Here is a 72,089-nt window from a genome sequence, read left to right as displayed (position 1 = left end):
TTTTTGAGACTGTCTTTGGTTCACTGCAGTTTTTAAGCAGAAAATACACAGCAATGATGTCGACTTATGAATTTGCATATTAAAAACACCACATATACATTAACAACATTAAAAGCTTGATTTTCATCACAGGGGGACTTTAAAATACTTAGTAGTATAAATAAGCAGACTAAATACCATGGCATGTAATCACTAAGTGTTATCAAATTATCATTTTAGTAGACAAAAGACCAACTTCAGTTCAGTTCTACTTCTAAAGTATGTGGTGTTACCACATACTTGAAAACCACGGTAGCAACTTCCTTATTAAAAGCGTAAGCCTGATATTTTATTAATGACATTTCATTAAAAACACATGATCAAAATGCCATTCCATGTTTTTCTCTCAGTTTGATTGCATTGTGTGTTTGTATTAAAATAAAGGTTATTTATCGGCGTCTGTTGCCTTAAAGAACTTTTGACATTCATGAAAACTTTTCAATGCACAAAAGGTTCTTTATAGTGGAAAAAAGGTTATTTTAAGGACTGTTCACTGAATGATTATTTGTGGAACCAAAAATGGTTCTTCTATTCTATTTCTGTGAAAACCCCTTTGGTAACCTTTATTTTTAAGAGTGAAGTTGTGCAACTGTGCACTTATGCTCCTGTTTTGTAGCTGAATTTCCCCTTGGGGTTGAACCAATTCATTTTGTTCATGAAACACACACGCATAAAATGCATCCCTACCCGCATGTTGCAACTAATGCTGAAGGCGAACTTGCACAATATCAATGTGAAACAGTGTGTTTGGGTGAAGAGCAGCCGTGGCTAAGAGATTCTGTGACCAGAAGCAACATTACATAAACCAGCAGCAACGGCATTAGATGTCACTGAACATTTATGTAAGGCTGTTAACTGAATTAAGAAGAAGTCAGAGTCATGCTATTCATGTTTTCCAGAAAAAAACATCTAAACATACTTCATGCACACCAAGGCTGCATTCATTTAATCAGATACACTTGATCATGTGACTCTGAAGACTGGAGTAATGATGCTGAATATTCAGCTTTGATTTCAGGAATGAATTACAGTTTAAAATTTATTCAGATAGAAAACAGCTGTTTTAAATTGTAGCACATATTACTGTTTTGACTGTATTTTTGATACTGGACACAGACAGGATTTACCCGTCTGACTGCAGGTCTCATCGTCTCAGGCTCTAAATGTTTGCCAGGTCATCAGATTATGCACAGAGCTCATAATGGGATGATAGCGAGACTAAAAGCTGCCTGTATTTCAGCATGTTACAAAAAAAAGTGGAACAGTCATGGTATTAGACGACATTTTGATATTAATTTGATGTATTGAACTGCAACAGTGATTTTTATGTGCAGTGTAAGTTTAAACTGCACCAACTTAACCACTAGTAAATGTGAGAGAATGCGTTTGGACAATGTGTGCTTTAAAGGGTTAGTTCAGCCAAAAAATGAAAATTCTGTCAGTAATCACTCTCCCTCATGTTGTTCCAATCCCGTAAGTCTTTTGTTCATCTTCGGAACACAAATGAAGATATTTTTGATGAAATCTGAGAGCTGTCTCACTCTTCTAAGTAATCGATATCTGCCATCCCAGAAAAGTTAGTAAAGACATCGTTACAATAGTCCAAGTGACTACAGTGGCTCAACCACAAGTTTATCAAGCGACGAGAATATACTTTTTTAGCGCAAAAAAAAAAAGACTTTATTCAACCATCTCTTCTCTTCCAGGTCATTCTCCTAAGCTGTTGACGTAGTGTAAACCCGTTCTGGGTTGTATGTCAGAACGTAGGCTCACTATTGGCCGACACTGGTCATGTGTGTGATGCTGGCCAATAGTGAGCCTGCGTTCCGACGTACAACCCAGAAGCGCTGTGCTGTTACACTGCATGAACTCACTCAGAGGCCCACATAGAAGAAGAAGATAATTAATAGCTGAATAAAGTCGTTATTTTGGGTTTTTTTTGCGCACACAAAATATTGTTGTTGCTTGATAAACTTCAGGTTGAGCCACTGTAGTCTCATGGACTATTTTAACAATGTCGTCAACTTTTCTGGACTGGCAGATATCGATTACCTAGCAGCCTATGAGGGAGTGAGACAGCTCTTAATTTGTGTCCCAAAGATGAACGAAAGTCTTACGGGGTTGGAACAACATGATGGCAAGTAATTACTGACAGAATTTTCATTTTTGGGTGAACTAACCCTTTAATCTCTCAAGATAAATCCCTACTTCTTCAGATGAACTTAGCATACCAAGAAACAGCGGCAGAGGCCTTTATAACCACATGCGTTCATGGAAATTGCAATCATTTGAAGCCTTTGCACCAGTTCTTAATGCTATAGAAACAGTCCAGTTCAGCTGGTAGAGGAAGTAGAGACGGCTAAATTAACCGGGGGATTTACACTAAGACACTAACAGGAAGGCTGATCCTTCCCTTCCTCCTTATAATCTTTCATGACGTATTTCTCTCCAATCAAATCTTCTGATCCTATCTGTTAACATTAATGTATGCCGTACATCGTAATGTGATGCTCAACAGACAACTCTATTTGGATCTGCAAATGGAATGTTTAAAAAAAACACACTCTAGACCACGTTTAAAATAAATGCATCAGCAATAGAACATCAGTTTCAAATGTTCATTATGGAACTCGGAACTCTACATCGGAATACTGATTGGAACACATTCGAAAAAAGTTTCTGAATTATGTCATTGACTTTTATCATATATCTTATAGTGGATATTAGATATCCATTTGAGGTTGATGACAAGTTTTGGATGTTTTCATCTGCCAGAAACCGCATATCCCTGCCAATCGAAATTAAAGTCAGCTAGATTTATCACACCTCACCTTTTCAGTTTATCTACAGACCAACATTCAAGTTAATTTGATTAGTGTTTGGCACCGATTAGTTGATTAGTGGTTTTGTTTCTCCTTTCACAATCACATGTGACCTGTAATGCCTAATGGATCTTTTGGTGGCTTGGCTTGGTCTGACGTTGGTCCAGACGGATTTAAGGTCGTCTAGATCCTTAGATAAAGAGAAATGTCAGTACCACGGTTGCACACACCATGTGGATTAGCCAAGTAGGACGTGTTCCTGGATTAACATAATTTGTTGGCCTGTTTTTTAATGAATTAACTCATTAGATCCCTCATTTAGGGTAAGTTTACACGACAACGATATGCTTAAAAATGGAGAAGTTTTTTCTTTTCCGCGTACAGACGACACCATTGTCAAAACGATTCCCATTTACACAGATCCGCTTTTTTTAAAAAAAAACATGCACTTTGAAAACTGTTTTCAAAAGTTTGCGTTTTCAGGCACCCAAAATGCTGTTGTCGTCTAAACGAACGGCCAAAACGCATAAAACGTTTTACATTTTTAGTTGAAAACGGTGTTGTGTAAACAGCCACTTAGTCTGGTGTTTTCAAGTTCTTTGTCCGATCTCGTCTTTTTAGTGGTTGTGTTTTCTACATTTATCTCCTGATTTTCCTTGTGGATCTACAAAAAAGAGTATTTGTTTGATTCTTTATCGTTGTCCGCAAATTACAGCCACCGTTACGTGACAATTGTATGTATTTACTGTAGCCTGTACCATAGTATTTACAATTCAAAGAAAAAAAAAACGTAAGTAAAGCTGAGGTGAACTGTGAAATATATATATATATATATATATATATATATATATATATATATAAATATAAATATATATATATATATATATATATATATATATATATATATATACACATATATATATATGAGGTGTTCACAGTTACATATATATACAGTATATATATGCATATGCTGTCAGATATTCTCAAAGAAATATCTAGTCTAGATAAATAGATCCAGGTCACTAAACGAAAAACATTCTTCACCTTGTCTCCTAAAGGTCCGGAGGGACTCTATGAAATTACACCCAGATAGTTCTTGTGCTGAGCATGTTGCCTTTAGGAAAAGACCTCTCATTACTCTTTCATAGACTGTAAGAGTAGGAACCACAGTGACATAACAAACTGGGCCACCTGAGAGGAGAAAGCTGAAATAATATCCCAGTACAAACGCGCTGCCAGACCGAACACATCGCTGAGCTCCCACAATCCTCTCTGTCTATCCCAGATGCATTTATCCTTGTCAAGACGCCAGTTATGTTTTTCTTTTGCATTTAAGTCCCCCTGTGGTTAAAATCCAGCTTTTAAAGTTGTTTATATGTCTATGTGTTGTTTTTAATATGCTTTAAAGTATTTTCTCCCTAAAACTGCAGTGAACCAAAGACAGTCTCAAAAACACGGTTTGAATCGCTGGTGTTTCTGACGTCACAAACTACCTTGTAACCAATCAGATCAACGTGTGATCATCAACGAGTGGATCTTTGAGCTGGTGTGAGTGAGTGGAGGCGGGGCTTATTAGCATATTAATAGAACTGCGTATACTAAATGAGACAAGGGTGTAGAGTTACATTCAAGCTATTTTAATCTAATTTTGGTTATTAATGATGAGTTTTAACGTATAAAATTATTGACTACATGCAGGGGGACTTTAAACAACAACACCAAGCAAAAATCTAATGCTAATGCTAAAAGAGTCAGAGTTTGTTATATTTCCCAATTAGCATCTCAATTAAAGTCCCCATAAAATGGGGTTTTAATGATTGAACTGAAACCAAAAGTATGTGTCTACTTTTGATAGTGCTCTTCATACGCATTTTACTGTGACACAGCACTATCTTCTCTTATCTTTACGTTAAATATTTACTCTGTGCTACGAGTCACTCAACCTTTGAAACGATGGTCTGACAACAATAGACTTCTTCCACAGATATTGTGTCAAATTATCATATCTAATCACCACCGCAGTCAGCTGTCAATCCTTTTTATGATGCTTTATTTGTTTAAATTACGCATTATTCGTTGGAAGAAAGTAATGAGTGTACAATACAAATGTGCAAACTGAACAAATTCAGTGCAGGAACTTTAAATGGCTTTCTGGCCACTGCAGTTCACCAGTTTCTGTCTGTCTATAGTCTTAATGGTAGCCATAGTTTGCACAAAAATATACTGTTCTCGCTCTGAGAAACTGAAGTGTAAAAATAGCCTAAGTAAGAAGTAGCATGACGTAGAGCTTAGCGGCTAATGGGCTCAAAACAGCTCTATGCAAGCGATTCAAACCCTCACAAACAAAACGAAAACATTGATGCATTTTATGTAAAGTCACAGTTTATCCTCTAAACAACTTCAGCTTATGGGTAATATAATTCACAAGCCAATGAGATTAATGCGTGTAACCCGTCAACTCAGAATAGATGCAGTATGTTGTCATAGACAATTGTTTTTCAACCAATCACAGACACCGCGGAAACTTCCCGGAAGCTCCTGAGCTCCATTTGCCTGATTCATGGATCAAACAGGGTCCAGAAAAAGACTCCAAGGAAAATCTGTGTTGCTCAGGAGTTACTCTTCTACAGCTCTGGAGAATTAATGCCGTTCCCAGTTATGTCACATTTAAGTATCAGTTCTACAAGTCTCAGAGGTTTCTACAAGAACAGTCAATACGCTGTAAAAAAAAATATTTTACAATTCAAAACTGTAATATATTTGTGGCCTAATGGTTAGAGAGTCAGATTAGTAACCCAAAGGTTGAAGGTTTGATTCTCAATACCGGTGGGGGAGTGAATGAACAGCGCTCTCTTCCACTCTCAATACTCACGATTATTAGCATTGATGTTTTTTGACCTATGTTTTTGACATCCATATAATCTTTCAGTTCCACAAAAGGTTCTTTATAGTGGAAAAGGTTCTTTAAATTATTAAAATGTTCTTCATACTAAGAAAAAAAGTTCTTTTAAAAAATTATCATTAAGGTTATTTGGTGAACCGAAAATGTTTCTTCAATGGAAAACCCCTTTTGGACACATTATTTTTAGGCCTTTTTTTCCCAGAGAACTAATTCTGTCCAGGAGAAACAACTGAGCAATTAAAGGGCCATTTGTCATAAAAAAAAAAAAAAAAAAAAAAAAAAAAAAAAACATCATGGTAACACACATGACACTAAAATAATGCTAAACATTAATTTAAGTTGTAACACCCTATTTGATAACAAAAGAAATATAATAAGAAACTTCATTAATGACATGTTAAGTGTCACACAGGGAGCTCTGGTAATGACAGAGGCTTTTCACAGTAAATTATAAGATGATTTGTTAATTTTTACTTCCAAAAATTGTACATTTAATAGTATTTTACTGTAAAATTACATGACATATGAGATTAGATCTATTTTTCCCCTGTATATAATAAGAGAACTTGCTGTTAAATAATTAACCGATTTTTACTGTAGCATTTTTACAGTAAAAATTACTGTAAAAATCTTGTTGAGTGGTTAATATTAAGTTAAAAAAAACGCAATGGATCTACCAGGACAGTTTAAACAATTTTACAGTAATATACTGTTAAAATGTTCAGACTTTGAAAGATTTACAGTAAAAAAATTCCTACAATTGCCTGTGTGAGACTTTACGTATGATTATGTTTAAGCAATGATGTTTCTTGATAGTTTTGTTATAAAGTACGTACATTTGGGGTTTGTGTCACATACTGTATTGTTTAATTAATGTTTACTTTATTTTGCAGTGTCATGTGTGTTACCATGATGGTGTTTGGTATTTGTGTCCAGGACACTGTATGCAATCTGTATTTTAATTTTGCAGCTTGATGAAAAGCTATTTATTAGATCATTAGATCGTTTTTTTTTTTTTACTGCCTGCATAATTACAGTAGGCTACCTATATATCAATAATTTAAACAAAACAAAGTAGAGTAATAAGATCTATTATTAACATTATATCAGTTAATAAAATAAAGCCTATGAGTTTTTTTTTTTTTTATTTAAGTTCAGCCCTGTAAAACCTAAAATGTTGCTACCATATTTTTTTGCAATAAAGTTCTGGCAACCACAGCTACCGTTTTTTTCACGTAGAATTCACAGATTTTTTTTTTTTTTTACTGTGTATAAACTGAATGTTCATTCATCATATCATTCAATCTTGGAAGAATCGCTTGAGTTTACACTGAGACTTAATTGCAAACTGAGCAGTTTGAGACATGACTGAGATCTGTTCTGAAAAACAAAGGTTCTGGTTCCATGAAGAACTTTTAACATCCATAGAATCTTTTCATTCCACAAAAGGTTCTTTATAGTGGAAAAAGGTTCTTTAAATTAAAATGTTCTTCATACTAAGAAAAAAAGTTATTTTAAGAACTGATCACTGAATGGTTCTTTGGGGAACCAAAAATGTTTCTTCAATGGAAAACCCCTTTTGGATACATTATTTTTAGACCTTTTTTCCAGAGAACCACAACAAATCACCATTCATTCTCCATTTTAATTCTAAGAAACAACTAAGCCATTAAAGTGCCATTTGTGTTTTTTTTTTTTTTTTTTTACTCACCGTTTCTTCAGATAATCCAATCCGGACATGATTCAATCTCGGCACAGAAGTTCTGAATTGTTTAAAAAAAGACGCTTTACACAAAACATCAAACGAGAGATACAGTCCTTGCATAGTTATGTACAGTAGATAAAAAAAAGATAATGTGCTGTTATAAATTGAGCTGTTATCAGTCCGTCTCAGACCAAAGTACTCTTTTTCTCGGTGGCCGGCGGTTCGTAGGTGGTCACCATCTTGTTCTGGTCCCACCGGGCGTTGGCGGGCGAGCTCTGCATGACCATCAGCCGAATGGGAGCGGCGTTGGCGTTGGGCAAGGGGTCGGGCGCGTACTCCTTGGTGGGGTCTTTGCCCTGGCAGTCGTAGAGGATGCAGGAGATGAGGAAGACGAGGAGGAGGATGACATAGCTGGCGATCAGTATGATGAGGTTGAGGGTGACCGGGTCGATCTCCACATCGTCTGCGATGAAGCTCATGATGACGGTGGTGGAGGACTGAGAACCTGAAGGACTGAGTCGGACCCTGAGCGCCGTCTCAGGACATAGAGACCTGAGAGGGATTAGTACACACAAATCCCTCTCTCATTCTGCCTGTCTATCTCTCTCGCACTCTCTCACACACACACACACACACTCTCACACACATGTTGTGTTTTCATGTTTTATGGGGACTTTCCATAGATAATGATTTTATACTGTAAAAACTGTATATCTATCCTCTATCCCTAAACACACACACACACACACTCTCTCTCTCTCTCTCTCTCTCTCTCTCTCACACACACACACACACACACACACACACACACACAAACACTGTCTGTCTCTCAGTTTCAGTCTAATGTGCTTTATTGGCATGACTAATAATTGTACATCTGTATCGCCGGAGCATTTACGGCTTATAGCCTCTGTCTGTCAATCACTCAGTTTTAATGCATTTTGTTGGCATCACAAACACATTGTACTGCCAAAGCATTTGCAGATGAGTTTCCAAGGACAAAATAAAACACTGTGTACAAGTCAGTAAGATGTTTTAGTGTTTTTGAAAGAAGTCTCTTCTGCTAACCAAATCTGCATTTATTTGAACAGAAATACAGTAAAAACAGTAATATTGTGAAATATTATTACTATTTGACTATAACTATTGGATTTTCAGCATCATTACTCCAGTCTTCAGTGTCATACATGATCCTTCAGAAATCATTCTAATATGATGATTTGATGCTCAAGAAACATTTCTGATTATTATCAATGTTGAAAAAAGTTGTGCTGATTCATATTTTTGTGGGAATCTATAAATGTATTTACTGTCACTTTTCACCCATAAAAGTGTTCATTTCTTTCAAAAAACTTACTGACCCCAAAGTTTTGAATGGTTGTATAAGACACACTTAAAATGTCTGAATGTTATTGCATTGATTAGATAAAATATTAAAGCGAAATGTTCAGGAAAAATCATCTGATAAGTTTGTCAGAAAATGCTAAAACAATAGATATAGTGCAAAAAAAAAAAAATCAAAAATCAAGTAAAAAATGTTTGTCAAACGTGTTCATGTTAATTAGTTAAAGGGTTAGTTCACCCAAAAATGAAAATTCTGTCAGTAATTACTCACCCTCATGTTGTTCCAACTCCGTAAGTCCTTCGTTCATCTTCGGAACACAAATTAAGATATTTTTGATGAAATCTGAGAGCTGATCACTCCTCCATAGGCTTCTAAGTGATTGAAACTTGCTGGCCCAGAAAAGTTATTAAAGAGATCGTTAATATAGTCCAAGTGACTACAGTGGCTCGATCTTAAGTTTATAAAGTGACGAGAATACTTTTTGTGCGCAAAAACAAACAAAAATAACGACTTTATTCCACTTTTCATTTCCTTCTCTCTGAGCCTCGAGTTAGTTTACGTAGTGTTTTTGCATAGCGCGTCTGTGTTACACGTCACCACGTAGGCTCACTATTGGTCGACGCTTGTCATGTGTGTGATGCGTGATGAGGTGCAACACAGACGCGCAGCGCAAAAACACTACGAGGCCCAGAGAGAAGGAAATGAATAGTAGAATAAAGTCGTTATTTTTGTTTGTTTTTGCGCACAAAAATATTCTCGTCACTTTATAAACTTAAGATCGAGCCACTGGAGTCACTTGGACTATATTAACGATCTCTTTAATAACTTTTCTGGGCCAGCAAGTTTCAATCACTTAGAAGCCTATGGAGGAGTGATCAGCTCTCAGATTTCATCAAAAATATCTTAATTTGTGTTCCGAAGATGAACGAAGGTCTTACGGCGTTGGAACAACATGAGGGTGAGTAATTACTGACAGAATTTTCATTTTTGGGTGAACTAACCCTTTAATGTTGAACACCTTTGGTTCCTGTGTGAGCTTGAAGAGAACTGACTTCATATGTGCACTAAGGGCTCATTTACACAAGACAAAACAAAAAGAAATTCTTTTGCGTTTTTCGCGTACAGATGATAACGTTGTCAAAACGATCCCCGTTCACACGGATCCGCGAAAACGAAAAACGCTGCATTATTTATTGCCAGGCCAGTAGATGGCGATGCCATTTTGTAATATACGTAATACTCATGCACATGACGTCACCGTGTTCACAAATTCGTGTTTTTGTAGTTTACACAGAGATTATATAACGGTATCGTTTTTAAAAACTAAAATGCATAAAAAGCCAAAAATGGTTCCTCTATGACATCCCTACGAAAACCCCTATTGGATCCTTTATTTTTAAGAGTGCATGCATAGATACATGAATGAAATCATTGTTTTTGTATCACTGACTGGTGGTGACTCCATACATTACTGCAGTTTGAAATCTAGAATGAAGTTATTGTATTTGTCTCTATTGTTCTTTGTGTTTCATTTCTTTAAGACACACTGATTATGTGTGTGTGTGTGTGTGTGTGTGTGTGTGTGTGTGTGTGTGTGTGTGTGTGTAGGCTACGGCGCAGGGCTCCTGTGTGTAATCCTAATCTTGATTGTGAGGAGGGATTGAACCATCTGTTTTAGCAGCATTCACTATAATCTATCACATTATGAGAGACAGAGACACAAAACACTGAGACAAGTCAATGTTATCCTAAATGAAAAATATAAAAAATTCAATAAGATAGAAATGGAAAAACTGAACCTAAACTAAAATGCAACTAAAGGCTCCAAAATGCACACAAAATAAATAAATCAATAAATAAATTAACAAACACTAAAACCACTGAATCCATAATACAAACTTATTGAAATGAGAAACTAGAAAACACTAAAAAACACCATTCGCGTCGCTTTTACAACATCTAAAATCCCTCAGTTCTCGCCATCTCTGAAAAGCCAAGCCGATGTTGATTCTTGTTTTATTATGAGCTCTGTCTCCTTTTCCAGCGGACTCTCCTGTTCGGCGTTTGTATAAAACAGCTGATTCTCAAAAGCAGATTCCCACTCCCATCCACACACACACACAACTTACCTCTGCCACTTCCACCAGACACGTGGCAAAGCAACTTCTATTCACGACATGTCTGTATGCAATTTCCCGCGAAAACCATCCTGTCAGGTCTAAAATATAAACACTTTTAATCGATGTAAGACAAAAATACGTTTTGGAAGAAGGATTGACAATATCGACTCATAATTTTAATTTTGTTCATTAATAACAATAAAGTAACAATGATAGGCTAGAATGAGAATTATTTCAAAGTTCAGTATTCTGTCAGTCATTGGTAATACCTCAGGGGAAAACAAATGGAGCGTAAATGGTGCATATTAGCAAATCAAGACCTTTGAGCAGACCGAATCTGAAATCAAATCTGACAGAAAGCAAGAGAGAAACATGAATCTACAGATCAACTTTGTATCAGAATGTACCCATAAAATGTGTATGCAAGGCATGAATAATTCCCTCGAGTCATTCCTACAGCGGATCACTCACCGTGACAGCAGGTCTGTTCAGTAATATTCAGTGCAGTGTCTCTTCTAAACAGCAGAGGGCAGAAGTGCTCAGGACTGAAAACAGGCCTCATTCTTGAAGAACACGTGAACTTTGACTCATCTGAATCTGAATAGAATAATGCTTTTATTATTCATGTTGCTGCAATGAAAACTGCATTTATGAAATGAACACATTCAGATTTTTGGATGCAAAATCCACATGACATTTTAACTGCTTAGTAAAGTAACCGCACAGAGAGAGTTATTAAATGTAAGATGATTAGAGCAATTATTCAAACACAGCTGGATGACACACATGCTGAACTTTAATACTTTGTGATAAAGGTTTAATCAGTAAAAAAATAAATTAAAAAAATACATTTAATAGCGAGTGATTAAAAAAATAAAATGTCAATAATTAGAGAATCCCTGATCTCTCTCAGCTTGAGGAACAGATTGTTGGCATCATTCATTCTGCTGACATTATGAAACTGATAAGTGAAAAACTCGGAGATAAAGCGGCACCACAACATCTGTGCAGGACTTTTAAAAGCGCAAGCTGTTTTTCTGCCAGTCAGACTTTTACATAATGAATAAGCAGGAACGAAATGTTTTCTGCATTATCAGTGTGTGTATTGAGAGGTGCGGGTGGAGTGTGTCCTGTCTGGGTGTGTGAATACAGAAGTGGTGCCAGAGAGAGAAAGATGCCAAACATTTTACCTCCCGGTTCCAGGATCATATTTGATAACGTCAGAATGTTTGACTGACGTGCATAAACAAAGTTTATTCCTGTTCCTGCATCCATGTGTCACTGTTGCGTTTACACTATAGATGCAAATACATTTTTTTCTCTCTTGCCATTCCCTGAATTGTTTTCATTAAAGATTTTCTTACCGAGTTATTTGCAGTGTGGCAATTTCAAAATTTTTAATTGTAGCAGGGGCGTAGAATTTAGTAGGGACGCTAGGGACGTGTCCCTACCAATATCCAGTGACACTGCTAGCAATAATTTCGATCAAAACTTAAAATATATGTCCCCGTCCCCAGCAATTTCAAAATCAAACCTACGCCACTGAATTGTAGAATAGTTTTGCAAAGCAATTTGTGAATCGCAAAAGAATAGTTCATTCTAGTCAGTTCTTTTCAATGAATCCGTCAAATTGGATCGCAAATGGTCTGAATGATTGTTTTGTGAATCGCAACTAAATAGGCCAAGTTCATCCAAGTCAATTCTTTGCAATAAATTGGTTAAATTGGTTTGCAAAGCGGTTTGAATTGTTGCTTTGTGAATCCCAAAATAATTATTAATTTTAGTCAATTCTTTTCAATGAATCAGTTAAATCGGATCTCAAAGCTGTTTGAATTATTGCTCTGTGAATCTCAAAAGAATCATTCATTTTAGTCAATTATTTTCAATGAATCAGTTAAATCCGATCGCAAAACGTTTTGAATGATTGCTTTGTGAATCCAAAAAGAATAATTCATTTTTAGTCAATTTTTTTCAATGTATCAGTTAAATCCGATCGCAAAAAGTTTTGAATGATTGCTTTGTGAATCCAAAAAGAATCATTCATTTTAGTCAATTCTTTTCAATGAATCAGTTAAATCGGATCTCAAAGCTGTTTGAAATTATTGCTTTGTGAATCCCAAAAGAATCATTCATTTTAGTCAATTCTTTTCAATGAATCAGTTAAATCCGATCGCAAAAAGTTTTGAATGATTGCTTTGTGAATCCCAAACGAATCATTCATTTTAGTCAATTCTTTTCAATGAATCAGTTAAATCGGCTCTCATAGCTGTTTGAATTATTGCTTTGTGAATCCCAAAAGAATCATTCATTTTAGTCAATTATTTTCAATGAATCAGTTAAATCTGATCGCAAAACGTTTTGAATGATTGCTTTGTGAATCCAAAAAGAATCATTCATTTTAGTCAATTCTTTTCAATGAATCAGTTAAATCGGATCTCAAAGCTGTTTGAATTATTGCTTTGTGAATCCCAAACGAATCATTCATTTTTAGTCAATTCTTTTCAATGAATCAGTTAAATCGGATCTCAAAGCTGTTTGAATTATTGCTTTGTGGATTCCAAAAGAATTATTCATTTTAGTCAATTATTTTCAATGAATCAGTTAAATCCGATCGCAAAAAGTTTTGAATGATTGCTTTGTGAATCCCAAAATAATCATTCATTTTAGTCAATTCTTTTCAATGAATCAGTTAAATCGGATCTCATAGCTGTTTGAATTATTGCTTTGTGAATCCCAAAAGAATCATTCATTTTAGTCGATTATTTTCAATGAATCAGTTAAATCCTATCGCATAACCTTTTGAATGATTGCTTTGTGAATCCAAAAAGAATCATTCATTTTTAGTCAATTCTTTTCAATGAATCAGTTAAATCGGATCTCAAAGCTGTTTGAATTACTGCTTTGTGAATCCCAAAAGAATCATTCATTTTAGTCGATTATTTTCAATGAATCAGTTAAATCCGATCGCAAAACCTTTTGAATGATTGCTTTGTGAATCCAAAAAGAATCATTCATTTTTAGTCAATTCTTTTCAATGAATCAGTTAAATCGGATCTCAAAGCTGTTTGAATTATTGCTTTGTGGATTCCAAAAGAATAATTCATTTTAGTCAATTATTTTCAATGAATCAGTTAAATCGGATCTCAAAGCTGTTTGAATTATTGCTTTGTGAATCCAAAAAGAATAATTCATTTTTAGTCAATTTTTTTCAATGTATCAGTTAAATCGGATCTCATAGCTGTTTGAATTATTGCTTTGTGAATCCCAAAAGAATCATTCATTTTAGTCGATTATTTTCAATGAATCAGTTAAATCCGATCGCAAAACCTTTTGAATGATTGCTTTGTGAATCCAAAAAGAATCATTAATTTTAGTCAATTCTTTTCAATGAATCATTTAAATCAGTTTGCAAATCAGTCTGAATGATTGCTTTGTGAATACCAAAAGAATTGTTCATGCTAGTTAGTTCTTTTCAATAAATCAGTTAAACCGGCTTGCAAAGCGGTTTGAATGATTGCTTTGTGAATCTCAAAAGAATCATTCATTTTTAGTATATTTTCTTTTCAATTAATCAGTTAAATCAGATTGGAATGTGATTCCCTAAATATGTGATTCCCCAAAACAATTTTCATTCTAATTTACAATTATTCATTTGAATTAAATATGTATAATATGATGACATTTCCCATGCAAAAAAACAATAATCATTGGCTGTGCTCAGAGGGGTTCGCTGCAAATGGGGGCAAAATTGAAATTGTGCTAATCATTGCAACATTTGACATGCAATGCATGTGGCGCCAGTTAAAGCTCTAGCTTGACGCTTTTTTCTCCCCAGAGTTTAATGGGTGGGGAACATCGACAAAGAGTTTTGAGAACCATTAGACAGCATTTTATTTCCCTGAACAACCAGCGGAGTTCAGAGACGGACTGTCTCGATGTCTTTGGAAGCAGTGCTGAGGTTTGTGCTGGAGGATTCTGTAATTGGAACGATAAACCAAGAATAATCATATCAAGGGTTTGCCAGACAGAAATTCTATAGTTTAATCCAATTTCACACTAATAAAAACTAACATTTGGAAGCATTGTTGGAAGAATTAACACAAGCGTATACTAATTTACTTGTAAAGTTCTGTTCAGTTTAAAGACACATGTGAACTGGCAGAGATTTCCAAATGAACTTTATGCTGCGTGAACTCTCATAGTGAATCTCATGTTGAAATGACCTGTGTGTGTTTCCTGCGCTGTGAGGCATGGCTGTAAGACAGAAGATGTTGCGTGTGTGTGTGTGTGTGTGTGTGTGTGTGTGTGTGTGTGTGTGTGTGTGAACTGTTCTGAGACTGAGCCTATTTATCCTGAACTGCTGAGGTCCATTAGACATGGACAGCAAGACTAATTTGATTATGACAGAGAGAAACACTCACACACATATGGAGAATGAACTTCACGCCCCTGCCAGTATGAGTGTGTGTTTATGAATGAAAAGGGTATATTTGATTGAGTGTTTTGCAACACCATTGCAATAGTTTTTTTTTTGTTTTGTTTTATGAGACCAATTGCAAGCCTATAAGCTCATATCCAAATCTCTCAGTTTTGTCTTAATAAGAAACTACGTCATACTGTACTTACAGAGACAATTCACCAAAAATATATTTCTACAACAATAAATGTTTTTGTTGAATTTTATTTTTAATTTGTAGACCTACACTTTGCAGAGGACCTACAACCTTATTCAGATAGACAATTTCATTACTTGTATATATGACTGAAAACCCCAAAAAAATTACACAGGTGCATTAAACTAATAGTGATTTCTGATTCATAAATGAATCATTTGGTTTTATTAAACGTGTAAAATTGATTTTCTAAGCCGTCTGAAAGATAGTTTCGCATATCGGAAAATAATCTTCCATAGTCGATTCTTTTCAATGAGGTCACATTGGATAGTAAAGCGGCCTCATCAATTATTTTGTGATTTGCGAAAGAATGCAGAGCTCTTTGCTCTTTGGGATTTCCCTGCTGAAAAAAAAAATCGACTAGAATGAACAATTCTTTTACGATTTGCCAAAAAACTATCGTTCATCGCCCGCAAAAGAACCGGTTAGCCTATTTTAGTCGATTCATTTTAATGATTAGGTCAGATCGCTTTGCAAAGTGGCCCAAACGATCCTTTCGCGAATCGTAACGGGATCATTCTAGTAAATTCATTTTAATGAATCGGTTTGGTTCACGCAGTGGCCCGAACTAGTCGTTTAGCGTGAATTCATGAATCGGTCGGTTCGGTGCGCAAAGCGGTCTGAACGAAACGTTTCGTGAATCGCAAAAGAATTGTTCAGTCAATCTAGTTATTCAGTGAATCAGCCAAATCGGTCTGAACGACTCGCGAACCAAAACACATGCAGTTCCACGGATAAAACACAATGGGAGACAGGTAGCCTAAGCTTAAGCTTAACCTGTTTTTTATTTTATTTTATTTTATTTTTATATTAATTATAAGCTGTATTTGACTTGACAAAACTAAACGGAACTGTAAACGCGAGTATTTCTTTTCGGTTTGTGCGTGTAACGTTAGGCCAACGCAAACCTGCGTTCGTGCGCGAGTCACTCGACTCAGATCATCGATCGCGCCTCGGCTGGCGTTGGGTCAGTCTGTGGGGTGTCTGGGAACCCTTTCCTTCCTGAGGGCTGCAGTGTTTGTGTTAGACCAGCCGAAAGCCCTTCTTCTGGGTGTGGGAACCGACTCCTCCCTGGACTCCACATTTCCTCTAGTCAAGGACTGAGCGGCCGAAGCCCAGGCCGATCTGAGCCGTTACATTCAACGCGCATGTGTAAGAACAACATACACATTTTACACATCATAGCCTACAGAATAAATATGCAGGCTAACCATATGTTCACAAATAACATTTCATTTAGACAGAAGGCTTTGTTTGCAAGTAAGCCCTAAGTTATAGTTTTCTGAGTAGACATCTGGGTCATTCCTGTGAAAATGTTCAACAATATCAAATTTAAACCCGTTTTTGTCATAAATAACACAATTTGAACTCTAAGCATATTGAAATTGATAAAAATAATAATAATAATAATTTACAGTATTTTGGAAAAACCACATCAAAATTTTGTCCCCAGGTCTGTGTCTCCCATTTTCATGATAAATAACACTTATAAATGATTTTTTCCCAACTTTTTTTACATTGTTGGGTAGGCTATATCATTAATGATTCTCTCTAATGTATATATATATGTTTGTTTTCAATTATTACATTTATTTTAACAATTATGATATTTTTTTTAGGAACCCTGTTCCACCCTGTTATCTTGACTACTTTCCCTTTAAATTAGTTACTTGCGCAAGTGAGTGAGATCCTCGATTATTGTAACCTATTTTATCTTTAAAATGAAATGTGATCAAACTTAGTACGTCCACCCTGTTAAGGGAAATATGAAAAAAGTTTGTAGAAAAATCATATTTTTTAAATTGCAGTTTTTAAAGGTCATGCAATTCTTTATTTGATAAACCTTCTATGTTAGCTTGTTTTTGCTCATTGACTGATTTTAGGTCAGAATGTCCACCCTGTTATATCTGAACTGAAGATCTAACAGAGTGGACACCGAGAGTGAACATAGTGATTGTAAAAGTAATTTATGTTTAAAGTTGAAGAAGCAGGGCATTTAAAGTCTGTTTGCGATGTTTTAGATATTGTTTCCCATCTAAATCCAGTTCAAAATAAAGTAAAATTGAAACTGGTTGTTTGTTAGTGATAGGAAATCATCCATCCATCCATTCTTTATACCACTTGTCCATCACTTGTTATCAATTTGTCCACCCTGTTATCAGTTTGTCCACCCTGTTATCAGTTTGTCCACCCTGTTATCAGTTGTCCACCCTGCTTATTTTTAAAGTGTTTTACATCACCCTATCATGACTACACAAACATTTTTAAATTTATTAAAAACTGAGTTTGATTTCCTACATTTTATGATGATCATAATGCTTTGAAGGAGTTACACCACATTCACGATCACCAAGGTGCCAGACAAACAAGAAAAAATAAAAAAATAAACTGTCTGCACACTTAAATCCTTTAAGCAAATTTAATGTAGCCACATTCATTGTCTGTATGCCCTGAGGATGGTCGTTTGACCGAAAGCTTGGTGATTAAATTTGCTTAAAGGATTTAAGTGTGCAGACTGTTTATTTTTTGATGATGATCAAAATGCACAGAATATTATAAATGATATGAAATCTGTACTGTTCAGATGCTCTAATCAATACAAAAATAGAATATGAATAGAAATGATTTACTAGCTGTCATCCATTAAGAGTCAAGAGCCATAAAGCTATATAGATGTTGTTTAGATCTCTAATGAATCTCTAGAGGAGACACATGTAAGATTACTGGGTTTTTACTAGGGAACAACTGGAGACTTCAGCAAAAAGAGCTATTTCCATTTAATCTAAAAACAATTGGGATTATATGAGTGGTTTATCTGGCATAAAACAAATCTGCAGTTTTCTAAAGGCGTCATCTGTGTATTTTAGTTTCCCCTCGGTGGGTCACACACTTTGCCCCGGATTCGGCCTCTCTTAAAAAGCTCCACGAAAAACCCTTTTCATGCTCGTCCCTCGGCGGAGGAGGAGGCAGGAATGTCAACTTCACACTTCACAGATAATAATAACGCCCTGCGATCTCATAAACACACACTGCAGTGGCCAACAGTAACCTGCTCACATCTTTAAAGTTGACACTTGCCATAAAAAAGACCCCAAACGGAGAAGTCATGGAGTTTAAAAGAGATTAACTCTTAAAAAACTGCTTTATAATATGATGTCATTTAACGTGTCCAACTTTCATTTAAAGGGAAAGTAGTCAAAATAACAGGGTGGTCAATCAGTTGAGGGATAATAAAAAAAAAAATACATTAGAGAAAATTATTACTGATAAACCCAAGAATGTAAAAAAGTTGGGTAAACATCATGTATATGAAGTGTTGTATTTATCATAAAAATGGGCGACACAGGCCTGGGGACAAAATTGTGATGTGGTCGTTCAAAACGCTGTTAAATGTTTTAAATTATTATGTTTTTAATCAACTTCAATATGTTCAATATATTAACTAATCCACAAGAAAATGATCTGTTAGATGTGCGTCCCTGTGACTAAACCCGCAGCCATCGTGTCGCGGCGCTTTAATGCGTCTCTGGAGGATGACGGATGAACTGTGAGCTTTTCTCACAGCAGGGCCGAGGTGAGATAAAAGGAAAGTTTGCGGTGTGAAGACCGTACCTCTCATGACATCAGCGTTAAACGCTTCCCGACCTCCACAGCTGCTGTGCGACACACACCCTCATGCTTCCTGCACTCAGCGTCTCAACAATTCACTTCAGTTACCCTGGGAAAAACGCCCCGGTGCCAGCATGCACAAAAACCCCATGTTATTTCGTAGATGCACAAAAGCCTAATAAAATGATCTTTGATCTGGTTTTAATAGTGCGTCCCAAACTGATGCATTACGAGTGGATATAATAGATGATTTATTCAGAAATACTGCTTATAACTCAATACGACTGTGTGCTATATTCCGAGTGATAGCTTTTTTGAGGTGTAGAGCTAAATTTAAAGTTGTTGTTCGCTGGATATTTTGCTGTTACAGTGTGGCATTGGGAAGAACATAAACGTTTGTGTGCATATATTAGGGATGCATATGGCTTCCTGTTCAGTCGCGTATTGCTTTTAAAACTCTCACATTAACATACAAAGCTATGCATGGAATAGCCCCTTCTCATATCTGTGACTTAGGCAGCCTGTACGCGCCTTCCCGTTCCCTTCGGTCTACTGATTCTCTTCAGCAGCTTCTCTGTAGATTAACATCTATGGGGGAGAGAGCTTTCTCTGTTCCTTCACCCAGGTTATGCAATGCACTTCCTCTTATTGTTAGAGATGCTCCCACAGTTTCAAGAAGTTGTTAAAAACTCAACTATAAAATAATTTCACAAACCTAAATCGCTTGAAGCAGAAATCCATCCTTCTGTCCCTTTAAATGTCTGTGTTAAAAGAGCACATTCATCCGTTTAGTGAAGCTGATTGCTATATCCAACATCAGGTCTTCCTTCATCTTTAACTGGCTTGGTGGCTTGGTAAATTTGTTGGCTAATCAAATATCCAGTATCTCTGCTCTCCATAATTACGGTATTTGGTGCATTATCAGCGGTAGCAGTTCAAACTAACATCATGTAATTTTATTGACATTAATTTGACCTTCAAAATTTAGGTGAAAATTCGGACGAGCCGCCACTTCATGAATAAATCGTTCACAATGAGATCAATAACATGCATTTAGAAAATAGGATACATTTCAAACCATTTGGATGTCGACACAATAATTCCATTATGTGAGTAACTATGACAAGCTTGGATTGTTCTTTTTTTCCCCATTAAAATTTATGTGAACAGATTAGGTGTGTGCGTGTGTGTGTGTTTGAGTGTCCGTGTGTGTGTGTGTGTGTGTGTGTGTCCTGAGACTCATTGATACTAGTGCTGATGTCATAGTGTTTTCCTGAATCCCAGCTCTGAAATCATTGTCTAAAGAGGTTGTTCAAAGGTCAGCCGATCTCACACGTCAAGAAACAACACAACCCGATTGACAGCGACATTGGGCCGCTTCCTTTGAGATTTCATCTAACTGTTGTCACAAAACTTTCTTCTACTGCATGAAATACACAGTATACAGCGCATTAGTACACAGTAATAAAACAGGCAATCTTTACAAATGAATAACAAAACTCTAATCACAGAGTTTATTTACACACTGAGAATGATAAACAGTGCAAGTGTGGTAAATAGTCATTCAAAATTTCATGATCCTTCAGAAATCATTATAATATGCTGATTTGGTGCTCAAGAAACATTTCTAATTATTATCAATGTTGAAAACAAATGCAATGTGATGCATTTTTCCCCATGACCCTTAGATGAATAGAAAGTTCAAAAGAAAAGCATTTATTTGATACATAAATAACATTATAAATGCCTTTACTGTCACTTTTGATCAGTTTAATGCATCCTTGGTGAAAACCTTTGGACGGTAGTGTAGCTTTATTATGTTCACTTTCACTCGAACAGTCATGAATGAATTACTCACAGAGGATAATGTTTTCTCATACAGATTTCTATCAAACGTTGCTCTGCGGTTTCCCGTGTGGGAGGCTTGACGTCTTTCCTTCTTTGGGGCATTGTGGGATACGTCTGTCTGAGGCCGATGGACGCAGCTCTGCTTGATATCTGCAAGAGCTCTTGATGAGGGAAAGTTGAACAAAGGCTGACCGGCCTGAGCACCGCACTCCTGGGTTTAATTAGGAAGTGTGTGTGTGTGTAAGGAGCAGGGTGGGACTATTGCAGCAACAGTGGGGAAAAAAGTACACGCCGATCGATCAGTGCGAGCCAGAGTTTTGCGTCACAGAGGACAACAGTCTGTGGTTATCATCACTCACGCACCGCTCCATTCAGACGATTGTTTTGCCTCGCGGGAATAGTCCTGGTCAACGCAGAGGCAGAATTGATGGAAATCATTCAAAAACAAAAAGCCATTGTTTCATAAAAGCTTTACCACCTTCCAGCCTAGCACACAATGACTCTATAATGGTTATCCGTCTCCATAAAACACACACAGGGAAATTGACTAAGAATGAATTGTGCATGCTTTATATTTGATGTTTAGGCACTTAAAGGTGCTGTATGTACGTTTTTGACTGTATTAAAGCATACGAATACCATAATATGTTAAGTTTGCAGATATTTAGGAAGCATGCTGAGTTCACGTACTCATTTCTCTGAAAAACACTTATTTTACTTTGAAATATGTTTTGTGTCAGAATGTCTATTTCGACACCACAGGTTGCCAGTTGGCGAAAAACACAGCGTATTGCAGCAATGGGAACCAGCGAACAGAGATTGCAGAGATTGCAGATTCTACCCAACCTAAAAATGTCTCCGCACCCATCTAAAGTCTCTATGAATGGGAGCGTAATAAAACGCGATGTCAACTCATCATGAATCAATAAATCAACTCATCAAGTAAGTCTCCTCTGCTTTCATTGTCATTTGCGCTCGTTCCTGTTGCGTGTCCTCAAACTGGTGTGAGCGTCGAGTCTGAGGAGGAGGAGGAGGAGGAGGAGGAGGAGGAGGGGCGGGGGAAACAACTCTTTCCAATATTTTTATTTGGACTGCAGTACCTATTTCAACCACTAGCTGTCAATCTTATAGACTGTACCTTTAAATTCATTAAAGGAATTATACAGAACAGGTAAATGTATAATACTGAAAGTTGCTATTAGACTACAGTGGTTGTCCGATTTGTCTAAATACCATATTTGTGGTTCTTGTTTAGCAAATTACATTTCAAACTACAAGGCAAAATTCATGTTTGAGGAATGAATGTGAACAATCTGTGTTGCAGGCGGAAATTTGCAGTAGCACCTGAATGCAATACACAAGATCCGGGGGGAGGAGTCGGATCTTATATAAGGGGTGGAGATTGGTAGGTTCAGGGGTGGAGATGGGTAGGTTTAGGGGTGGGTTTAGGGATCAGGGGGTGGAGATTGGTAGGTTTAGGTATGTAAGGTGGGAGGAGTTGGATCTAGATCCGACTCCTCCCCCCGGATTTTATGCTCTGCATTAAGGACCATCTCGAAATTTGAGTAAAGGTATGTTGAGTAAAGTAATTTACATTTAAAACTGTTGTTCTAAATGCTCACTAATTCTGGAGTCAGTAAGTAAAAAACCAAAACAAAACAAAAAAACACTTTTTTCAGCAAGGATGCATTAAATTAAAGTGGCACCCAAAAGTGACACCCATCGATTCCAGCAATCGAGCCAGAGGAGGTCAACGGACAGCTTCTCCTCCTACCGCCGCTTTCCAGAGTGGCGGGCGAATTTGACTGCGCCCAGAACTGAGTCACCCTCCCTGGGCTGGCCAGGGTAGGTCAGAGAGGCTGGATGTTTAGGCCAAGCCTGCACTTGACATATTTCCTGGGAAGGAATTCCTCCAGGGTGTCTTACACTGAATCGTGCCCAGGATGGTGCACCCTCCCTGGGATGCCCGAGGGGGTTAGAGGGGGTTGAAGTTTACCCTGAGGCCACACTTTGTTTTTCATCCGACCATCAATTTCCACAGTCAAGCCGGCTAAGTGCACTTCTCTGGGCTGCCAGCTGCAAACTATGCAACCCCCCCCCCCTCACCCCCCCCCCCCCCCCCCCGGGTTAATTCTCTGGAGGTCTGTGTCTGAAATGGTTGAAAACCTGAGTACAGTCCATCACACAACCGCCTTTTGGATGCGAAATGTTTGTATTAGTTTTTTCGATGGCTCTGAATTGTCAAAACACCTCTCAAAATGTGAAAAAGCAGAAAATCAAACCCGTTCTGGATTTTTTTTATGACGGACGAAGATTTCGGAGGCAGTGTGTAAACATGATTGACACAACATGAGGTCGTATTTATTTTTTAACGTGCGAAAATTTCTTGTTTAGCAACTTACATTTCAAACTACAAAGTCAAAATTCATGTTTGAGGTATGTTGAGTGAAGTAATTTACCTATATATTGAAAAATGTAGTTCTAAATGCTCACTAGTTCTGAAATTTGAAGTCAATAAGTAAAAAAAAAAAAAAAAAAAAAACTTTTATTCAGCAATGATCCATTAAATTGATTAAAAGTGTCAAAATGAGTAAACAAAATACACCCATAGATTCCATCATCCACCCGGAATAAACCGTTCACTCAGACAGCCTCTGCTCCAACTGGCCAGGGTAGGTCAGAGAGGCTGGATGTTTTGGCCAAGTCTGCGCTTGACACATTTTCTGTGAAGGAATTCCTGACACTGATTCGTGCCCGGGACGGTACACCCTCCCTGGGATGCCCGAGCGGGTCAGAAGTGGTTGAAGTCTCCCCCGAGCCGGCCATCAATTCCTACATTCAAGCCTGCTAAGGTGCACTTCTCTGGGCTGCCAGCAGCAAATTATGCACTGGTTTGCTTCTCTGGAGGTCTGTGTTTGAAATGGTTCAAAACCTGAGTACAGTCCATCACACAACTGCCTGAGAACCAGACTCAAGGTCCATGTACAGTGAGTCCGAAATTTCCGGGTTTTTTTTCCGTATTCGTCATTCGATGGCTCTGAGTTGTCAAAACACCTCTCAAAATGCTTGCTACGGATGCAAAAACACCGAAAATCAAACCCGAAACAATTTTTTTTATGACCGATGAAAGTTTGGGGGGCTTAATCGGTTAATGTGATTGATGCAACAATGTATTTTTTTACGTGCGAAAATTTTGGACGAGAATTTCGGACTCAGTGTGCAAGGACCTTCAAAACTGAATCCTGCCCAGGACTGCACATCCTCCCTGGGATGCCCGAGTGGGTCAGAGGGGGGCCGTTAATGCCCTGACCCGCCAGGCAGTGTGCAGGAAACCACAAGTCTTTGGTTTCCAGGGGGTTGCAAAGCTGAATCTTAAAAGATTTAATGGAAAGGCACCACCAGGAGTGGAACCTGCGGCTTAATTTGACTCAACATGGGAAACCTCACCCGGCCCGGACACAGAAAGGAATGCTAGTGTAAATTGGACCAGGGAAATAGAGCTGTTTTCTTTAAATGAACATCTATAATTAGCCTAGTTTACATAGAGCAACATTTGAGCAAAACAATCTTCCTTTGTGAACTTTGCTTCTAAAGAAATTTTCTTGATGAAAGTTGAGAAATCACTGTGCATTCACTGTGGATTATGACATTGTGAATTTCACTAAGCAGTTATTATTCACTGCCATTTTTTTTGTATTTCAACACAAAAAAATGTTTCTCTTTGGTATCTTTTTGCCATTTAAATTAGTAAATGTTCTGTTTAGCACAAACATGCCTCCTTCTATGTTCTTCCCAGTTACATATTAAGTATCAATGCTGTTGCCGATGTTAAACATAAAGAGTATAGATACTGCATAAAATTTATGCGAAGAGCAGTTCAGATTATTTGAAATGTTTGACTTAATATTGAGATCGTTGTCTTTGGTTTCTTGGCAAATCTGAGCAGTCTGAGACTGTTTTGAGATCTGTTCTGACAGGATGCATGTGAGATTGGGGACTTTTTACCTAGGAGAAGCATCTGAGAAGCAGGATGCATTTAGTCTCATGGCAATACAATTGAGACATTAAATAGATATTTTGGTCATATTTATTTCCCTTGAGTTGCACTCGATTTCTCAACTTTCAACCAGAGACAAAAAGGTCTGCCAGCTCTTTCTTTTGAAATGAAGATCTCTTTTGCAACACCGCAAGTGCATTTCAGAGTTCAAAATGCTGCAAAGTCAAAGGCCTTGAGTTTATTTTCAAGGCTATAATGAAAACCTCACATTCTCTTATTCCTTCCTTCCTGTTCTTTGGCTTTTATTCACAATCAAATAAAGGAAGAGAACTAGGGAGTCACCCTGTCAAAGTGAATAAAGTGAAATGGATGACAGTAACTTTTGTTTTTTACTAAGATGAATCGCTCAGATCGGTGAGATCAGATGTGTTTTATTCAGTCTTCCTCCTGAATGCATGCCGGTTCAAAGTCATGTCACTGCCAGGAACTGTCTGGCACGGGAAGTGCAGTGATCCCACGCTGAGATCTTCCATCCCTGAAACCATGACAGAGTTTTCAGAGCATTAATTGGCCGTCCTGTCTCTCTACGAGACACTTAAGCAGATCTATAGCTTTCTAAACTCCTCAGTTCAGGCGTTTTTTTTTTTTTTTTTTTTTTTGCAATGTGTTGAATTGAAGCTCAGAACAGCAGGAGTGATGCTTCACTCTGTTAGAAACACAATACTGCAGGATGACAGATAACTTTTTAGTGTTTCGCCAACTTTTATGGGCAAAGCAAAATAATTCCTGCAAGGAACAGCTTCTCATTCTCGTGTTTAAAGAGCGGAGCCACTGTAGGAGGTGAAGCACAGTGTATTTCATTCATGAATAGAAACACTCCTTTTAAAGGTCTTTCTCACTGCATTAACACAGAAACCATTTACTCTAGTTCACTCTGCTCTTATTTAGAGGATGCCAAAGGTCAGACAAGAGCCCAAAGCGGAGACGAATAAAAGCTGATGGAGCTCAGAGGAGGAAAACAGTGGATTCTTTGCACGGTTGTGGTCGTTGACATAGTACTGAGCATTTAACCCTGGGTTAATGAAGCCCTGGGTTATTTTGTTCCAAAGTAAATTGCTTTGGTTTATTGTTTGCTGGCAGGACAGGATGAGCTCGTTCGACCTTCTGGTTTCTCAAAGTCAGGTGAAGAAACGGCTGGAGGAAGTGATGTCGTGCTGAGGCCCAAATGCTGAGCCACCCCTCACTGTGAGACCTCAGCTGTGTCTCTGTCCCCGGGGCCACAGCAGTGATCTTTCAACAGACAGAGATCTTGGGTTGTGTTCAGGAACCCCCTGGTGCTTCTATAAGTTGCATGAGTCAATTTAATCAAATGAAACTCAAAGACAGAGAGATGCTAGAGTTAAACCACATGTTTCCCTCAGCCTTTTGCTTATTAAATGTCTTGAGGGTTTGGCTACACAGCATGAGGAATGAAATATCACAGATGTAATATTCTTTAATTCACAAATATTTCACTTGAATTGTTCAGTCAGAAAAGTTTGCCAGTTCTTGTTGTTTTGTTCTTTCTGGGTGGTTAAGTGGTTGCTAGGGGGTTCTGAGTGGTTAAGCAGTTGCTAGGGTGTTCTGGGTGGTTAAGTGGTTGCTAGAGTGTTCTTGGTGGTTGTTAAACAGTTGCTAGGGCATTCTGGGTTGTTGTTAACCCGTTGCTAGGGTGTTCAGGGTGGTTAGGTGGTTGCTAGGGTGTTAAAGTGGTTACTAGAGTATTCAGGGTGTTTATTCAGCAGTTGCTAGAGTGTTCATGGTGGTTAAGTGGGTGCTAGAGTGTTCCACCTGGTTGTTAAATGGTTGCTAGGGTGTTCTGGGTGGTTGTTAACCAGTTTATAGGGTATTTAGGTTGTTTAATTGGTTGCTAGAATGTTCTGGCTGGGTGGTTAAGTCGTTGCTAGAGTGTTCTGGGTTGTTGTTAACCAGTTGCTAGGGTGTTTGGGGTGGTTAAGTGGTTGCTTGAGTGTTCTGCCTGGTTGTTAAGCAGTTGCTAGGGGTTTCAGGGTGGTTAAGTGGTTGCTTGTATGTTCTGTGTGGTTGTTATGTAGTTGCTAAGGTGTTATCTATGGTTAAGTGGTTGCTTGAGTCTTCTGGCTGAGTCTTCTGGCTGGTTTTTAAGCACTTGCTATAGTGTTCTGGGTTGTTGTTAACCAGTTGCTATGGTGCTTGTGGTGGTTAAGTGGTTGGTAGAGTGTTCTGTGTTGTTGTTAACCAGTTGCTAGGGTGTTTGGGGTGGTTAAGTGGTTGCTGGAGTGTTCTGCCTGGATGTTAAGCAGTTGCTAGGGGTTTCAGGGTGGTTAAGTGGTTGCTTGTATGTTCTGTATGGTTGCTATGCAGTTGCTAAGGTGTTATCTATGGTTAAGTAGTTGCTAGAGTGTTCAGGTTGGTTTTTAAACAGTTGCTAGAGTGTTCTGGCTGTTTTTTTTATCAGTTGCTAGAGTGTCCTGGGTGGTTGTTAACCAGTTGCTAAGGTTTTCAGTGTGGTTAAGTGTTTGCTAGAGTGTGCTGGGTGGTTAGGTGGTTGCTACGGTGTTCTGGGTGGTTCAGTGGTTGCTACGGTGTTCTGCGTGGTTCAGTGGTTGCTATGGTATTCTGGGTGGTTAAGTAGTTTGCTAGTAGGGTTGGGTGTTTACAAATGTAGTAATGTTAAGTTTAACATACTAGAGTAAATTAATTTGACCTAAACCAACTAAATTGTGTTGACCCAAATAAACTGAAAAATAATTGAATTAACTAAAATAAATGTTTTTAGAATTCATTTCTGAGTGTTAGATTAAACACTTAACTGACTAAAAGTGGTACTTGAGTACTTTAGCACTTGAAATCCTAAATTCACAAAAACTAGAAAATATAGAAAAATATATAATTAAATCTAAACCAAAATTCTAAAAACCAATACAAATGACAAAAGTACAACAAAATTACCAAAACTTAAGTTAGAATAAAAACTGAAACCAGAAAAATAAAAGCTACTTCAAAATTTGAATAAATAATACAGTAGTATGAAATAACACTGGACTCATTTGTGTTTATTTTTATTTCGCCAAAGGTCTTTCCAGACCTTCCCGTGGAGAGAAGAAGACCTGGTCCTGGGCGTCAAACATCTGATCTACTGTATGTGTCGGGTGTCAGCCCATCTCTGTGTGTTCACCAGGTCGTGAGGGACGCTGGCTATCGAATCTGACGAAGTGTGTCGTGGATGCTGCTCTGACGCAAGCAAACCATTGAGTTGTAGTGTCTGGTGTCAGGGAAACGCATAGCAACGCAAATGCTGCCTATAAATACGTCTCTTAAGTCTGGCTATTTTAAACCGCCATGTCGAAGCGAGCAGTTCAAGGCCACAACCCATCACCTATAGAGCTGGTTGAGTCTGGGGACTACAGCTGTACTGCTCTAATGGACTGTTGTTTTGTGCTTTTACACAAATAGAACATTTCTGTTCGTCAGTTCATGACGGAATTACAAAATCTGTGTGTTTTATGTATAGTGAGCTACATGTGCAAGTATTTGTCTTTCTTTTACATTTTGCTTGCCAAAATCTGCCAAAGCATTATAGGTGGTTTCCAAGGTGTTGCTATGGTGTTTTCAGTGGTTAGAATATTGCTATGCGGTTGCTAGGGTGTTCAGGGTAGTTGTCAGGGCGTTTCTTTTAATGTTACTAAAGTTATTTGAGTGGGTTGAGAGAGTGTTGCTATGCAGTTGCTAGGGTGTTCAGGGTAGTTGCCATGGTATTGCTTTACTGTTTCTAAAGAAATTTGCGCCGGTTGAGAGAGCGTTGCTATGCTGTTGCTGGGGTGTTCAGGGTAGTTGCCAGGGCATTGCTTTACTGTTTCTAAAGTGAATTGCGTGGTTGTGAGATCATTGATATGCGGTTGCTAGGGTGTTCCGGGTAGTTGCCAGGGCGTTGCATAATTGCATTACTGTTTCTAAAGTGATTTGAGTGGGTTGAGAGAGCGTTGCTATGCGGTTGCTGGGGTGTTCAGGGTAGTTGCCAGGGTGTTGCTTTACTGTTTCTAAAGTGATTTGCGTGGTTGTGAGATCGTTGATATGCGGTTGCTAGGGTGTTCAGAGTTGTTGCCAGGGTGTTGCTTTAGTGTTTCTAAGGTAAATTTTAAAACAAACAGTTTGCAAAACAACAAACTTAAAATGTTAATTGGATTTGACCATAGACCACAATAGTGATGCTTGACCTTGTAAACAACCACACAGTCTTACTCAAAAAATCTGCCTTTCAAATTCACTACTCAAATCAATACACAATAAAGCAATAAACTATATGTGTAGTGAAGTCTGGATCATCCAGGAACACAATGTGGACTGTAAAAGAAAGAAACATTTCCTTCCATTCATTATTGAAAGTTTTACTCACACGAGAAAGCTCGTTACAATCGACCCGACCCAAAGCGCTCTTTAACTGAGACTTCAAAGAAACAGCAAGAGTGACTGGAGAAATAATTAAAGCCAGTCGCCCCTAAAAGAGACGCAGATTTCAGTGCGGCTCATTCTGTCAGAGTTCAAAGTCATGACAGTTTGTTTTATCATTCGGCTTTTAAAATGGATGCTTCAGCAGTCTGTAAAATGCACAAATATATTGACACATTCAACTTTAACGCAACAGTTCCTATGAGGTTTACAGTTTAATGAACTATATTAGATGGCAGAATATGTGTATATTCAGATGATTTTGAAATCTCTCACTCCACATGATACCACAAGATTCTGTTTGCACAGGAGTTTATTAAAAATAGTTCTGTCAACACAGCTTACAGATATAACATTTCCAACGACACTTATGACGATTACAATCAAACAATAATTTGAAACTGAATTGTTATTAAGACACATTCTTTGCATTCTCCCATCAAACATAAGCACCTGAAATCAATGATTCACGATTTTAATTTTGTTAAAATGATCAAAAGTGCTCAAATACACATAATACTGTCATCTTAAATGCGGTTATCAGTCTTCTTAAGTTACTTCACATACCGCTCAAGTCAGAGCATGTCATATGTCTGTCGTCATAGTCCAAAGTACAAGAATATAAACAAAATAAACTCAATAAAAGAAAATAATAGCATCTGGTTTTCCAGCCCATTGTTGTTTATACATCATAACACTAGTGATATAAGTACCGTACGTCCACGAAAGTGACATATAAAGTAGCTGGGTGTCAGAAAAATGCTCTCAATGAAGAAAAAAATCATTGTTCTTCATTTCCTCATTGTCCTCCCTTTCCTTTATATCTCAAAGTGCGTCTTTCCATTAATCCGACCGGACAGGAAGCAGCCGTGGATTAATACGGCACTTCCCGTCTCTGGGTTTGCACAGCGGTTACTGGTCTTAATTTTGCCTTGGCCCGCGTCCCAGATAACAGAACGGTCCTGCCTGACAGGCAAAAGAGACTGAGGAGAAAATAAAAAGAAAGAAAGCGCTTACAAACCACTTGAAAGGTCGGCTAGCGCTGCGGCCCGTCAGAAGCTGTGAGGTTGTGAAAACGAGCGTAACCGTTGTCCCACTCTGCAAAAAATTATTTTCTTACTGTACATAGTATTTGTCTTGTTTTCCAAGTCAAATATCCAAACATTACTAAATCAAGATACATTTACTTCAAAGGAAAAATGACTTACAAAGGGCCTATTTTTTACATATTCTCCATTGTTGCAGCACCTCTTTTCCCAGTCTGTCAGTAACGCTCTGTTTAGTTCCTGTCTCTATGAATCCCCTCCTTCTGAAAAGCTCAATGTGCTCTGATTGGTCGACTGGACTAGTGTGTTGTGATTGGCCAACCACTTCGAGTGAGTTTCTTAAATGTCACGCCCTTATAACCGCGAGTACTCAACCAGACATCACTTCCTTATTTACCGTATCCCTCTGGCAGGGAATTTTATTTAAATAAGGAATATTGTGATGTGTTCATTACCGGACGAAAACTCAAGACAATCCATCAAGAGCAGTGCAAATTAGCGTCTGGTTTAAGACATGCTTTTTTGGGTGGTAAATAATTTGGGTGGTAAATAATGGCGCAAATACCAGTAAATTGATGAGCGCAAAAACCTTATATACTCTCCTCCCATAAATATTTCATCTGAAAGGAAAACTCCTACAAATGCATATGCAATAAGGTCTGTTTGATGAGAAAAGTAAATGGAAAACTAGATAATTTTTCTGACCCCATTTTTTGTTTTAAGCATAAACTCACTTCATTTTGATCATTTTGACTTAATATCTTGAGTAATTTTGCTTCTCAAGTAAATGTACCTTGATCTAAGGTATTTGTAATGGAAAACAAGACAAAAATACTGAGTAAGAAAAGCTTTTTTTTTGTGGCAGTGCAGCTGTGTCTCGACATCTGGACACATGCAGCTGCAAGTCTGTCTCGATTAAATGCTCCGAACGCTCATTCTGAGACCCATTCGTGAAATCCCGTCACTCGGTTGGTCTGAACTGGGGGCAAAACATCTGGACATTGTCCCAAAATGTGAGTGTAACGATGGTTTGACTCAGTCATCGTGAAGGTTTTTGGAGTCCGTTATTGTGTCGAAATCAGGCGAAGATGCTCCTCTGATGGGCCATCAGGGCTGTCTGACTCTCTCTTCTCCTTTCCTTCTTTCTCTCCATCCGCACCTTCCAGCAGACGGCGCTCAAGGCGAGCAGCACCAGCCCGGCCGAGAGCAGCACCAGTCCGAAGTAGGATATGGTGGAGCCGTGAGAGTTGAAGCTGTAGGCCACGGCGGTCACCACGATCCCGGCGATCAGGACCACCACGCCGAATGGGACGGTGCACCGGTAGCAGGACAGCTCGGCTCCCCCGGTGGCCGCCGTCAACTGCACCTCGTTGACCAGAGGAATGGTGACGGCTGCCGGTGGCTCGTTGTTGTTGGTTTTCTCGGCCAGGATTCGTTCGGGAGCTCCGGGGATCGTCATGGTGTCTTTCACAAGCTCGGCGGGCATCGCAGGGTCAAGGGTCAGTGTGTTTCGAGGCATCAGCCGCAGTCTGAGCCGTCTCTACTCTCAATTGTTCTCACCGTTTCCACACCTGTAGGAAAAGCAAGGCAAGTTGGGGTTAGAGTTTTATACAGTGAGAAAATGGGTTTTAAAACGTTTTTAAGAATAAGCAATAGAGCACTGCTGTATTTTTGGAGGCCAAACAATAAGTTTGCATCTCTAGCCGTGTTTCCATTACCCTTCAAATTCGAATTGAAAATGCACCCAATGTGTTTCCCGAAACCATATTGTCGCAAATTGGTCGTTCAACCACGTTGGTTAATGATGTCACACACGTGGTGGAGTAATAACTACTTTTAGTGAGTCTGTTTGAGATCGAATTAACGCTAGATGTTTTGCTATAAATTACAGACATGGCATCTGAGGACTATTTCTAATTTTTCTCAGTTATTTTGCTCTATTTCCAGATTCAATCATAGGCTTGTTCTTACGTGGTAGAGCACGTTCTCACATGCACACTTTTCAAAACAGCGCTTTGACAAACTAAAAGACGTAAATTACATTTGTATGTATTCTAAATAAAAGACACAGGTTGTACTGAATGTCAGCTTGCTTATTTTGCTCTAGATAAGGATTTATTAAGTCCACATGCCATGCAAACAAGAAACTCTGCTTCTAAGCACAGGTCGAGAGCTGTCGTTCCAACCACACAACTTTGCGATGCTGTTTGTATACGTTCGTCAGAACGATGTTTTTCGGGAAACACAGACTCGTTGATCTATGCTGATAACGACAGAACTTGTGACCGTCGTTGGCTATCAGTGCTTTCCGGAAACGCACCCCTAGTTGTCATTGCATTGCTCTGTGATTGCTATGGTGTTCTAGGTAGTTGCTAGGGTGTTTTGAATGTTTTTGTGTGTTGCTAGGTTGGTTGCTAATGGTGTTTGTTTGTTTATAGGATGCGGAACGAGTTACACACTGAAGTGCAATACTTAATGATCTAAACAAAGCCATAACTCGATGTATGAGCAATAGTAATAGTGATGGTTGAGGGAGTAAACACATGCGAGCGCAGGGCAGGTCTGTAGAGTTGTTTTGGTTTTCAAGCGGGAAGAGCCCCCAGATCCCCTTTCTGACCACAGACGCAGGCTGACCGTCGTCTGAATGACGCAAAGAGAGCTGCCACATTCCCTGGAGAGCTCGCGATATGACATTACAAACCGGCCCATGAAACACGAGCGCCGTATAAATTAACAGTCATTTCTCAAGGGGCTTTTTCTTTTTCTTAAGAGGGTCAACAGAGCTGCCAAACGCCCGTGACACTTCTCTCTGACCGTTACGCATTACAGCTGCACGACTTAGCCTGGATTTTAACCCTCATGTGCTTCAGATTCACCTCAGTACTTTTACATTTACAGGAGATCTTTACAATCAATATAAACTGATGGATATTGTTGCATTTTTAGTTTTTACCCTAAACTGACCATTCACTTTTTTTTTAAAACAATTTATAAAAAATTGTCTGTCATGGAGGGTAGTAGTAACATTGTTTCTTTATAGCAAAAACACAATACAATAAAACAAATCCGAATAGAGTAGCAGATTGCATTTGCCCAAACTAAACCAAGTTAATATTATTTTCATTCAGAACTGCTAAAATCTTGTTTATAATCAGTTGTCATAAAAGTAGATATAGTCATAAAATATCAAATGATATGACAATGCTCTTGCATGTTTTTGAGCCTTTAAAGGGTATTAAAATCTTTCAAATAAGTGCATTTGTGCACTTAATATGGCAAATACAGTATATTTATTGCTTTATATTTATAGTGAATTAAAATACTATTTTTTATGTATTAAAACATTTGTTTTGGTGACTTAAAATAACATATTATCTTTATATTATCATTGCAATTACATTCAAACTTTGAGAAACCGACATTAAAGGTCTTGTATTCCACTAGCTATATATCAGAAACTGCATGCATGAAGGCAGCAGAAACATTCACCAATGTAATCCACTAATATTTTATGAATGTGAAATAATGAGTTTGGAGCATGCATGAAGGTAATCTGAGACAGGGTCAAGTCATTCACCTCACACGTGTTTTCCATCCTGCCCTCTGAAGATCCTGTTCAGCAAACCGAAGGCGTTACAGTCCCGTTATAGTCCAAACACAGGCTGCTTCTAGAGATCTCTTCCTCTTGAAGCGTGTTGGAGACTGACTGTGTGTGCAGGTCTCATTCACTTGAAGTGCGTCTGAGTTCCTCCTCCTCCATGTGAACTAACGCTGCTTCAGTCTGAACACACGGGGAGGGGCGTAAGCTTTGTGAACCATGTCATCTGCTGCATGAAATGTGCTGATGGTTTGCAGTGATGGTCATGTAATAAAGTTCATTGAGAGGAACTATATAACTTACTTTGCCAGTGTGTTTGGGTATAATTAATGACATGGCATATTATGCCCTTTTACAAAGTTTTGATTTGGTTTTTTGGCTCTTTTGGAATCGATTTTCACACATGAATGTACCAAAAATATTGTTTTCTCATGTTTGACATTGTTGCGGCACCTCTCTTCCCAGTCTGTCAGTAACGCTCAGTTTAATTCCTGTCTCTATGAAGCCCCTCCTTCTGAAAAGCTCAATGTGCTCTGATTGGTCGGCTGGATCAGTGTGTTGTGATTGGTCAAGTGCTTCAAGTGTGTGTGTTTAGGAAATGTCACGCTCCGAGTTTCAACACACTACTAACTCAACCAGGCCGCCACACCTCTTTATTTTGCAGGAATTATTTAAAGTCACCCTGTAGTCAATCATTTTTCTCCTTAAAACTCATCTTTGATCATCAAAATGTAAAAGTTTTAACCTTGAAAAATTCTTCATACCTTAAAAAAGCTTGAATGTAACTCTGCTCCCTTGCCTCATTTATTATACGCGGATGAGCGTATAATAATGAGCCCCGCCTCCACTCACTCACACCAGCTCAGAGATCCACTCGTTGACGATCACACGTTGATCTGATTGGTTACAAGGTAGTTTGTGGCGTCAGAAACACCAGCGATTTCAAACCGTGTTTTTGAGCCTGTCATTGGTTCACTGCAGTTTTAAGAAGAAAATACTCAGCAATGGTGTCGACTTATGAATTTACACATGGTTTGTCTTAAAGCATATTAAAAACACCACATAGACACATAAACAACATTAAAAGCTTGATTTTCACCACAGGGGGACTTTAAATGAGGAAAATTGTGATGTGTTCTTTTCCAGAGGAAAACTCAAGACTCAATAGAGGCGTTTCAGGGAGTTCAGAAACAGTGACTCTGATATAGAGAATAACTCCCGCTGGAGGGACATGGGCTGCGTTTAAACTCACTTTTAAACATACACTCGCAAACTTCCCTAAGCTCTTCCCCTCGGGAGAATCCTCTCCACCATTTTGTAGTGCGTTCAACTTCATCAAGTGGATGAGGCAAGTTTATTTGGACGGACACTTGAGCCCTTGAATTTGACACAGGGAGTAAATCTAATCAATATGTAAACTTCAGGCAGATCCATAGACCACAATGCAACAAGATTGTGATGATTGTGAATTTACCCACAAGTGATCAAGGGCTTGGTGCGCTCCATTTAAACACATCGCAATGTTTCCGCCAGTAGTGGGCGCTCATGCAACGTAAGCAATGACGTCAATCCCAGTGAACGATATGGAGTGAAGTTAGCGAGGGAAGGGCATAAAAAAGTGGACTTTGCAGACCTTTCTCATGCTCAAACAGCAACATCACACACTGAAGAATGCAGAAAATGTAAAAAAAAATAAAAAAAAAACATAATAGGTCTAGAAATGTATTTAATATTAATATTTAAATATTCTGAATTAATGTTTCTCAAAAGAAACCTTTTGATTTAAAGACTTGAATGCTTCAAATTAGTTTTAGAACAGTAAATTGTGTTTATGTGCATGTCTAGCACACAAGTATAGTGTTTTAAAAGCATCCCTTGTGGAAGTAGCTTAATAATATGTGTGTATTTAGTTCTGGTTGTATTTATTGCAACATCTTACAAAACAGTTGTTTCACACTTATGCAATACGTAGCCTAATAACCAACATTTTCATTGTTTAGATATGAATACTGAAAATTTTCATTTATATGCATTTTCATTTGGAAAAAACTGTTAGCCATGCAACTTTCAGTGATTTTAAGGTATAAATTTACATTTTCTAAAAAGAAAAAAAGGTTAGCATTCATAAGTGTCAATAATATGGAAATGCACACAGCGCATATATACAATATTTATTTCAATCTTTGAATCTGACGTGACAGCTACAACGGTCTTGCTGAGATTGCCTGTAAATCACCGCACAACCTCTGTGAGTGTGTATTTTGACATGCAGTTAAATATGTGTCAATGTGAATTTGAGTGCTTTTGTGGTTTGATTGGCTCTTGCCTTCTGCTCTTATGTGTGACTCAAGCATCAAATGTGTTTTTCTGCTTCTTTTTTTTCTTGTAATGTGATACAGGGTGTTGTCTACAGTCTTCCTTCCCGGAGGAAATCTTTCCTCAAATGCAGCACGCGCTGACGGACATCGCTCGGGTCTCTGACTGACAGCAGAGACGCTGAGGGTTTGGTCATTCGGCTCCAGTTTTGTATCTTGCTTGAGTTCATTTGAGTTCATTCAATGCAATTCTCACCAAACCGTTCTTTAATGAACAGATTTTATACAAACACTCCTGAAAGGTTCTTCAGTGGTTCTTTTAGTTGATGCATGTTTTTCGATGTTTCATTACAGGTTCTTTCCTATCAGCTTGAATATAACCCTTTATTTTATTACACTTTCCCAACTATTATGACACACCGCCCATTTCTGATGAATTGATGGGCCTGTTATGAATGGTGGAGTATAAATATTTGAGCTGGTCTGTCTTGTAACAGGCTGTAGGTATAGAGTATCATCTGGTAACAAAGGTTACAGCATTAGGTTACTAACAGAGGCTCTCAGACGAATGTCTCATGTCAGGCTCCTGACCACCCGACCGGAGTTTATTTTGAGATAATGAACGGCTGACTGGCACAAAAAAAAAAAAAAAAAAAAAAAAAAAAAAAAATATATATATATATATTATAAATGTCTTTCCTATCAATTTTGATCAGTTTAATGCATCCTTGCTGAATAAATATATTCATTTTTTTTCTGTTGAAAACTTTTGAAAGGCAGTGCAATGTTGCAAAAGCTTTCTATTTCAGATAAATGATGTTCTTTTGAACTTTTTATTTACACAACTGTTTTCAACATTGATAATAATCAGAAATGTTTTTTGATCATCAAATCATCATATCAGAATGATTTCTGAAGGATCATGTGACACTGAAGACTGGAGTAATGATGCTGAAAATAGAGCTTTGATCACAGGAATAAATTACACTGTATTATATATTCACATAGAAAACAGCTATTTTACATTTTAAGAATATTTCACAATATTACTGTTTTTTGTTGTTGCTGTATTTTTAATAAAATAAATGCAGCCTTGGTGTGCATAAGATACTTCTTCTAAAAACACACATATACATTTTAATTATCTGTATTAATATATAATAATCATTTTAATATATACATTTATATACTCTTAATTTTCTTGTATCTACTATAGTTTACAAAACATTTAAGCGTGAACCGAAATGCGTGAGCGCGAGCACGTGGCGCGCGATCATCTGCGCTCTGACGTCAGCGCCCGCGTTCACACACATGACTCCTGACTCTTGTGTTGAACACGGAAACATCATGGCTCTCCTGTTCAGTGATGAGGAGTTTCAGCAGGCCTGGACCGAGCTGGACCAGCCGATGCTCGACGGAGGCTGGGAGTTCTTCACCGAGACCATGAACGTCAAAATATACAGACTTTATAACAAGGTGAATATTTGATGAATGACTCGATGCGCACGCGCCCTGTGCACAATCAAAACAATCCAGTGCAATGCAATCTGATCTATGCATAACATGGAATAGTATATATATAATAACATGCGTTTAATTATTATTTTAGGCACAACAGCATAATACAATGTCCAACGTAAATGTGCTGTATAATATTGGACATACTGTACTTGATGATATAACGATAACATAATCATATAGGCTTCAAACTCACTGTAAAAGCAGCAGACCGGGGCTAGTTGTCACATATGTTGTCATAATCCATGCATTTTAAAAGTTCAATTTCGAATCGGAAGTTTAAACACAGACATGCTTGTTTTCTAAAGCAGTTGTTGTGCATGCTGATTTAATCCACCTACATATATTTTTTTTAATTAACTATAATTTCAGTATCATCATATTTTGCTATTAATTAGGCATTTCAGTTAAATAAAACAATGTTTTTTTTAACTCCCTACCCCCATGAATTATGATTAATGTTTCATGAATTACTTGATATTGTCTTTCTGTTTTATAGGCTTTTTAGTTGAAGCTTTCCATTGTGACAACTTGCCCCATATAAATGGGCTCTTAAAAATAAGACAACCCTGATAAATGTTTTCTGGAGTTGAAAGTGTGACTATTTAAATGAATAAATGCTATAAAACATAATTGAGTGGGTGAATCTAGTGGCAGTCCAGTGATTTACAACTGAACCTTTCTGTTATATAGGCTAATAATTAACACAATATTGCATTGGGTTGGTAATATACATAGTATTTAAAAGTTCTATAACATTATTTGGCTCAGTGTGGGTGAAACGACCAAAATCACCCATAAAAGATCCAGATGTTTTAGTGATTTATAAGCAAAACCTACAAGCAAAAGTAACCATGACGGATTTATTCAAGAGATCCTGTTTTCATGCACTATAGGATTAGTTTCCCATCTAGTGCATGACATGTAAAACATCACATCAGTCATTCACATATCACGACGCTTGTTCAGTAGTACAGGCTCTGGCTGTGAAGTGGCATGTGTTTGTGATGCTTTTGTCTTTAATGTCGTGTTGAACAGGAAACGGGTTTGTACGAGTACAAAGTGTTCGGTTCTCTGCCCAGCTGCTCTCCAGATCTCCTCGCAGATGTTTACATGGATCTCAACTACAGGAGACACTGGGACTCTTATGCCAAAGGTAATCATGAGCAGGACCGCAGAAGTCACGATCAAACATCTTCATGAAAACCATTATTTCATGAGCATTCACCCTTCAGTCTCAGTGTCATGATAGTTTGACTCTCAGTATTTCTCGTAAGGCAGGTTTAGACACATTCCTACGCTCATGAATCATCATTGAAGAGATTATAGGTGATACACCCATTTCTGTAGCAGAACAACTCAAACAAGCTTTTGTTGTGGGTAAAAACGTTAGTCAAGTCACGCCAGCTTTATTCATTTAGTTTTCTACAGTAATAAACAGGAAAATTACAGAATCATTGATGCAACTTCATCAAATGTGACACAAATTCTAATTCTGCCGTAAAGCTGCTCTAAAAAGACAGTGTCGTTTTGCTCAAGTTAGTTCAATGTTTATTCAGTTCAGTTCAATAACTGTGTCGATGTTGCAAAATGCGTCAATTATGAAACTAATTCGGCTAAAGCAGCTCTACAGAAGACATTAGGTTCATTATTCAGCTCACGTTTTGTTCTCATCTGACAGTGTCAGCCAAATTGATAATGTTACAGATTATAAAGTGTCTTAAAGTTATGTTAACTTACTCTTGTGTAGCTCAAATAAACTGGCGACCACTTGAAATGCATCATATGGGTTGTTTTTTATATTTTTTTTCTAATGTTTTTCCACACTCTGAAGCTTCTCCTCTTGATGGTGGTCAGATCTGTTCACATACGCAGGGAACTGGACTGGTACGTCATGTACATGTAGTGTCCCAGTAGATTGACCCAGTGTTTATTCTGTCATTGTTGTGTGTGTAGAACGTGCTGTGTTGTCTGGTAGTGATGTGGTTTATACAGTACTAGTCTCATGTAGGCAGAAGATCTGGACTCGATCGCAGCGTTCATTGGCCAAGGACCATCCAGAGGCTGTCTGACTGACATGTAAAGCAACCAATCACAGCTGGGTTTGTTCCGTGTCATGTTTAAAGGCGTGAAAATGTAACATCGATGTCCCTACAATAACAGATGTGTAAAACACTTGGACGTATTTTAAAGAGCTTTACATGCATCACATACTTTTGAAAATCCTGCATTTATTTGATCCTAATAAGCGCTCATTGTCACAGTTGTAAACACGACAGTTTTCTTTTTCCGTGAGGGGGTTTGGCTTCACGACTGCTTTGTTTTCAGGCGGGCCGTTAAAGAACGCGACACACCCCTCTCCCGGAAGTCCTGTAGGGTTCAACCAATCAGATGGCGACTTTTAAAATCCTCAAGTGTTTCTAGTTAAGTGTGCCATATGCATAAGACGTCCATGCTTGACGTCTGAGGCTGAGACTTAATATATACAGAACAGGCCTTTATGTATCGAGTTTCTCAGTGGACTGATCCAGAATCAGATCCTTCAGTCTATATAAGCTCAACCGTTAGCATGTGAAAGGCAGAAACTGACCCTGGATCAGATTTCTGTACATTGAGCAGGTTTGTACTTTGAATCTCCTTTTTTTGCAACAACATTAAATCTCAATCAGTACCTGTTTACTGTTTAATCAAAAGTGTTCATAGTTAAAAATGAGATGGCAGAGCACCAATAAGCTCTGGAAACAAGGTGTGATGTCACGTTTAAAGTGGCCTACATGCAGTTTATAGCATTTTAGCATGTAGTGTTCCACTGAAGACTAGTTATAAAGTTAAAAACAGTTATAAATGTTAAACAGTTATTTGTGACCATTTTCTCCCTCTCTGACACTTATAATGCATAAAAAAACTGCGACCTTTTTTCAGTTTTCCAACAAACCAGTATCAAAATAACATTACTTGAATGTTTTCCAAATGTACATCCAGTTTGCTTGAAAAAACTTTCACTTTTACGATGACAAAGATTATGAGTTTCTCATGCTGCAATGGTTGATCAATAGGTGGCAACAGAGTGAAAGTGGACTTTTCCCACATGTACTGTAGACTAATTGAACTTTTGCTGAAGTTTATTTGTAGTTTATTTATGTCTCTTTTTTTTGTCTGTCTGTCTGTCTGTGTGCAGATTCATGTTTATCAGCAAAATTCACTCTTAAAAAGTGTGAGATTCTAAATGTATTTCACTAAAGTTCTTCAATTTCAACATGTTTAAAGCCACAGTTTATTTAGTTCTGACACATTAAAGTTTGCTTCCCATACTAAAAACTGTGTTTCTTAGACATTTTATAGAAATCAATTCCAGGTCAAAAATGACCCGAATGCATTATAATTAAACTTACTGTTTTTGATACTTTGCCTTTAAGACTTCTGGTTGTAAATGATCTTTGCCCACGTACTGTAGTTCACATGGTCATTTATCAGTTGTTTTACATGGTTGTTAATATGTAAATGTGGGAGGTCAGTGAGTTATGTTAATGAGCTTGTAGTTGTGATGCCATAAGCTTTTTGCAGGTTATAGTTAGGGAAAGACTTATGTGTTGAAGTATTGCATTGCATTTTGAAAAAAGCTCAGGAAATTGTGTTTTAAATGAAATTACCATTTAAACAATGTTAAAGGAACACTCCACCGTTTTTTGAAATAGGGCTTATTCACCTTTTTTCCTACATTTAGATAGGTGTGCAAATGCATTTTTGTCTCAGTGCATGCATTGTTTTAGTTTGACAGGGTCGGCGCTAGCTTAGCTTAGCATAATGAATGGAATTCTTTGTTGCCAGCTAGCATGTCCTGAGTAAAAGTGATATAAAAAATAAAAAAAAAACCCCACCTAATTACTTCTTGTGGCCTGCATATTCACAAAGAGTACAAATAGTGATGCAGATTAACACTAGGCGATTTCCTAGGCAGATATTGACTTATATATTAAGGACTATATTAGGGGGAAGCACAGGCGAGATATCTCTGCGCCCAAGTAGCAGTGCTTCGCCTGTGCTTCCCCCTAATATAGTCCCAAGTCAATATCTGCATGGGAAATCACCTAGTGTTAATCTGCATCACTATTTGTACTCGTTGTGAATACGCAGGCCACAAGAAGTAATTAGGTGTTTTTTTTTATTTTTTTTATATCACTTTTACTCAGGACATGCTAGCTGGCAACAAAGGATTCCATTCATTATGCTAAGCTAAGCTAGCGCCGACCCTGTCAAACTAAAACAATGCGTGCACTGAGACAAAAATGCATTTGCCCACCTATCTAAATGTAGGAAAGGTGGTGAATAAGCCCTATTTCAAAAAACGGTGGAGTGTTCCTTTAACATTGGTAATCATCAATACGGAGCTTGTTTTATTCGACAAACGTGTACATGTTGTCTTCTCTCAGGATCTGGGAACTATTAAACCATCTTTAAAAATCACTTTGTTTTGTGCTTGAGTTTAGGACATGAAAGCTGTTTTTGCTGTCCAAAAGATTTCACCGGCGATTTCATAATGCTTTATTATTTTGACACATCTTTTTATTTTTTCTTATCCTGGACTTGTGAGTGTGCACAAGAAACTAGCTTTTGAAGCCATTTGGTTTTCCTCATGTTTGAGACATGACATGGCAGGGTGGTGTATTTCCCGCAAACACAAACAGACCGTGAATAGCTGTGTGTGTGTGTGTGTGTGTGTGTGTGAGGGTGGAGTGCTGTTTTATTGGAAACACATCTCTGGCTCCAGACGGACCCTGTACGCATGTGTTTGAGCTGATCTTTCACGAAAAGCCTCATGCATCTGACAGCGTTTGTGCTTAAGTCCTGATGTATGTCCTCTAGTGTCCCCCTGTGTGCTTTCCTTTGGTATAACTGGAGAAAGCCCATCCAAACACTGATGTATACACAAAACAGCACAAACTGACCTCCAGATCTTGATTGCATGACAAGCGTTTACATTTCTTATTGTTTCACGCTGCAGTGTCATCATCATAAATGTTTGTCAAACTACAGGACTTGTTTTGTTCTTTTATCTGAACACCATGTCTTTGTTCACATGTATAATTTCACTGAACGTTGTGTAATTTCAATCACTAGTATGAGTCTTGTGTCGGACCACCAGAGCAGTGAAATGTGGTTTGGGTTAAATCAGTCATGAATCGCTTCTGATTACAATCACGAGCCTCCACCCTTGTTGGCTGAATACATCATCTGTGAAACGCTAGATTGACCCATTCAGACCTGGAACAAACACGCATGTCAGTCTTTTTCTGCTCAACAGTGTTAAATAATTTTAAAATTTTTATTTTTATCATAGTTTTTAATCATTTTTAACCATTTTTATATTTTCGGTTGTAATTTTCATTTGAAAGTTTTAGTAAATTTCTTGTATTTTATCATTTTTATTAGTTTTTTTTTTAAATGTCTATTTAGTTTTTTTAATCTAAAGCTGTGGTTATTTTAGTACATCAAGTTCAACTAAACGAAAATGACAAATTTCAACTCGGCAACTATCTGGGTAACACTTTACATTAAGGTGACGTTGTTATACGTTACTACATCCACTTACTATAGTAATAACTAAATTATGCATAATTACAAGTAACTTACCCTAAACCAAACCCTAACTGTAACTCTATAGCAAATACATGTAGTTAAGTAATATTACTCAGTACATACTAGAGTAAGTACAAAGTAACTACGTCACCTTAAAATAAAGGGTAACACTTTATTTTACAGTGTCCTTGTTACATATGTTACATGTACTTACCATAGTAGTAACAGTAAATTATGCTTAATTATATGCAACTAAACCTCAACCAAATCCTAATCCTACCCTAACCCTATAGTAAGTACATGTAGTTGCTTTATATTACTCAGTACTTAAATATATGATTACACTGTAACAATGACACCTTAAAATAAAGTGTAACCAAATAAAGTGTAAGCAACAGCTAAAGTTTTATATATATCTTTTTTTAAGTTCAAGTTTATGGCAACACTTTACAATAAGGTTTCATTTGTTAACATTTGAACTAACAATGAAAAATACTTCTACAGCATTTTATAATCTTAATCAACACTTATTAAAGGGATAGTTCACCCAAAAATGAAAATTCTGTCAGTAATTACTCACCCACATCACTCACTTGATGTGTCATTACAAGTGCACAGAAAATGTGAGTGGATCTGACTGCAGTAGATGTGAAAGATATGTATAAAAATGATGTTATTTAAGCCAGCGCAAATACCTGTTTACATCCTGTTTTTCGGTTGAAGTCCAAAGTAGTCGATTGCCGAGTTCACGCGCATATGTTTAGTTACCTATGATCACGCGCGTGAACTCGGCAATCGACTACTTTGGACTTCAACCGAAAAACAGGATGTAAACAGGTATTTGCGCTGGCTTAAATAACATCATTTTTATACATATCTTTCACATCTACTGCAGTCAGATCCACTCGTGTTCACTCTGAAGGAATCACTCACATTTTCTGTGCACTTGTAATGACACATCAAGGATGTTAAGAGGCTAAAAGCAGGTTTAGTACTTGCCCTATTGAAGTCAACAGGGTGCAAATTTTAAAACTAGAATAACTCTGTGTAGGCAACACCGATTTTTGTCATTGTTCTCTGTATTGACAGCACTCCAAATGTACAATAAAATGAGCTCAATGTTAAAATTGACCGGAGTTCTCCTTTAATCTTAAGTTTATCAAGCGACGAGAATACTTTTTGTGCGCTAAAACAAACAAAAATAACGACTTTATTACACTATTCATATCCTTTTCTCTGGGCCTCGAGTGAGTTAACGTAGTGTTTTTGCGCAGCTAAAATAAAGGGTAAACTATCCCTTTAACACATTTTTAAGATCAAAAGTTGTATCTGTAAACATTACTTAATGCACTGTGAACTTACCAGACATTTTTTTGAACTAAAAAAAAATAGTTTTTATTAACTAACATTAAAGGTAGGGTAGGCAATTTTTTTTTTTTTTAAAAATCCTGATAGAAATCAATAATACAAGTGGTCTAAATATGAACACATGTACATATATCTTTTGCGTTTCTATGGCAACACTATCAATGGCGAAATTAATCTGCAGCAGTCAGGTGGTAAAACTAGAGCTCTACAAGTATACGTTCATGTTGCTATGTAATGTGTGCTTTGAGACAAAAGGTCATTTAATGCAGTTTCACAATGCTATGCAGACTCTGCTGTGTGTGTTCATGTGTTTTGAGGTGGCGTGGCTTTGGTGACGCACTGAAGGAAGAGTGGGATCTCATGCTTTCAGCGTCCGTTTTATAATACGAGTCAGTTTTGAACTCAACTGTTATAATATGAAGCTGCTTTTACGTGACTTTGAATTCAAACCCTGAAATGCTTGTCGTTCCTGATCGCTTCCAGTCATCTGGGAAGATGTTAGATGTTGGACATGGATTTGCTCTCAGTGAGAGTGAGGTTGCATGATGGGATCAGACTCGCAGACGGTGTACTAGAGTTCAGGAGAGGTTCAGGTCTGGTTTTAGTTCATCCACACCAGACGTGGATGTCGCTTTGAGTCATGCTGGAACTGAAAACGGTCCTCCTTAACAATTGCCATTAAATCAGAAGCACACAGTGTCTCTAAAATGGCATTTAATTGTGTTGCATTAAGATTAGCATAAGTGTAGCTTTAATTTGTAAAATATATGGTTTGTTATCCAAATTAGGCTGTTGATGTTATATAGGTTATTTAATGAATATATAAAGCATTTTTCATGTTCAATTTCTCTCAAAATTAACTATATCAACCCTTAACCTTGATGTGAAATGAATGTGATACAGTGATAGAGTTTGTTCATATCACCCATCTCTGTGATTGTGTCTCATAACTCATCTTTCACTCTTCTCATCCGAAACATATTCCTCTCATAATAACTTGCTCTTGAACTGTTTGTAAATGTATGTATGTTTAGGTTCTGGGTAATACTGGGTCTCATTTGTTAAGATTAGTTAATGCATTTGCTATCATGAGCTGACAGTGATATATATATATATATATACTCATATTAACAACCTTTTTTATCTGCACATTACAAATGCAGCAGTTGTTCTTAGTTTCAAGTACATTACGTCTCGTCACCTTTATTTATATAGCACTTTTTACAATACAGATTGTTTCAAATCAGCTTTACAATGATAACAGGTAAATAATGCAACAAAGTCTGTTTCTAGAAGAAAAACAAACTATTAACTAATATTAATGGATACAGCTTGACATTAACATTTACTAAGATTAATAAACACTGTAGAAGTATTGTTCATTGTTAGTTAATGTTAAATAATTTAGTTAACTAATGTTAACATCAACATGAGACCTTACTGTAAGTGTGCAAGTACTCACACTGAGTGTGTGTGTGTGTGTGTGTGTGTGTGTGTGTGTGTGTGTGTGTGTGTGTGTGTGTGTGTGTGTGTGTGTGTGTGTGTGTGTGTGTGTGTGTGTGTGTGTCGTCCTCAGAGCTGCACGAGAAAGACTACAGCGGGCAGAAAGCCATATACTGGGAGGTGAAATATCCATTACCTCTGTCCAACAGGGATGTATCCTACAGACGCACTTCATGCCTGGAAAAATACAGTGTGTGTGTGTGCGGGACAGATTCATGCTGACCAGTGTCAGAAAAATAATATTTCTTCATTTATGATAATATTTGATTGAAGTAAATCTGCAGTTCTCTCTCGGTGAGCCCTTAACCCTCTTGAGTATGTGTATGTGCGTGAGCGCCGGGATCTGGACACGGGAGGACGGAAGATCTGGGTGGTTTTAGCCAAGAGCTCGTGTGTGCCTCAGTGTGCAGAGAAGAGAGGCGTGATCCGGGTCAAAGACTACAAACAGAGTCTGGCCATGGAGAGCGACGGCTCCGGCGGGACCAAAGGTACAGACACACACACACACACACACACACACACACACACACACACACACACACGGACTCACTCACTCACTCACTCACTCACTCACTCACTCACTCACTCACTCACTCAAAGTCACTCACTCACTCACACAGTCACTCACTCTCACACACACACACACACACTCACTCACTCACTCACACTCAGTCACTCACTCACTCACTTACTCACTCACAGTCACTCACTCACTCACTCACTCAGTCACTCTCACATACTCACTCAAAGTCACTCACTCACTCACTCTCACATACTCACTCAAAGTCACTCACTCTCACATACTCACTCAAAGTCACTCACTCACAAACACAGTCACTCACTCACTCACTCACACTCATACACTCACTCATTCAAAGTCACTCACTCACTCACTCACTCACTCACTCACTCACTCACTCACATTCACTCACTCACTCACTCACATTCACTCACTCACTCACTCACTCTCACTCACTCACAGTCACTCACTCACTCACTCACTCACTCACTCACTCACTCACTCACTCAAAGTCACTCACTCACTCACTCACTCACTCACTCACTCACTCACTCACTCACTCACTCACTCACTCACTCACTCACTCACACACAGTCACTCACTCACTCACACACTCATTCAAAGTCACTCACTCACACACACTCAGTCACTCACTCACAGTCACACACACTCACTCACTCACTCAAAGTCAGTCTCTCACTCACTCACTCACTCACTCAAAGTCAGTCAGTCACTCACTCACTCACTCACAGTCACTCACACACTCACTCACTCAAAGTCAGTCTCTCACTCAGTCACACACACTCACTCACACACACACACACTCACTCACACACTCATTCACTCTCACACAGTCACTCACTCACTCACTCACTCACTCACTCACTCACTCACTCACTCACTCACTCACTCACTCACTCACACACGTAACATACTCCTGCTCACCTGCAACTATGTGTGTTTGAATCATATTCCAGTGTTCATGAACTACTTTGATAATCCCGGAGGAATGATCCCGACGTGGCTGGTGAACTGGGCAGCAAAGGTGAGCCGGCTGTACATTCATTCATTCATGTCATGTGCATTTATTGGTGTAACGGTGTTGATGAATACCTGCGTGAAGTTGGCCCCCCACCCAACGCAAAACGTCGTCAAACTATGCTCAATCGTTTGTGCTCCGTTTGTGCTGGTTTGTGCTGTAAAAATTTTCGTTTGTGCTGTTTCGGTTTTTTAGATATTAAAAGAATATTTTTAGGTCATTCTGAGGTCACATAGCCCCCCCATATGTTCCAAATTCACCCAAAATAGTCTCGTTCGTTTGTGCTTCGTTTGTGCTGGTTTGTGCCGGTAAAATTTTCGTTTGTGCTGCTTCGGGTTTTAAAATATCAGAAATTGAATTATAGACGATGACGTCACCAGCCCCCCCACATGCTCCAAATTCACCCAAAATAGACGCAATCGTTTGTGCTCCGTTTGTGCTGGTTTGTGCTGTAAAAAGTTTCGTTTGTGCTGCTTCGGTTTTTTAGATATTAAAATAATATTAGGTGGTCATTCTGAGGTCACTCAGCCCCCCACATGCTCCAAATTCACCCAAAATAGTCTCGTTCGTTTGTGCTTCGTTTGTGCAGGTTTGTGCTGTAAAAAGTTTCGTTTGTGCTGCTTCGGTTTTTTAGATATTAAAATAATATTTTTAGGTCGTTCTGAGGTCACTCAGCCCCCCATATGTTCTAAATTCACCCAAACTAGTCTCATTCGTTTGTGCTTCGTTTGTGCTGGTTTGTGCCGGTAAAATTTTCGTTTGTGCTGCGTTGGGTTTTAAAATATCAGAAATTGAATTATAGACGATGACGTCACCAGCCCCCCCACATGCTCCAAATTCACCCAAAATAGTCTCGTTCGTTTGTGCTTCGTTTGTGCTGTTTTGTGCCGGTACAATTTTCGTTTGTGCTGCATCGGCCTTTAAAAAAATATATATAATATAATATAATATAATATAATATAATATACATATATATTTTTTTTACAGTAGCTAGTTGAAGTAACAAGGTAAGACCGAAACGGATTAAATTAATCAAAAGGGGAAAAAATATCAAAAATTAAATTTTCCACAAAAAATATTAAACATAAAAAACAAAAACAAACAAAAAAAAAACATACGCAATATGTAAAAAATATAATACAAAATACAATACAAAATAAGAGCCTTTCTTAAATGAGCAGTGAGCACCAATAATAATTGAGCACAACATCAACATCTTATGATTTCTAAAGAGTAATGTGACGTTAAAAACTGGAGTAATGATACAGAAAATTCAGCTTTGACATTACAGGAATAAATTACATTTGAATTATATTAAATTTGAATTATATTAACATTAAAATATTAATTTTATGAAAATATATAATCTATTTATAGGCTAATCATTTTTCACAATATCAGCAGCACTTCCAAACTGTAATACATTATAGATTACTTTGTTACTTTTATTTAAAGGAAATTATTTAGAGTACCTTACAATAAAGGCCGTCTCAGAATTGTAATGCATTAGCTACTCCAGTTACTTTCACCAAAATAACTACAGAAGTAGAACTTAACATTTCTAAAACAAACGACTAGGGCTGTGTAACAATATGCAATATGAAACCAAAATCCCAACGCTCCATCCACGGACCTGTGTTGCGGTGTGAGAAGGCAGAATCGAGACACACCCCTTCCAACTCCTGAGTCCAGATCCAATGCTACCACATCTTCATATAACTATTATTTGAAGTTAACATTATAAAATACATAGACTTACACCACAAAAACAGTTGAGGATAAATTCTTTAAAATCGGTCAATTCCAGCGTTATGGACGTGACATTTGCAAGTCAAAACTTGAAGTATAAATTATCAGAATAAATTAATACCAATATATTGAAACTGTCTGTTATATATCCATAGGCTTCTCCCTTAATAAAGGAGTCCAGACATTAAAAAAATATCAGTCTACTCATGCGTTTTATATTTAATATGAGGGAAATAGCATGTGCGTTACATTTTTTTTTTAGTAATTCTGCGCAAACCAAAAGTAGCCTAATACTAGCCTACCCACCGGATGAAGAAGCGTTGTCTCTCCGCAGAACATAAATTATTCATTTTATTTAATTTTTCGTGTTTGCATTTATGAGGAAAAAACAATGTAACGGACGGAGAACTTCGTTACGGACTGACCACTCTGAAAACGACACTAAAAGACTGCTTTAAAACTTTCACAGAGACCTCAAACAGAAAGCACAAAGCCTTTCTTTAAGGTGAAATTCGTTTTGTATTAATTTTATCTTAATTTTAATCATTGTTTCATCTACCAAATGCCAGGATTTAATAGGCAAAATAAAATGTTAATAGGCCTATATCAGACAACAGATAATCAGGACATAGAGGCGCCGGCGCCTGAACTGCAGTTGGTCTCATAAATGAACCGAAACTCAGCGCCTTGACCTACTTGCATCACAGACATGTCTACTTTTAAACAGAACAATTCAAAACGAAAGAAAACAGACTGCTCTCTGCTTATGTATGAAATGTGCATTTCTCTGTGGTGCGTTCATGAAGATGCAGGCTGGTTGAAGTCATTTAATGGGCTGGTGAAGTCACCGTCTATAATTCGCTTTCATTCACTGTCTAATATTTTAAAGGCCGATGCAGCACAAACGAAAATTGTACCGGCACAAAACAGCACAAACGAAGCACAAACGAACGAGACTATTTTGGGTGAATTTGGAGCATGTGGGGGGGCTGGTGACGTCATCGTCTATAATTCAATTTCTGATATTTTAAAACCCAACGCAGCACAAACGAAAATTTTACCGGCACAAACCAGCACAAACGAAGCACAAACGAATGAGACTAGTTTGGGTGAATTTAGAACATATGGGGGGCTGAGTGACCTCAGAACGACCTAAAAATATTATTTTAATATCTAAAAAACCGAAGCAGCACAAACGAAACTTTTAACAGCACAAACCTGCACAAACGAAGCACAAACGAACGAGACTATTTTGGGTGAATTTGAAGCATGTGGGGGGGCTGGTGACGTCATCAAAAATAATTGAATGTATAATATTTTAAAACCCGAAGCAGCACAAACGAAAATTTTACCGGCACAAACCAGCACAAACGAATGAGACTAGTTTGGGTGAATTTAGAACATATGGGGGGCTGAGTGACCTCAGAACGACCTAAAAATATTATTTTAATATCTAAAAAACCGAAGCAGCACAAACGAAACTTTTAACAGCACAAACCTGCACAAACGAAGCACAAACGAACGAGACTATTTTGGGTGAATTTGGAGCATGTGGGGGGGCTGGTGACGTCATCGTCTATAATTCAATTTCTGATATTTTAAAACCCAACGCAGCACAAACGAAAATTTTACCGGCACAAACCAGCACAAACGAAGCACAAACGAATGAGACTAGTTTGGGTGAATTTAGAACATATGGGGGGCTGAGTGACCTCAGAACGACCTAAAAATATTATTTTAATATCTAAAAAACCGAAGCAGCACAAACGAAACTTTTAACAGCACAAACCTGCACAAACGAAGCACAAACGAACGAGACTATTTTGGGTGAATTTGAAGCATGTGGGGGGGCTGGTGACGTCATCAAAAATAATTGAATGTATAATATTTTAAAACCCGAAGCAGCACAAACGAAAATTTTACCGGCACAAACCAGCACAAACGAAGCACAAACGAATGAGCCTATTTTGGGTGAATTTGGAGCATGTGGGGGGCTGAGTGACCTCAGAGTGAAAAATATTCTTTTAATATCTAAAAAACCGAAACAGCACAAACGAAACTTTTTACAGCACAAACCAGCACAAAAGGAGCACAAACGAACGAGCCTATTTTGGGTAAATTTGGAGCATGTGGGGGGGCTGGTGACGTCATCAACAATAATTTAATGTATAATATTTTAAAACCCAACAGCACAAACGAAACTTTTACCGGCACAAACCAGCACAAACGAAGCACAAACGAACGAGACTATTTTGGGTGAATTTGGAGCATGTGGGGGGCTGAGTGACCTCAGAGTGACCACCTAATATTATTTTAATATCTAAAAAACCGGAGCAGCACAAACGAAACTTTTTACAGCACAAACCAGCACAAACGAAGCACAAACGAACGAGACTATTTTGGGTGAATTTGGAGCATGTGGGGGGGCTGGTGACGTCATCGTCTATAATTCAATTTCTGATATTTTAAAACCCAACGCAGCACAAACGAAAATTTCACCGGCACAAACCAGCACAAACGAAGCACAAACGAACGAGACTATTTTGGGTGAATTTATAGCATGTGGGGGGGCTGAGTGACCTCAGAGTGACCTAAAAATATTTTTTTAATATCTAAAAAACCGAAACAGCACAAACGAAAATTTTTACAGCACAAACCAGCACAAACGGAGCACAAACGACTGAGCATAGTTTGACGACGTTTTGCGTTGGGTGGGGGGCCAACTTCACGCAGGTTTGATGAATGTGTGTTTTCACCTCAGACGGGCGTCCCTGCCTTTCTCACCGACATGAAGAAGGCCTGCAATAACTACGCAAACTACTGCACCAACAACAAGTGATGCATGAACACTGTCCTCTCATTCTCCTGACATCGCTTTGGTTCTGTTTCACGTCAGAAGGGCATTCTGGGTGCAGGGCATTGTGGGTAGAGTTACTGATGTTTATTTGGGGATTGGGGAAAATGCAGCTGAGTTAAAGAATCAAAGGATTTCAGGTTCCTGTTGAACTTTAGAAGGAAATCATGGATAATTTGAGTTTATAAAATCGGTTCCGAATGTAATGTAGATTAATCATAGCGCTTTTATGTAATTCGTGAATATATGAAAGCATGAATTAACCTCTCCGTTAGATATCAAATGCACACAAACAATCAGTAAGCCTTCCTGAAATCCAAATGCTGTTAGGTTTTATACAGCAACCCTATAAAATTAAATATAAATATAAATAATATATAACATTTGGACACTTAAGACATGGAAATGTGCTAGAAAACAAGTATAAAATCAAGAGTTGTTTACAGTAAAGAAAGATATTTGGCAAAAAGAAGTTTGTTAGGTTCGAATCATAAAGCAATAGATATACACTGTCATTATTAATAATTGAGCAGCAATAATAAATGATCATCAAATCATCATATTAGAATGATTTCTGAAGACTGGAGTAATGATGCTGAAAATTCAGCTTTGGAATAAGTTACATAGAATAGAGTTACATTTGGAATAAATTACACTTTACCATAAATTCACATAGAAAACAGTTATTTTAAATGGTAATATTTTACAATATTACTGTTTTTACTGTATTTTTGATCATATTAATGCAGCCTTGGTGAGCAGAGGAGACTAATTTCAGAAACATTGAAAAAACTCACTGACCCCAAACGTTTGAACAGTAATGCGCATCCGGACTCAAGTGTCCAAATAAGCACGTGGGTCACTGCATGTGATCTGAATAGTTATATAATGGTTATGTTATAGTTTTGTTCCCCAACACATGCAATTGAATACAATCATGCACTTAAATATAACAAAAGTTTGCATGCCATGTGCTGAATTAGGCATTTATATTATAATGATGGATTGTAGTAAAGCAGCGTCCTCTGCTGTTTGAAGCACGGGAGCACAGTTGAGGCTTTACAAAGATAATAAAGTTCGCAATGATTTAATTTAAATGGTTGTTAAATTTTTTAATGGTCAGAATTATGGTCTGTATATTGGGAAAATTAATTGCATACTTTCAAACAGGAATTTGCATAAATCACTTTAAAGACAATTACTATAGAAAATATATTTCTGAGCATTTGCACTGAAAATATTATGACTCAATTCATAATACTGCTGTTTACATGTTAATGCTGAGCACAGTAAATTTATGGAAAAAAATAATGACACATTATTCCAATCACATGAGCAATTTAAAGCAGCAATACAGTCCGTTAATATCTGGTGCTGGTGTTTACAGTCGTGGGTTTTTATCCATTAGGAAATAGAGATTATTCATAGGAAAGTTATTAAAGAGTTTCATTGACATTCCCTTTGACTTGTTTGACACTCCGTAGTTTCATTGTTTTTTTTTTTTTCATCTGGATCTGTTGTTTTTTGACATCTACCTCTTAAACTCTCAGTACTGCAAGTGGAAATAAAATCATCTGTGCATTCTGCCTCAGCCTGTTCATTGTTGCAAAATTTAATTGCAATAAAACTGGTGTTTTGCCTTTCAATGTTGTTGAATTTTTATTTGTGTTTGTGCATTAAACAAACATTTCCCCCCTGTGGTGAAAATCAAGCTTTTAAGGTTGTTTATACGTCTACGTGGCATTTTTAATATGCTTTAAGACAAACCATGTGTAAATTCATAAGTCATCACCATTGCTGAGTATTTTCTGCTTAAAACTGCAGTGAATCAAAGACAGCCTCAAAAACACGGTTTGAAATCGCTGGTGTTTCTGACGTCACAAACTACCTTGTAACCAATCAGGTCAACGTGTGATCGTCAACGAGTGGATCTCTGAGCTGCTGTGAGTGAGTGGAGGCGGGGCTCATTTGCATATTCATGGAACTGCGTATAATAAATGAGGCAAGGGTGTCGAGTTACATTCAAGCTAGTTTAAGGCATAAAATATATATATTTTTTAAAGTAAAAAATGCTTAAAAATGTCATTTTGGTGATCAAAGATTAGTTTTAATGGATGAAATGATTGACAACAGGGGAACTTTAAAAGGACTAATATAATATGATCATGGATTTGAGTCTACAAATGAATACTTGCACAGGACAGTATTTTCTAGGCTAAATTAAATGCAGGAGCTGTGTCTCTCCCTGCTGGTCAAAAGTGTAATTCCAGTCTGGAATGTCATATTCAGAACAGAATACTAGTATACGACTTGTACTATCTCTGCCATAAAAAAATATATATATTTAAAATAGTAAGAATATATACTAGTGTGTGGTTCTAAATTCATAGAGTGGCTAAAGTAAACTTATTAAACTGACTAAAAGGGTAAGTCAAACCAGTTGATATAATGATAATCTATGATTTAAATATCATAGATTTTATAATGGTGCTTTTTTTTATTGAATTCTTTTGATTTTGATCCTATAACCCTCCTAAATCAAGACGTTTTGTAAGTATTTTAACACACATGCACACTATAGTGTTATAAACATCCTTCTGTACATCATGGTTTGTTGGGTATTTGTATAGTTGACAGTATAATTATATTTAATGTTAGTGTGATCCTGTTTCTGTATAGCACAAATATGGCACCAGCATACAGAGCGGCTCTCACCCCAAATTCAAAATAAATCACATTTTGCATATAGAAAATATATATATATATTTTTTCTGATTTGTGACATAATTATTATTAAATTGTATTATTATTATTTATTGTTATACATAATGTATATGAGTTTAATATTTGAGTTCGTATGTAATTCTCATACTCATAAACTAAAGGCAGTATAAATATTGCATTATATATAAATACTTTACTATTTAGATGATGTATAATTTTTTTTTCACTTAGCACAGTCACTCACAATCTATTAAAAAACCTTAATGGTTGTAAAATATAATTTCTTAAATCTTCTTTTGAGGTTAAATATGTTCTTATGACAGGCTTCATGAGTTTCACCCTTCTGAATGTGTCTCTTGGCCGATGCACTCGTGTCCATTCAAGCTGTAGGAAACAATGAAAATGAGATTGTTGAGGGTCTATATTTGTCCCACATTTTGTCCCCTGAAACGGCCCTCTCGAATAACATCAGGTATTCCTCTGTTTCTTTCCACTGGCTGTCTTTCACGAATGGAAGGCAAATATATTTCTTGGCCAGCTGTTGTATTTCTTCTGATTGGTCATGTACAGGACTAATTAGCTTCAGAAAGCGATACACTTTTCCTCCTGGACTGAAAACCTCCTCCGATTTCCCAGGTGCCTGTCTGTCTGAACAGACGCTCCGCTCGGAAACCTTCCCGTCTGCAGCTTTTGTGATTCTTAATAGATTACAATTAGAGATAGAGGGGCCTCTGGGAACAGGCATCCTTGATCCTGAATAGGCTTTTATGGGCTTTTTCTAGCGCGTAATGCGCATGAAGTGAGTTTTGATGGAGGTTATTCAGCCCGGTTATAATTGCAGACGTTACCTGGCGCTGCGTCTGGCCCCTCTATCTGTAGCCAAGAAGCCCCTGAACTCAAGGTTAGGTAATTATTTTCATAAGCATATGCTTTGCATTGTTGAAATCTTAACCGTTCTGGCGTCGAGGAGAGTCCAGGCTCTGGTGCCAGTTTATAGGAGTCCAAACAAAGTGTTTCTGCAGGTAATTCGTTTGCGTCTCCGTCTGGATTTGTGCAGGGATTTATAAGAAAATACACGAGAGTTGCAGTTTTTGGACTTAATTTGGTTAATAATTTTGCAGTTAATATAATTGAATAAAATTCTTAAATATAGTTAAGAATTTGGTTGCTAGGGTGTTCAGGGTGGTTGCTAGGGTGTTCTATGAGGCAGATAAGGTGTTCTGGGTGGTTGCTAAGTGGTTGCTAGGGTGTTCTGGGTGGTTGTTAAAGGGTTACTTCAGGATTTAGCATTAAGCTTTGTATTAGTAGAAAACCTGTAGTATTTTCGAATTACCATGCTTTCCCCCCTCATATCCCCCTGAGAGGAGAGATTTATGTATTTTTTGTCTGGAAAAAATCCTCCGATGACGCAAAAATCGTCATTTTGCGTCATCGGAGGATTTTCTGTCCAGAGGCTAAAGATTACAGCCAGTAGAAGGCGTTGTTCCGCATGTTTTCAACCCGCCCATACAGGGTGGGATCTCACTCACAGAATGTACACAGTATCAGCCGTCTTTCTTTGGAAGCTAAGCTAGCATGCTCTTGTTCTGTGGAGAAAGCTGAATAATAGGAGAAAGCTGAGTAAGTAGGGGTTACCATCTTCCTTTTCCCGGACTTGTCCGGCGGGCGAGACTGTTAAAAATGTCCGGGATTCGGCTTTTGCGTTCTACGGTCGCCATTCATTGTTTACATGCACACCTCTCGTTTCAATCTAACTGAATTAATTCCGATCGGTGAATCTGACTGTAGTGTTTACATGGACGCTAAACAAGTGCGTTTGATGCGGTTGATGTGCGTTTTAACATTGCTAAGAAAATTCCCGCTCCTCCGTGAGAGATGCGTTCTCCCGCGGCCGTCAGCCTCGTCCTGCTCGCCACAGTAAACATGATGAATGGCGACTGTAGAACGCAAAAGCCGAATCCCGGACATTTTGGGTCTCTAAATCCCTGGCAAACTCATCACTTAGGCTAGCCTTGTTGTTTTCAACTGTGCTCTCTAACCGGTAGGCGTGGCCTCCTAAGGCAGCGAAGCAAGTGCATTCTGGGAGTTGTTGTCTTTCATCCACATAAGCCAAAAATACATTTTCTGGCTTTTCTCAGTCTAGAAAGCTCCAAATTCAAAAATTTCTCCACATTTCTTCTACTTAAATGACATATTTTAAATACACATTCATCTTCCCAGAGGTGAAGTATCCCTTTAAGTTGTTGATAGGGTGTTCTGGGTGGTTGTTAGAGTAGGGCTGGGTATTGATTGATTTGATTGATTGAGCGATTCACAAATCGCTCAACCGTTTCGATATCCATTCAATTTGGATAGCTATATCAGGTAAGTAGCTACATACATTTTTCTCAAGAAAAAAACAAAATAATAATTTAAAAAAACTCAAGCTGTAAACTGTTCAGGGAACCCTGTCAGTTGATACATTACTGTAATATTAAATATTAAAATTATCAGACTAAGCTACGTTCATTACATTGCTATCAACTGCTTATTATTATTATTTTTTTAAAGACAAAATAAACAAATAAAAACCGATTTGTAGCCCTATACAAACATTTAATTAGCACAAAAGGCCGTTTTTATAATAATAACTTTTTTAATGATAATGTTTCCACTCCAATTCGTTTTTTAAATATATTCTTAAATGTAAACATGTAGGCTACAAACATAAACTTGTTTTCGTGACGGATCTAATCAAACATGCATTAAATAAGACATCACTAACAACTTAAGTAAAAATGTAGCCAATATATAGTGCATATCTTTCGCAAAAATACTTTTTTTTCTAGCTAACAAACTGTCCAGCTGTGGACATCGAAAGGATTTCCTGAAGGAAATGTGGGCTTACCGTTGGCGTTACACGTGACAGTTTGTTGATGACGTCTGTTTGCGGTTGAAACACTGATTGAGGCATAATACATTTCGGTAAGTTATACTGTATCTTTCAACATACCTTTGGATGTTCACTCATGTTTATTTAGTGCTTTAATAGCCTACAGGGGAAGAAATGATCGGTTCACGTGCCGCTTATACTGAGGCGCAACGATCGATCACGCGCCACACTAAAAAGAGCGCCAAAACGACATTTATCGACAGAATTTAAAAGCTGAGACTCTTTTAAGTTAAGTTTTGTTCACGCATCAACAGAAAACAGCATCAATCAATAAGCTAGTGTGTTTTGGGTGGTTAGGTGGTTTCTAGATTGTTCTGTGGTTGTCAAGCGACTAGATGTTCTGGGTGGTTGTTAAGTGGTAGCTAAGGTGTTCTGTGTGGTTAAGCGGTTACTAGGTTGTTGTTGTTGTTGTTGAGTGGTTCATGGTCTAGGTGTTGTTCAGCAGTTGCTAGGTCTAATGGTTGTTAGGGTTTTCTGGGTGGGTGATTTCAATGTTGTGTTGGTGCTTGTCAAGCAACTACAAGGTTGTTCTGAGTAGTTGTTAATTGATTGCTTGGATGTTTTCAGCTGGATATTATATTGCTAGGGTGTTCTAGGTGGATGCTAAATTGTTCCTAGGTTGTTAAGTGGTTGCTAGGGTATTTTATGTTGTTGCTCCTTGGCTCAAGTCAAAAGGTGGTGTCTCAAATCCTATCCCAAAGAGTAGCCTAACCAGTTGTCTGATCAGAAAGCCTGTAATCTATTGCAGTATTTTTGTTCTAGCTATTCATTTCTAGCTATACCTTTTCTTATTGACCTTTTAATAAACCGTATACAGTATAATAGATTGCTAAGCATACTAACCAGTTAGCAATGCGCTTAGCCAAATATTATTAATATTAAAGTACACAAAAGAAGTTCTGCAGCCAATTTCTGTATATAGTTGACTTGCTCTTGGCAGGACAAATGTGTGGCAAAGATTTCTGGGTTAAACTGCTGATTCGGTGGGGAACAGAGATGTTCTTCTTCAACTCAGCACCATATTAACTGTTTATGACAGAACTGAGTTTTTGTTCCATTTGGATCAGTGGATTCTGTTAAAGAGGTTGTTTGCGTTTCATTCATCATTCTGCAGAGAAGATCCTGCTTTATTCACTGTAAACATTTATTGTTTGAAGTTAAAAAGTAAGCGTTCATGCTGCCTAATCATTTTAAGTTTAATCAGCTTAAATGTGAAGATATATTAACTGACTATTTTGATATTTGAGTTATGTCTACAAGTTATTTTAACGCTAAATTTAAAGTAGTAAATTTGTATCTGATTACAGTAATAATTTTTCTTTTCAGCTTTTGAGGAAGGTTTATCATCATTGTATTGCATTGCATTATAATTAAAACTACATAAGCTTTGATCATAAGCTTAGATATCATTTTACTAAGACATATTATTGGGAGATTGGGAGAAAATTATATTTAAATGCATTTTAAATAAAATGTAGGCGTTTCTTCCTCTTCGGCGTTCATATTCTCACTATCATACTATGAGTCATAAAAGAATGATGTATCAAATATGATAATAAACAAAAAAAATGTTTAGCCTAACTGTTCCATCTCAAAACATTAGTTGTCAGGCTTTACAGGGTTAAAGGGATAGTTCACTTTGAAATTAAATTTTGGTATGTTTTAGCTTACCTCAAGGGCATCCAAGATGTAGGTGTCTTTTTTTCCGCAGTAGTTTCAATTTTGATATTTTTAGGTCAAACCGTTCTTGTCTGTCAGTCATATAATGCAGGTCCAAATTAAAACAATTCCCCGTCGTCCAAATTAAACAATTCCCCATCGTAAGTACACATTGATGGCCTAAGACACGAAACGAGCGGTTTGTGTGAGAAAACGAACAGTATTTATATCGTTGTTACCTCTTGAACACAGCCGTGTCCAAGTGATCTGAAGGCGCGGGCGGGTATAGATATATACACTAGATGTCGCCTTGGCTACTGCAGTTCATTGGAACGAAACCTCAGGTCAACGCCCTCAGATCATTTGGACGCGGCTGTGTTCAAGAGGTAACAACAATATAAATACTGTTCGTTTTCTCACACAAACCGCTCGTTTCGTGTCTTAGGCCATCAATGTGTACTTACGATGGGGAATTGTTTAATTTGGACGATGGGGAATTGTTTTAATTTGGACTCTGTGCATGCTCTTTGAGACAGTGACCATAGACCTGCATTAAATGACTGACAGACAAGAACGGTTTGACCTAAAAATATCAAAATTGAAACTACTGCGGAAAAAAAGACACCTACATCTTGGATGCCCTTGAGGTAAGCTAAAACATACCAAAATTTAATTTCAAAGTGAACTATCCCTTTAAAGTATCATTGGACATTGATCATCACCATTCAGAATTGAATTGAGAATGGCCTTTAAAGGGTTAGTTCACCCAAAAATGTAATTTCTGTCACAAAAATAAAATTTGCTGACATAAGAACCCTGGAAGTGCTTCACTAGGCGTGTTTCCATTACAGGTTTGCGCAAAACTTTTTGTTTTTTTCTAAATGTCGACAAAAAAACTATTGTGAAAAGACATTAACCGATGTTATGCGACTAAAATATACTTTTTTCCTCTCGCGATAATCATTCCAGAAATCATGTCAACGGATTTTGGTAGGTTTGTGCATATCCCAGCCACAATTCTTTTGTCTTTTATGAATTTAATAAAGAACTCTGTCTCATATTCTGTCCAAACATACCTTGTCATCTACATCAGGTGACTGTAAATGCGCAAAAACTGTTTCCATTGCAGTTTTGCGAAATTTCTTTTTTGAATTGCCTGAAAAACACCTCATGTGAGCGTAAAAATTGCGATAAATGGGAGTTTTTGCGAAATTGACGTGTTTCCATTGGACATATTTTCAATTCACAATTTCCATTTGCGCAATTTGAAGGGTAATGGAAACGCGGCTACTGTTTACAAAGTGAAAAGCGAGAGAGAAGAAATGGTTGAATAAAGTGTTTATTTATTTATTTATTTTTTGCGCACCAAAAGTGTTATCGTCGCTTCGTAACATTAAGGTTGAGCCACTGTAGTCACATGGACTATTTTAATGATGCCTTTACTACCTTTCTGGGCCTTGAAAGAAAGTGGTAATGTATGCTGTCCGAAAGCTCTCGGATTTCATCAAAAATATCTTAATTTGTATTTCCAAAGATGAACGAAGGTCTTACGGGTCTGGAACGTGATGAGGGTGAGTAATTAATGACTGAATTTTCATTTTTGTGTGAACTAACCCTATAAATTCTAATTCAATTCCTGAATTTGAACTGAGGTAGCAAACAGGAGGCAGAGGAAGTAGAATTACAGAGAAACTTCTTCCTCCAGAAGGGGGCGTTAGAGTCTCTCCCAGTGTCTGTATTTGAATATATTGTGGGGGTTTTTTCTCTTTTTTTTTTTTTTTTTTTTTTTTTGAGGCTGTCATTTGAGACTTGCCACTTGAGTCATTTTCTCCTGTGTCTCCTCTGTAAATACATAATGCAGAAAGTATAGGAGCTGGCACGCCGTCTGATTGCAGCTATTTCAAGTGATTACAGCAGAACGTCTCTGTCGCTGCTGCTCGTCCCTTAAACGCTGCAGGACGGAGCCCGCTGGGACCCCATTCCTCCATTATATCATTAGTCCTGCGGCCGGAGAAAACACGAGATGACTGCTTTTACTTATAGAGCTCTGACCGCAGCCGTCTGCTACTGTAACACACACTTCCCACCGGAAAATCACTCACATCTCATTCATGTCTCAAGTGTTTCTCCAAGAGCACAATGAGATTAAATGGAGGCTTTTGAGTCTCATGCTTCTCATATGTTTCTCCTGAGGATAAAATACCTCAAATAATCTCACATGTGTCTCTTTAGAGTTTCAAAAGTGTGCAGGCAAAAGGCAGAGATCTCAATTTGAGCTCAAATGTTTCTCAGAACTTGTTCAGTCGTTTTTGGTTCAAAGCCGTGGTCACACTAGACTTAACCCTTTAAACATGAAAGTATTAAACACTCATTTGAGACATTTCTCCTTATATAGAATCATTTTTACATGAAGGGTTCTTTAAAATTGAGTCAGGAACCCCAGAGTTCTACATAGAACCCCACTGAAGCTTTTATTGTAAGAGTTTAATGTATTGAATCAGTGACTTTGCTGTTGAAGGGCGTCTGAGAGAGTGAGAATGGGGGTTTTGTTGTATGAGGGTGGGCAGCAAGAGCTCAGACTGTAAACAGCTCTACGTGGCTGTTTGTTATTGAGTGTACTCGGGTTGGAGCCAACAGTAAAGCTGTCTGTGAATTGAAGTGGAATTCAATAAAGCGTCCGTTAACTAGTAAACCCCAGCGCCGGACCTTGACGCACCGTGACCCTCCACCAACCGCTTCACGATTACACCCATAAACCCTGAGGACCGGCCTCTCAGGACCAGCTTAAGCCTTTATTTATGAAGCATCTTAGTGAAGATCGGGTTCCGGCTTCAGATCCGTTATAAACTCATCTCAGATCATCACACTCAAGCTCAGATCATTTACATACACTGATCTGTAGACAAATAAACAACGTCTGCATGGAGATTTTCACAATAATCGTTTTGTAGCTCAACTAAGATGTATAGACGGCTAATTAAGGCCCAAAGCATGATAATTAAATAAGCAAACAAACAGCTGAAGCCTTCTGTCCACACTGAGGAATGAAGAGAATTTTGGTAAATATTATTTAATGATTGATCATTTAGCAAAAGGACTATCACATGGATATTTTCTGAATGCTGATGAATAAAAACAGCATTTCAGTCATTTTGTCAAATACATGATATTCTAATTAATATACATATATATATATATATATATATATATATATATTCATGAATTAATTAGAATATCATGTATTTCATATATATCTTACACACACACACACACACACACACACACACACACACACACACACACACACACACACACACACACACACACACACACACACACACACACACACACATATATATATATTAAACAATTTATAGAATATAAAAAAAATAAAGAACCAAAGAATGTATAAAATAATGTTTTATTACAATTTTAAAACAGGCTATTTTTATAAAGCTGCACAAAATTATATTAATATAATTCATCAAAATAATTTGGTAGTTTATTTTATATATATATATATATATATATATATATATATATATATATATATATATGCATTTATAATGTATAATATATGTTATTTACAGTTTAAAATATTTTATATAATATAAAAAATAATGTTTATCATTCAAAATAATTGACTACAGTCCATCTTGGCAATTGTTATTTTAATATATAAATTTTTTTCTAATAAATATTAACTGTTAAAAAAATAAAATACACTGCATATAATTGCATATTTAAATGTTCCTGCATGTTTTAAGATTTAGATCGCAATCCTTTAGCAGTAGCCTATTATTCATTATGGCAAATATATAACCGTTTCACTGCACTATTGGGTTCTGCAGTGAAGAACACTGAGTGAATAACAACTTCCTACCTATTTTTATTGTCTCCTGTATGTCTGGTGAACTATTAGATTAGGTCTGTAATGTGTTTTAGTTTACTCTGAATCATGTGAAAATATTTCTGTCCATTCAACAACGGAAATATTTCAGCCTGTTTTTGTTTGTAAGTACTATCACTGCCATCATTTTCCAATGTCTCACTTTCTATTTTTTGTGTTGACATTTAAAATTAGCACAGATTCCCAAGAGGTGTTTAGATGGGAATTGTGGGTTTTCTTGGAAATTTGTATTTGTAATTGATTTAATTGCGGTCATTAAACAACACTGCCAGTATATCACACACGCACGCACGCACACACACACACACACACACACACACACACACACACACACACACACACACACACACACACACACACACACACACACACACACACACACACACACTCTCAGGCTGACTAACAGAATGAGATAAACACTTGAAAGCAATGCAATGTAAATAAGTAAACATCACTTTAAAAAAAAGTCAGTTACTTTTTTGAGTAAACTCAACTCAAGTCTGGAAAAAGCCAGGAAAAAGTATTTACAATATAATATAAAAATTGTTTGAATATCTACACTACCGTTCAAAAGTTACCATTCAGTAAGAGTCTTTAAAAGAAGTCTCTTCTGCTAACCAAGGCTGCATTTATTTGATGAAAAATACAATAATAACAGTAATATTTGTGAAATATTATTACAATTTAAAATAGCTATTTTCTATTGGAATATAGTGTAAAATGTATTTTATTCCTGTGATCAAAGCTGAATTTTCAGCATCATTACTCCAGTCTTCAGTGTCACATGATCCTTCAGAAATCATTCTAATATGATGATTTGATGATGTCTTTACTGACACTTTTGATTAATTTTATGCATCATTGCTTGTTGAATAGAAGTATTAATTTATTTCTTACTGACACCAAATCTTGAACGGTAGTGTGTATACGTTCCTACAATACAATTTCAATTTGCTCATGCAATAAAAGCAAAATCTCTGTTTCAGACTTTGGCCTAGAAAATTACAAGTTTTGCCAACACAGGAAACTTTAATTTGTTTCATTGCCATTGTAATCCATTGATTTAGCTGAATTTTAATGCATGATATATCACTGTGAGAGAGATTGAGTGGATAGCAGTCGTATTAGAACAGTTGTGGTTGAGCTTAAACCATCTAACACCAACATTACACTTCTTTTACCACACACACATGCGCGCGCACACAGCAACAATAGATACTCAAACTCACAAATCCATCCAGCCAAATATTTGCAGTTGAAAGCTGTGTTTCTTAAGAAACCACCCTTCATGATGTGTCGCGCTCTACAGATTTATCTTGATTCTCCTGAGAGGGGAGAAACGGGCCTATTGTTATTATTATTATTATTTTTAGGAGTGTGAGCCCGGGTCCTTGTGTTATATACCAGCTGCTGTTATCTCTGGTGTCTTTTCAACAGGGGTTGTCTGTGATTTCTCTGGGTCATTTACACAGCAATATTAGTCTTACTGGAGCCTGGCGGTTTCTTGGCTCCCGAAGGTCGTTTATTAAAATCGTAACACGACAAAATACTGCAGCGTATTCTTCAATGTCATTTTCACACAAAACAACTGGGGGAAAAGGGCCGGTTTGATCTCGTAATTACTCAAATGTGAAGACGCCTGTCTATATGGGATCGCGTAGGTCAGTGTGAACGGGCATAAATCAAAGTGGAAAAGCCCATTTCTCATTTCGTGGGACGTGCAGCACCAGGGGGTTTGGGTCCGGCTCTAGAAACGACTGACTGTCTCCTTCTGTTCCTTTACGTGCGATAGAGACGGATTCATCAATATTTAGTCAGGGTATATGTATTGTATATTTGAACATGTGGTTTCACAATTTGTTTTAAGCTCAGTGAGTAAGAAGGGAAAATCAGCCAGGGTGGGTGGTTCAGGGCACAAATGCGTTATTGTTTGGGGAGACAGCCAGGACGCACTGAGCACGCTCAGTCTGAGGTATCATCATCATCATCATCATCATCATCATACGGGATCCATTCTAGTGTGGTGTAGGGTTACTGCTGGTGGAACTTCAGTTAGCCTACACTCTTATGATTTAGTGAAGATGTAGTGCTTTTCTATGTAAAAACTCACTGCAGAAGGGATGTGGGTTGATGCCAGGCTGTTGCTAGGGTGTTCTGGGTGGTTGCTAAGGTGATGCCAGGTGGTTGTTATGTTACTTTGCGAAACTTTTGAGATGAAACAGATTCTTGATGTTTCCTCATAGAGTCATAGATGTTCCATCGTATAGATTCATACAGTAGATTCTATTATTTTATCATAAAGAACTTTGTAGATTAAACAGACTCTATGTTTCATCATAGAATCTCATAAATTTAATAGATTCTCGTTTAATTTATAGATTCTTAAAAATAAAGAACTTGGCTAGTTATTTATGTCCTCACTTTGTGGAACTTTGTGGATTCTTCTATGACTTCAGATTGTAAATATCATTTATTTATTATATACACACAATTTGGCATGTTTCATTGTGTTATTATCAAATATAAAACAATTGACTTCAAGCTCAACTACCCAATACGATTACAAAATCTTTTACACATTTTTAACAATATTCATATAAAATAATAATATATATGTGTCACGTAATGGCTGTAGTAGAAATGCGCACAACGAAAGGGGTAGAGTACAAACACAGTCTTTTTTAAATCCACAGTGATCTCAGGAGAAAACGCAAGCACAACAAACTACTGGTAGACAATACCAGACAAATGAACTGATGAAACTCAGGACTTAAATACATGGGGAGAGTAATCAAGATATAAGGGATAAGGTCTGTAGAACTAATTAACAATAAAGGAAACTACCTAGGGAACACAGGCAAACCAGAACAAAGGGAAAACAGAACCAAAACACAATCAAACTAAACTAAAAATCAAAACAGAACATACATGTTACATTATGCCCCTACATTACGACTTCGCTCCATAAGAAGTCCCATTGAGGAGGGAGGGAGGGAGGGAGGGAGGGAGGGCGAGGGCTCTGGAGGAGGATGTAGAGCAGGTGAAGGGCAGGAAACCAGGGAAGATGACAGAAGGAGAGGCCAGGAAGAGGAGTAACCAGATGACGCTACTCCTGATGATGATGGGAGTAGCCAGGCGGCGACCCAGAGAACAGCCAGGACGATGGCCCACGGTGACGTCGAGGCAGGGAGGAGCCATGGTAGAGACACCAGGGAGACGACTGATGGAGATGAGGCCGATGGAAATGGAACCCAAGGGGAAGACAGAGATGGAAACAAATGACACAGATGGTTTAGGAGACGAGTGTCCGAGGTGGAACCGTTGTAACCGAGGACCATGGCGGAGCCCAATGAGCCTGATGGAGCTGAAGGGGTGGAGTATCAAAGCGTAGCTGAAGGCCAGTTACTCTGTGGCACAGGCAGTGTGATGTCTAACCAAGGCAAGCTGGGGGGACGAGGGAGCCTGGTGGAGCCGTAAGGATGATTATCCCCCGTGGAGCCAAGGAAAGGAGGAGCCAAGGTGGAGGTGACTGGTCGATGAGCCGAGGTGGAGAGATTGACTCAGTGAGTGGAGGCGGAGCCAGGGGATCCTCTTGACTAGTTGGACTTATGGAAACATCCTCTTCCAATTCATCATTGCTCTATAGACCTTATGCGCTAGAGAAATGAGGGTGCCGCCATCTTTAGAATATTGTCTTTTAACTTCCGTTTTTGCCCTGTATATTTCTATGGCATTGCTGTCCAGGAGTAATTAGCTTTTGAAGTGGATTTACATAATGTAAAGTTAACGAAAGTTATCATGAGGACTGTGATGTTTAAAGCAGATGACTCAACAAATGTCAGTCGAATGGGAATAAACGATCCGTTCATTAATAAACATGCAGAATCGCTGTGAAAATACAGACTGGAAGTCAAAAGACAATGAGCGCAGTGCTGAAAAGGGGCAGGGCTACATAAGGTCTATACTCGTACTCTACTAATAATTATTCTGTCATACTAATAGGTAGGCTATTCTGTCACACAATGGCTATAGTAGTAACGTGCATGACGAAAGGAGTAGAGTACAAACACATTCCTTATTAAACCCACAATTGAAAACTCAGGAGATTGCAGGAGAAAGCGGAAACGCAATCACGTTAAACTTAGGGGCTGTTTACACAACACCGTTTTCAACTAAAAACTTAAAGCTTTTTATGCGTTTTGGCCGTTCGTTTACATGACAACGGCGTTTTGGATGCCTGAAAACGCAAACTTTTGAAAACCGTTTTCAAAGTGCAAGTTTTTGAAAATGTTTTCCGTGTAAACAACAAAAACGTGAATCTCTGAAGACGATGACGTCACGCACGTGCGTATTACGTGTTCAGAATACAGCGTTTTTAGTTGTTTTCGCGGATCCGTGTGAATGGGGATCGTTTTGACAATGCTGTTGTCTGTCTGTGCGTGAAAAATTCAAAGTAAAAACTTCTCCGTTTTAAAGATGTTGTTGTGTAAACGTACCCTAAGACGATACCGGAAAAATGAACTAAGTAAACCCAGGGCTTAGGCCCCATTTACACAAAGGGAAGACGCAGATATTTCCCTACGGTTTGGCCTCTCATTTACACGAAAACCCAGTTTTTATCACAGAAAATGATTATTTCTAAAAACTCAGATTTCTGTTAACGCCAGTTATGTGTTGCCGTGTCAACTGGGAGAAACAGGGTTTTAGGTTCTCAAACGTCACATTTGTTGTTTTGAAAGGAACAGGAAGTCGCTCGTGTTATTCGTTGTTGTCTATTCTGAGGATTCTGATTGGCTTGCATGGCTTTATCCTTCTCCCTACACTTCTGCCCATAGGTTTGGCATAGTTATGATGCCGCTCAACGTGTATTTATGCGGGTTGATGTAAATGACAACCTTTTTGAAAACGATGTTGTGTGCACGATGTTATTATTGAAAACGGGGGGATTCATTTCTCTAAATACCCGGCTATGTGTAAATGTGGCCTTAAATACATGGGGAGAGTAATCAAGATAAAACTGAATAAGTGTGTAGAACTAATTAACAACCAAGGAAACTAGGGAACACAGGCAAACCAGAACAGGGAAAACAGAACCAAAACTATGACGCACAATGAAACTAAACTAAAACAGAGTACAGATGTTATATTATATATCACATTACAAAATATATTTTGGCAATTGTTAGCACAATGTTTTTGAACAGTTGGAATGTGTATTAAGAAGGTAAATGGGGTCAGTTTTGATTTCATGTTGACTTCAAAGCATAAAGCAACTGTTTTGTATCATAGTATTACAAACAGGGATTTTTATTGGAGAGAAAAAGCATAAAGAAGTAAAGAAATATCTTGCCTTCATGGTTTTCATCACATAACGAGCGCTGAAAGGGTCTGGCAGCAGATGCAGATTGGAAAGGCCTGTGAGTGAAGCAGCTCTGATATGTGACATGTGCCGTGTGTTCAGATAAATTTGTTTCCTTTGGAAAACAGCAGCGCTCTTTGGAATTCAGACTGATTGAGTCCATTGTCTCTGCCACTAATACGCCACACGACATATTTAAGGGACAGACAGGATGAATGACTGGTAGCCTTGGCCTCGAACAAAAGACAGAGAAAGAGAGATTTCCTAGCTTTCCTGAGAAGACCCAGACTGTGAATCTGAAACCCATAAATTTGCAGAGCTTCAGCGAGTAGATTGGGTAATGTTTACAAACTTCTTTTAAAAAGAAAATCAGGATATTGCGATGGAATCTATTTGTGTGCTATAGGAAATAAAAAGTAAACAATCTCTTTAAACAATAGGCTATGTTGTTGAATGGATACTTTTGCTTACAAAAAGACCCAAGTGTATCTTGTCAAATTTTTCCAACTTTGGCCAGATTTGCCAAGATACCAAAGTATCAATCAAAAGTCAATATTTGAATGTATTTTTTATTATTATTATTTTATGTGTATTTATTATTATTTTCTTTTTTAATTTTCTTTTTTTTTACATTTATTTATTTGAATTGAATTGAGTTAAATTAATTTCATTATTTTATTTGATCCCATCTGTTATTATATAATCTGTAACACTTTACAATAAGGTTCATTAGTTAACATTATTGTATTTTTGGAAACTAACACTAACAAGCTTATGTTAACTAATGGACCTTATTGTAAAGTGTTACCATATAATCAGTTTAATTTTAATGATGCACTAAAATACAGTGCCAACAATTGCATGGATGTTTAGGAAACCCAGGAGCCTACAGTGATAAATGAGATCTCCATGAAATCTGAGGTAAGTAAGAGAAGCATTTGATGCCGTTTATGACATTAAACCAGTAGAAAATGTCACTTAAGCCTTTTTGTCGTCATTTCAGGAGACAAACGAACTCGAGTGAACAGTCCATGTTTACAGGATGAAGGAAGCCACGACACAGACTCAAGTGGAAGGTAACGCTAACTGATGCTGGCGTCCGAGCCTTTAAAGACTTAAAAGTTGCCCAGATATCTCTCTCTGGCTCTGAGAAGGCTTAGCGTCCAGGCCTTTGACTCTGTGTGTGTTTATTCAGTGCTGGGGTTTGTGTGTGTGAAGGGCAGGTTGGGTCTGTGGTCGTGTGAGGGTTTATGGAAGGGCCAGAGATCAAATCTGTGTTCACACTCGCAGTCGAGTCCAGACCTCCAGCCGTCTGTGTGGCTTTACGGCATTGAGAATATTCAGTGTGTTTATAAAACGGCCGTATAGTGTGTGTGTGTGTGTATGACAGAAGGGGAGTTTATAGGACGGTCACAGTCTGTGTGTGTGTTTATTGAATATGCATATGCTGTGTGTGTGGCTGTCTGCGGGTGTTTTCGGAGGGCAGAGCGCGTGTCTGTGGGTGTTTGCTTTGGGACGAGCTCAGAGACGGTGGCTGCGCTGGTTGTTGGCATGTCAGCTAAAATGTTCAAATGTTTTTATGGGTTAGTGATGATGGTGACTTACAGTACAGTGACCTGAGGCTTTGTGTCTCCTCACTGAGGTATCCTGGGTCATGTTTGCAAACTTCTGTTGAAAATCTGAATAATGTGCTATTAAGTGGAGATTAAGGTCTCCTGCTTCTTAGATGTTCCCCTTAAGTAACAGACCCCGGTAATAAAGTCTCATTTGTCAAATGTTTTAAATTGTGCTCAGATTCACCTAGATACTAAAGTATCAATCAAAAGGCAGATTTGAGAAGATTTTAAGAGTATCTCAATATCTATTTAAATTTGTATCCATCCATCCATCCATCCATCCATCCATCCATCCATCCATCCATTAAAAAAAGACAGAGTTCCAAAAGGTTCCAAAATTATTGCATGAAATGTGAGTAAAAATTGACTTTGGCAAGGTAACATTTATTTTGGCTGGTAACTTTATAAGGAACTGCAACATTACACAGTTTAAGTGACACTGTAAAAATGTTAGTTCTAATTATAATCAATTTTATAATAATAGTAATGACTTTTTAACTAATATCAAACCAATAAGATGTATTTAGCACTGGTCGGTTTTGTCAGATTGCGCGCCATTGCCAGATGTTGAAAAGTTCACTCTAGTCCCTGATGATGAGGTGTTATTGAGGGCTGGACTGTCTCTCTCAGGCTGCAGCTTCTCATCATTGTGAGGTAAAGGTGTGTGTTACTGTTGAATCTGTCAGTGACGGCTGTTCTTCACACCTCAGAGACCCGTCAGCGTTTGGGTGGTCCGCTCGTGGTCCCGTCCATCGCGTGTTCGGTGCCCGAAGCGTTCTTCTCCATGACCCGCACGGGTATTTTCAGCAACTCGCGATTTGTTGGTTGATTTTGAGGCCTCGGTTTGAGAGCGGTGATATTTTAAGCAGAAGTCTCTCCTCCTCACCGCAAGCATTTTCATAGTCCCCTGCCTGGATCAGAGAGACGTTTCTTCAGAATAAAGTTTGATGGGTTTCCCTGGTACCAACGGCTCTGTCAGTCAAAGCTGGCAGGGTGAGTGCTAAAACAGATGTGTATGTGTGTGTGATTTCTGGAATACAGTCAGTGGATTGTACAGAAGGATTATGACTGGAAAATTCAATCTCTCATAAAGTCTGTTGTCTGCCCTTTATAAATCAAAGCCTGTAGTGAGCACAGAGGATGAAGGACACTGCTGATTTGAAAAGGAGACTGAGGAGGTGGAAATAGAGCCTGTTTTATTAGCAGACGACTGAACGAGAGTTTCACGCACACTTAGACTTCAGAACAATAGTTCGGCCACATCATTTAACATAC

The 72,089-nt window shown here is 37.8% G+C and overlaps 3 protein-coding genes across 4 annotated transcripts; 1 reads left to right on the top strand and 2 right to left on the bottom strand.

The window, feature by feature from the left end:
* Positions 1-7,653: 7,653 nt before the first annotated feature.
* On the bottom strand, positions 7,654-7,947 carry LOC308690354 (small integral membrane protein 36-like; the record flags this gene model as incomplete). The annotated part of the gene is made up of 1 exon (XM_081364756.1): positions 7,654-7,947. The coding sequence occupies one exon, from the start codon at positions 7,945-7,947 to the stop codon at positions 7,654-7,656; it is 294 nt and encodes a 97-aa protein (XP_081220882.1).
* A 21,875-nt stretch (positions 7,948-29,822) lies between these two features.
* tmem100a (transmembrane protein 100a) lies at positions 29,823-34,324 on the bottom strand. The gene is made up of 2 exons (XM_081370459.1): positions 34,151-34,324; positions 29,823-32,144 (listed from the first exon to the last, which is right to left on the bottom strand). Exon 2 carries the CDS (start codon positions 32,090-32,092, stop codon positions 31,652-31,654), a length of 441 nt encoding a protein of 146 aa, XP_081226585.1. The 5' UTR covers positions 32,093-32,144; positions 34,151-34,324; the 3' UTR covers positions 29,823-31,651.
* A 3,424-nt stretch (positions 34,325-37,748) lies between these two features.
* pctp (phosphatidylcholine transfer protein) lies at positions 37,749-54,254 on the top strand. 2 transcript variants are annotated; one of them, XM_081367515.1, is made up of 6 exons: positions 37,749-37,962; positions 39,043-39,160; positions 46,526-46,605; positions 46,769-46,940; positions 47,950-48,017; positions 52,558-54,254. In XM_081367515.1, the coding sequence occupies exons 1-6, from the start codon at positions 37,798-37,800 to the stop codon at positions 52,597-52,599; spliced, it is 645 nt and encodes a 214-aa protein (XP_081223641.1). In that variant the 5' UTR covers positions 37,749-37,797; the 3' UTR covers positions 52,600-54,254. The 2 variants fall into 2 exon arrangements, with proteins under 2 accessions (XP_081223641.1, XP_081223640.1); XM_081367514.1 differs by having other exon boundaries at positions 52,522-54,254.
* The last annotated feature ends 17,835 nt before the right edge of the window (positions 54,255-72,089 follow it).

Source organism: Scardinius erythrophthalmus (genome assembly GCF_964197995.2).
Source record: "Scardinius erythrophthalmus genome assembly, chromosome: 1".
In the NCBI taxonomy this organism is placed as follows: domain Eukaryota; kingdom Metazoa; phylum Chordata; class Actinopteri; order Cypriniformes; family Leuciscidae; genus Scardinius; species Scardinius erythrophthalmus.
The sequence above is the reverse complement of the archived record's forward strand: the minus strand, read 5'-3'. Positions and strand labels throughout refer to the sequence as shown.

Bases quoted from the DNA above. Each gene is read 5' to 3' on its own strand.
- tmem100a (XM_081370459.1), bottom strand. From the start codon at position 32,092: ATGCCTCGAAACACACTGACCCTTGACCCTGCGATGCCCGCCGAGCTT.
- pctp (XM_081367514.1), top strand. From the start codon at position 37,798: ATGACTCCTGACTCTTGTGTTGAACACGGAAACATCATGGCTCTCCTG. The intron at 37,963-39,042 runs GTGAATATTTGA...CGTGTTGAACAG, and splicing joins TATACAGACTTTATAACAAG to GAAACGGGTTTGTACGAGTA. The intron at 39,161-46,525 runs GTAATCATGAGC...TGTCGTCCTCAG, and splicing joins CTGGGACTCTTATGCCAAAG to AGCTGCACGAGAAAGACTAC.